General features: G+C 47.2%; 1 protein-coding gene across 1 annotated transcript; it reads right to left on the bottom strand.

Annotated features, from left to right (window-relative positions):
• Window positions 1-21,112: 21,112 nt before the first annotated feature.
• LOC138527160 (aspartic and glutamic acid-rich protein-like) lies at window positions 21,113-56,935 on the bottom strand. Its single transcript, XM_069638267.1, has 2 exons — window positions 56,791-56,935; window positions 21,113-21,585 (listed from the first exon to the last, which is right to left on the bottom strand). Exons 1-2 carry the CDS (start codon window positions 56,933-56,935, stop codon window positions 21,113-21,115), a joined length of 618 nt encoding a protein of 205 aa, XP_069494368.1.
• Window positions 56,936-72,089: the final 15,154 nt, after the last annotated feature.

Here is a 72,089-nt window from a genome sequence, read left to right as displayed (position 1 = left end):
GTCTACTGGCCAGACCACCTCCCTTCTCATCTGATTCAGTCAGAAAAGCCCTTGCATCCCAAGATTCAGACCAGTCCGCCTCACCTACTGCCCTCTTCAGGCGTCTATAAGCAGAGTCAGATAGTCCATCAAAATTCCATCTCTCTCTCAGCTCAGCAGCAGTCAACCGCCGATCTTCATTCCCCAAATCAGAGACCAGTTTAATATCCATCAAAAACCATTCAGGCCAAAAAACTGTCCTTAAATTATCCCTAATCCTAGGATTCAGCCAGATCGAGGCACTCCTGCACTTAAATGTGTCACGACCCATCAATGACAAGACTTCAATCCATGAATTGCGCAAAAATGACGTTGTCAACAGACTGCCACCAATCTTTGCATTAGTGGTCAACAAGGCTTCCGGGCCCAGCGGCCCATAGGCACTCGACTCTGCCACCGCCCATCTATCCAAATCACCTGTCAAAAACAGAACTAAAGAATGAGCAGAAAAAGCCAAATGGTAGGCCCTAAAATTTGGAACACCTAAACCACCTAAATGAACTGGAAGCTGTAACTTCCAAAGACTAAGTGTCGGAGGTTTTCGGTCCCATTAAAAGTCCTGAACAAGACGATCCAGATCTCTCCAGTAATCACTCTTAATTTTCAACAGAAGCATGCTAGATACAAAGTTAATTCTAGGCGTCAAATTCATTTTCAGGGCATTGACTTTACCCCACGGTGAAAGATTAAGCAATGACCATCTTTCCAAATCCATTTTACAATCCTGAATGATTACACTCATGTTTTCATCAACCATAAGGGAGACCGGATACGTCAGCCACACCCCCAAATTGCGCAAGCGCATATCACACCAGGTAAACCCCAGCCCCGTAACCAGAGTCTTATCACACCTGTTTGACAGAGGCAACACTTGTGACTTCAAACGGTTAATCTTGTATCCTGAACAATCGTGATAATCAGACAAAATCCTCATCATACAGGGCAGGGACTCTTCCAAATTCTGCAACACCAACAAGAGATCATCTGCATAAAGCCAAGCCTTTTGCATAACACCCCAACAATAAACACCTTGTAAAACCGGTTCATTTTTGATGCAAAATGCTAGAGGCTCAATCGCCAAAATGAATAACAAAGGAGAAAAAGGGCAACCTTGACGCGTGCCACTGTACAAACAAAAAGGTTCCGACACCACCCCATTAGTCTTAACGGCAGCCGTTGGATTAGCATATAGAAGAGCAACCCAAGAAACAAAATCCTCACCCAGATTCATCCTCCTCAATACCGAAAGCAAGTAATCCCAACTGACCCTGTCGAAAGCCTTCTCCGCATCAAGGGAAAAGACAGCGGCATCACAATCCATTCTATCCGCCATTTCCATGGTAAGTAACAATTTCCTGATGTTACTGGACGTACAACGATTTTTCATGAATCCAGATTGTTCCACATCAATCAAAGCAGGCATGAACTGTACCAGGCGCATCGCAAGAACCTTGGCTAGAATCTTATTATCAGTATTGATACGGCTGATTGGACAATAATTAGCCGGAAGATTACTGTCCTTCCCTTTTTTCAAAAAGACCGAAATAGACACGTGATTAGTACCTTTAGGAAGCGTCCCATCCAGTTTACTAGAAACAAACATATCTCTCAATAGCTCCAAGGCCGAGTTTGGGAGGATCCTATAAAACTCACAAGGGATGCCATCCGGGCCCGGGGATTTACTGGCTTTCAGCCCTGAAATCGCACTCTTAATCTCATCCACTGTAATCATATCACCAAGAAGATCACGTTCAGCATCCTGAATCTTAGGTAGGTTCAAATTGCCAAAAAAGTCCTCACCCCTACCAGTAACATCAGCCTCATTGCTATACAGATTCTCGTAGAAGTCACGAAAAATGGAGTTCATTTTTTTGGGATCAAATGTAATTCTACCCTCCCTGTCCACCATAGAAGCATTTGCTGACTCCGAAATCCTTTTCTTCAACCTGCATGCCAGCCATCTGTCACAACATTCTCCCTTCTCGAAATAAGTACACTTAGAATAGAACAAGCCACGCTCTGCCCTCAGTGACAAAAAGTCTTCCATTTCTCTTTTAAGTTTTTTCAAAGTTGCCAATTTAACAGAGTCAGTTGGATCAAGCATCAGATCCCGAGAGATCTCACCAATACGTAGATCAAGACCTAACCTTTTACTCTCCTCTCTCTTCCACTTACCACTAGACAGCCCTAAACAAACACCACGCATACAGCATTTAAAGGCTTCCCACGTGTTCACCACACTGACTTCTTCCGAGCGGTTCTCCATAACAAAATAGTTTGCTTCCGAAAAAATCCGCTCCAATATATCATCATCCAATAAGATTGAGGTGTTCAGTTTCCATGAGAAAGTCCTCACACACCGAAATTTAAGTCTCACATGCATCACAGCAGGGGCATGATCACTCAATAAAATATTACCAATATCACTTGAAACTATACTTTCCGACACATTCCCACCAGTAAAAAACATGTCTAGCCTAGAAAACACACCATGAGCATTAGAAAAGAAACTATTGACTTTTGTCCCAGTTCCTCAGGCGCCACGTAGCTTTCAAATTATGTTCCTCCAAGAGCGATCTAAGCGCCTGTTGATGATGATCACAACGCAGCACTCGCCCGACCTATAGTATAGGATCAACTACAGTATTAAAGTCCCCCCCAAGTAGAATATTAGGATTATTCAAATCTAAAAGGGTCTGTGCTACCATTCTAAAAAAGGAGCCATCGTCCACTGTTGGAGCATATATATTGCAGAGCGTCAACAACTCCCCCTGAATCTCTACCAACAAGGCAATCATCATACCATCCTTATTCACACACTCTCTTAAAACTTTAATAGGCAGTTTCTTCTGAAACAAAATGGCCACGCCCCTTGACCTTGATGAAAAGAAAGAGCCATAAGCGGAATCAACCCACTCCTTTTCCAACTTAGAAATTTCATCCACCACAATATGAGTCTCCTGTAAGAAACCGATGTCAGCATGCATGTCCTGTAACATGTGAAACACTTTCTTTTTCTTTAGCAAATTATTGACCCCATTCACCTTCCAAGAGACAATACAGAGATCATTGTCTGCCCCACCTGTGCGTGAAGCCATCATTACACCATGGAGGTCGAAAACATCAAAAGCAAAAACAGTACAAAAAAAAAATGAAAAATGACGCACACTTAAATATAAACAAAAAACAAAGAGTAAAAAACAAAAAGAACAGATAAAACTGCGAAGTCTATTCAGCCCAAAAAACAATTTAAACAACATTCCAAACCATCCCCAGGACCTCTCCCAAGGAACCCAGAATCCATCAATAGTACATCAAAAGTAGTTATTTCCACAAAAAAAAAAAAATTCTGAATCAAAAAGCCAAGTAAGAAAAATTGCATACACACCCAAAAGCCCCCAGCCCCCCGCCCCAATAAAACCGTAAGAACATTTTGAAGAATAATCAGGCACCGAACTGAACCCACAAAGCAGCTGAATGATATAAATGTACTGTGAAATAACATGCACAACATCAAATACCCATCAAGGCAAACCTAGTTCCGGTCCGTATCCAAAAATGCAGAGAGAAAAACAAGCAAAAGAATAAGAAAATGCAGTGTTAAACCCCATTCATGTGGCATAAATCCGTAGTCATCATTTCTCATTGCTCAAGAATATGTAAACTTCCAGTTAGGCCAAACTTGGAAACCAAATCCCAAAAACCTGCATCCTCTTCTTTTCTTTGTCCAAAAACCATCGGCAACACCCAATGCAATCCATGGATGCCGTAATTGACAATGCTGCCAATTGCACTTGTCTGTGTGGTGGCCTTAGCACTAGAAGCCCGTCCTAAACGAAGGATGAATGGACCAGGTCTGTCATTAAAGTGCCTCAATGCCATAAAAAATGGCGCTACAAAACTTCCTCTCAACCCATGTACAATAATAATGTTAAAACTTTAGCGGATTTTTTCCCGTTCCCACATGTCTATTATCGGCACCATGCCTGCCTTCCAAAAATCATTCACCAGAGGCTGAGATCTGATGCTTAGGAGGTTTTGATGCAGGGCAGCACAAGCACAGCAGCCCCCGGGCAGGATAATGAACCCGCAAGGTGCACTGCGCATTCAACCCCCTGCCTAAAGCACTCCCAATGCTCAAATATTATCATGCAGCGGTGGGGGCCAAGAAATGCCAGAAACACCAATGGCACTGTCAGATTAACTTCCATGTCCCTCGAGGGACACTGGCCATTTCTCCGGAAACAGTCCACGTACCTCGCAGTGTCCGGGGGCATGCTCCAACGATGATTCCATCCCGCTCGCGGATCCTCCCACGAATCAAGCAGTCCGTGAGCATCCACCATCCGCACTGCCCACCGATATCCGAATGCTCCATGGACGAGCTCCCATTGATGAGCGGCTGGCCGGGGAATGAGACGCCGGCCCGAGCAGCTGACTGACTGGGGCGTCGTACATGCGTGGCTGCGTCACATGACACGAAAGAAAGGTCCTTTACTCCAACAATGACAAAAGGAGCAGGAAGCACGGACCGAGGCCGGGAGAAGGAATCATGAGCAAATCATAAATCCACATGGCGAACGAAAGCAAGATAAAGTTCCAAAGCCTTATTTGAAGTGCCTAAACGTTAACTGCCACCCATACACGGCGCCATTTTAAATGTCCAAAACTCGTAGCAAACATTGTGAAAATGAACATGACAAGAGAATAAAAGTCCAAAATACCATGAGGGGAATGGGGGGGGGTGCATGCCGATCCCAGTTCACTCCATGTTAAGGCTTTTTTCAGGCTGCCATGGAAAGCAAAGAGGGGCCATGTATGGAACAACCGCCTTCCCTTTCTATGGTGGCCATCTTGTAAAAGGATTTTGGTCTGTAATCGGGCCCGCCGCAGGCGGCCCAGATTATAAGCAAAAATCCTATTTTTCCGTAGCACACGTTATTGCTTTGCAAATCTATACTATTACTGGCAAATCTCATTGCATCTATGTCCTTTGCTGAGAAATATAAAGTACATGTGGTGTATGATATATATATATTTTTAATATACTTACACTGTGAAAGGTCGTCCTTAACGGAACATTTACTTTGCTAACAGATGGCTTTCTTTTTTGGTAGGGCAGGTAATACGGCAATTTGCGGACGGAAATAAGGAAAGAGGCACCAAATGGAAATATGGGCGGGTTGGTGGACGGCGCAAAATATTTGTGTGTTTGTTATTTGTAAGGTAGGGGCAGTGTATGCTCCTTCATTACAGCAGTGCTGCTGTTTCTTGGGGAGGAGGGATGGCCTTAGCTCATGTCATTTTCAGATAACTAGAACTTTTCGTAAAAGTCTGTAATGTGTACTACATTGTTAATGGCTGACTAGCAATACGTGTTGGCGCTGTGCAAGGGAAATGTTGCAGGTGGACGTTCCTACATCAATATAAAAGCTGTTTCCACACTGTCCACGAGGTATACATCTTACTGTTAAGTGTTTACGGATTCTCGGACACGTCACCATGCTGTACACCAGCATATTGTCATGTGGTATTCTCCGCAAGGTGTGTAAATAAGTCAGAAGTTACTTTACATTATGGTTACGTGCCATTACTATAAACCGATGCTGTTTAGCAAGAAAACTTTGGGAAAGGGACAGTATGGTTAAGTTGCTCTACTGAAAACCTGTGCAATTCAGTAAAAAAAAACTTTGTTAAAGGGACGTTATGGTTAAGTTGCACTACTAAAAGCCTATGCAATTCACTAAAATAAACTTTACTAACGGAACATTATGGTTCAAAGTAAAACCGAAAAACCCCTGAAATTCGCCAGTTATGTTAAGCTAAGCAACCATAACTGCCCGCACCACTGTGCACTGCTAACACTAACACCCAGGACATCAAAGATGACATCACACATGTCATTGATGACATCACTGATGACATCACATGTGTAGCCCCTTCGTTTTTGTTCACTGCCATATCTAGGCCAGGTGGGTTTATTTACTGACAGGCAGAAACTTAACTTTCAAAAGGTATTATATTTATAGATGTTGCTATTATCACATGTTCTTACAATACTTTCCTTAGAATTTAATCACATGTTATGATGTACATATATAGGGGAAGAAGCAGGCCTGAAACACAGCAATCATTTTTGTACGTGAATACAATCATGTAGATTATACACAGTTGCTAATAATACTGCCTCTTGTTTGCTTACTTTACTCTCCATATATAACCCCTTTATTTGTAAGCATTGTAGTCTATTTATGTTGTGTGTGTATTAGTAGAAATATGTAGTAAGTGATGCATTATTAGCTACTTATTACATGTTTCACAGACCAGAAAAGTGTGATACAGAAGCATTCACCATTTTATCATACAACTTTGGAAAGTACAAATATAGCACCTCTGTGGTGTATGCTGCAGCCAATACCTGCATTTCTGTATGAGTAGGTTCCTGTACTAGAAAGAACACTGCAATGGAATTTTCTTTAGAACACTACATTGCGTGATGAAGTATGTAGTTTATTACACATGTCCCGATAACCCATGATACATTTTTGCCAAAATTACATTCACAACCCCATATCTAGAAAGTAAATGCACATGTGATGTCATCAGTGATGTCATCAATGACATTTGTGATGTCATCTTTGATGTCCTGGGTTTCAGTGTTAGCAGTGCACAGTGGTGCGGGCAGTTATGGTTGCTTAGCTTAGCTTACCATAACTGCCGAATTTCAGGGGTTTTTCAGTTTTACTTTGAACCATAACGTTCTGTTAGCAACGTTTTTTTTTGTGAATTGCCTAGGCTTTTAGTAGTGCATATATATATATATATATATATATAGTAGGAAAGTTAATTTCAGCCAAGTCACACATTCCCCAACACTACCTAGAAGCTATCGCTGGAAGTTCGCCTCCAGTTCTGAGCCACAACAGCAAGGCATTGTGGGTATGCAATGAACTTCCTGCGATGGCTACTAGGTGGTGTTGTGGAATGTGTGGCTTGGCTCAAATGGACTTTCCTATCCAAAACGAAGTTGAATCAATCCGCCACCTCCTCACATCCTGTCAAGGCCTAACAAAGGAAAGGCAGGCCTTTCTGACACCACTGAGCGACCAGTCTGCAAGTCTCGACGAAGAAACTTGTTGGTGTAGAATGATAGCAGGAGACTCGGCCAGATGGTCGAGGGCCACGGCCAAATTTCTTGAAGTGACACTTAAAAAAGTCACTATCGTCCAAAGCGAAACGCCAAGGTCTCCACAAAGTCTCCACAAAGCCACCAAAACACACTAACACCAACACTCTAAATTCTTCTCCTCTATCAGTGGTGTCGCTACGTAGCAGGCAAAGGATCTAAACGGAAACCAGCAACCTTTTGTTAAAACCCTTGAGGTTGTAAGCAAAAAAAACAAAAAAAAAAAAAACAAATGGACTTTCCTACTTTCACATTTCAGGTGAACTGTTTGAAACCCTCCATAACTTTCTTGGTGATATATATATATATATATATATATATATATATATATATATATATATATAGGACTACAGTTTTAAGTTGCAAGCTACTAACCAGTACTAAAATGTCAGACACCACCTCGATTCTGCACACACACACAGCAAACCATTTCTTACTTGCCAAGAGTCAATTATCACTAGTAGTGTAAGCACGTTTTCCACCATATATATAATGTATAGGTTCAGTTTGCTCTTCCATACTGTCTCCTGTCATGGATTGTGTTTCTTTTTTTGTTTTTAAATGTTTTCCATCTTTGCCATGCCAACAAAGGGAACGTGCAGCGCTTCCTTCTGCCTTCCCATTGTGCCAGCTCTCAGAGGCTTGGCAGCGGTCTCTGATGCAGAAATGGGTTTTTGTTTCAAGGCAAATTGACTGCAAGAGTTTTACTCTGGGAGACACTCGCTAAATGCTACAATGTGGTACAATCGCCTTAATACCTTGTGCACGCCCAATAAAGTTTAACTCTAAAGCACAGTAATCATACATATTGTAACAATCCGTTTACAGATATTTATATGTAAACAATATCATCCAGGGCTGGGAAGCCTCTGCTGCGGCGGGTTTATGAGCTGTGCAGAACACAAATTGAGCTCATTATCCCCTCCTAAGTGCGGCATCTCCCGGCCTAAATTACTGAATATGGGGCTCCTCTCAGTAGGTGCCAGTTTGTTGGCAAGGATTTGACAATTACCCAAGTTAATCAGTTGTGAAGTTAATTTCCGAATGAAGGTGGAGGAGCCGGGCATGGAGCGCAGGTTTTGGCGGAGGCTCTGTGTGAGATCTCGTGCCTGGGAACGAGGCGAAATGTGGCAGGAGTCAGGCGCTGCAGCCTGGGAGTGCTCCATGCGGCCTGCTGCGGTGGGAGGCCCAGAGTACTGCACTGTGGGGAGAGAGAGGCTGGGGAGACAGGCAGACACACCCATAGACAGAGAGGATCTGTGGCAGGGAGTCAGTCGCTGCAGCCTGGGAGTGCTCCATGCGGCCTGCTGCGGTGGGAGGCCCAGAGTACTGCACTGTGGGGAGAAAGAGGCTGGAGAGACAGGCAGACACACCCATAGACAGAGAGGAACTGTGTCAGGGAGTCAGGCACTGCAGCCTGGGAGTGCTTCCTGCGGCCTGCTGCGGTGGGAGGCCCAGAGTACTGCACTGTGGGGAGAGAGAGGCTTGGGAGAGAGGCAGACACACCCATAGACAGAGAGGATCTGTGGCAGGGAGTCAGTCGCTGCAGCCTGGGAGTGCTTCCTGCGGCCTGCTGCGGTGGGAGGCCCAGAGTACTGCACTGTGGGGAGAGAGAGGTTGGGGAGACAGGCAGACACACCCATAGACAGAGAGGAACTGTGGCAGGGAGTCAGGCACTGCAGCCTGGGAGTGCTTCCTGCGGCCTGCTGCGGTGGGAGGCCCAGAGTACTGCACTGTGGGGAGAGAGAGGCTGGGGAGACAGGCAGACACACCCATAGACAGAGAGGATCTGTGGCAGGAGTCAGGCGCTGCAGCCTGGGAGTGCTCCATGCGGCCTGCTGCGGTGGGAGGCCCAGAGTACTGCACTGTGGGGAGAGAGAGGCTGGGGAGACAGGCAGACACACCCATAGGCAGAGATGAACTGTGGCAGGGAGTCAGGCGCTGCAGCCTGGGAGTGCTCCATGCGGCCTGCTGCGGTGGGAGGCCCAGAGTACTGCACTGTGGGGACAGAGAGGCTGGAGAGACAGGCAGACACACCCATAGACAGAGAGGAACTGTGGCAGGGAGTCAGGCACTGCAGCCTGGGAGTGCTTCCTGCGGCCTGCTGCGGTGGGAGGCCCAGAGTACTGCACTGTGGGGAGAAAGAGGCTGGAGAGACAGGCAGACACACCCATAGACAGAGAGGAACTGTGGCAGGGAGTCAGGCACTGCAGCCTGGGAGTGCTTCCTGCGGCCTGCTGCGGTGGGAGGCCCAGAGTACTGCACTGTGGGGAGAGAGAGGCTGGGGAGACAGGCAGACACACCCATAGACAGAGAGGATCTGTGGCAGGGAGTCAGTCGCTGCAGCCTGGGAGTGCTTCCTGCGGCCTGCTGCGGTGGGAGGCCCAGCGTACTGCACTGTGGGGAGAGAGAGGCTGGGGAGACAGGCAGACACACCCATAGGCAGAGATGAACTGTGGCAGGGAGTCAGGCGCTGCAGCCTGGGAGTGCTCCATGCGGCCTGCTGCGGTGGGAGGCCCAGAGTACTGCACTGTGGGGACAGAGAGGCTGGAGAGACAGGCAGACACACCCATAGACAGAGAGGAACTGTGGCAGGGAGTCAGGCACTGCAGCCTGGGAGTGCTTCCTGCGGCCTGCTGCGGTGGGAGGCCCAGAGTACTGCACTGTGGGGAGAGAGAGGCTGGAGAGACAGGCAGACACACCCATAGGCAGAGATGAACTGTGGCAGGAGTCAGGCGCTGCAGCCTGGGAGTGCTCCATGCGGCCTGCTGCGGTGGGAGGCCCAGAGTACTGCACTGTGGGGAGAGAGAGGCTGGGGAGACAGGCAGACACACCCATAGGTAGAGATGAACTGTGGCAGGGAGTCAGGCGCTGCAGCCTGGGAGTGCTCCATGCGGCCTGCTGCGGTGGGAGGCCCAGAGTACTGCACTGTGGGGAGAGAGAGGCTGGAGAGACAGGCAGACACACCCATAGACAGAGAGGAACTGTGGCAGGGAGTCAGGCACTGCAGCCTGGGAGTGCTTCCTGCGGCCTGCTGCGGTGGGAGGCCCAGAGTACTGCACTGTGGGGAGAGAGAGGCTGGGGAGACAGGCAGACACACCCATAGGCAGAGATGAACTGTGGCAGGAGTCAGGCGCTGCAGCCTGGGAGTGCTTCCTGCGGCCTGCTGCGGTGGGAGGCCCAGTGTACTGCACTGTGGGGAGAGGGAGGCTGGAGAGACAGGCAGACACGCCCATAGACAGAGATGAACTGTGGCAGGAGTCAGGTGCTGCAGCCTGCGAGTGCTCCCTGCGGCCTGCTGCGGTCGGAGGCCCAGAGTACTGCACTATGTGGAGAGGCTGGAGAGACAGGCAGACACACCCTTAGACAGAGAGGAAGTGTGTCAGGAGTCAGGTGCTGCAGCTTGGGAGTGCTTCCTGCGGCCTGCTGCGGTAGGAGGCCCAGAGTACTGCACTGTTGGGAGAGAGACTGGAGAGACAGGCAGACACACCCATAGGCAGAGATGAACTGTGGCAGGAGTCAGGCGCTGCAGCCTGGGAGTGCTTCCTGCGGCCTGCTGCGGTGGGAGGCCCAGAGTGCTGCACTGTGGAGAGACAGAGGCTGGAGAGACAGGTAGACACACCCAAAGACAGAGATGAACTGTGGCAGGAGTCAGGCGCTGCAGCCTGGGAGTGCTTCCTGCGGCCTGCTGCGGTGGGAGGCCCAGTGTACTGCACTGTGGGGAGAGGGAGGCTGGAGAGACAGGCAGACACGCCCATAGACAGAGATGAACTGTGGCAGGAGTCAGGTGCTGCAGCCTGCGAGTGCTCCCTGCGGCCTGCTGCGGTCGGAGGCCCAGAGTACTGCACTGTGTGGAGAGGCTGGAGAGACAGGCAGACACACCCTTAGACAGAGAGGAAGTGTGTCAGGAGTCAGGTGCTGCATCTTGGGAGTGCTTCCTGCGGCCTGCTGCGGTGGGAGGCCCAGAGTACTGCACTGTTGGGAGAGAGACTGGAGAGACAGGCAGACACACCCATAGGCAGAGATGAACTGTGGCAGGAGCCAGGCGCTGCAGCCTGGGAGTGCTTCCTGCAGCTTGCTGCGGTGGGAGGCCCAGAGTACTGCACTGTGGAGAGACAGAGGCTGGAGAGACAGGTAGACACACCCAAAGACAGAGATGAACTGTGGCAGGGAGACCGGTGCTGCAGCCTGCGAGTGGTCCCTGCGGCCTGCTGCGGTGGGAGGCCCAGAGTACTGCACTGTGGGGAGAGAGAGGCTGGAGAGACAGACAGACACACCCTTAGGCAGAGATGAACTATGGCATGAGTCAGGCGCTGCGGCCTGGGAGTGTTTCCTGTGGCCTGCTGCGGTGGGAGGCCCAGAGTGCTGCACTGTGGGGAGAGAGAGGCTGGAGAGACAGGCAGACACACCCTTAGACAGAGAGGAACTGTGGCAGGAGTCAGGCGCTGCAGCCTGGGAGTGCTCCATGTGGCATTTGCGGTGGGAGGCCCAGAGGATTGCACTGTGGGGAGAGAGAGGCTGGAGAGACAGGCAGACACACCCATAGACAGAGAGCAACTGTCGCAGGGAGTCAGGTGCTGCTGCTTTGTGGTTCTCCCTGCAGCCTGCTGCGGTGGGAGGTCCAGAGTACTGCACTGTGGGGAGAGAGAGGCTGGAGAGACTGGCAGGCACACCCATAGACAGAGATGAACTGTGGCAGGAGTCAGGCGCTGCAGCCTGGGAGTGCTTCCTGCGGCCTGCTGCGGTGGGAGGCCCTGAGTACTGCACGGTGGAAAGAGAGAGAGGCTGGAGAGACAGGAAGACACACCCATAGACAGAGAGGAACTGTGGCAGGGAGACCGGTGCTGCAGCCTGCCAGTGCCCCCTGCGGCCTGCTGCGGTGGGAGGCCCAGAGTACTGCAGTGTGGGGAGAGAGAGACTGGAGAGACAGGCAGACACACCCATAGACAGAGAGGAACTGTGGCAGGAGTCAGGCACTGCAGCCTGGGAGTCCTTCCTGTGGCCTGCTGCGGCGGGAGGCCCAGAGTACTGCACTGTGGGGAGAGAGAGGCTGGAGAGACAGGCAGACACACCCATAGACAGAGATGAACTGTGGCTGGGAGACTGGTGCTGCAGCCTGCGAGTGCCCCCTGCGGCCTGCTGCGGTGGGAGGCCCAGAGCACTGCACTGTGGGGAAGAGAGAGGCTGGGGAGACAGGCAGACACACCCATAGACAGGAATAATGCCCTGATGAGATCATCAAAGACGAGGCATGGTGCACAGCCATACAATCAGCCATGCTTGAAAAAATCAACCTCCTCCAAAAAAAGATATCCCACCACTACAACACTCTACCCAAGCAAAATACACATGTACAGATGAAACACAGTGTTGAAGATAGCAACCGACCTAAATTCACCTTCACGGAAATCGCCGAAACCGAGGTCATTAACATCCTCAGACATCTCAAACCCTCACAGTGTAAGGGGGGATGTATGCCCCCCAAAAATTATCAAAGACTGTGCAGAGCAGCTTGCCCCTCTCCTCACAGCATTCATCAATGCTTCATTCAAGTCAGGCATAGTCCCAGACAGCCTCAGAGAGGCCTGGGTGCGCCCCCTCCTAAAGAAGCCCACACTAGACCCGGCTAACCCCAACAATTACCGACCCATAACCACAGTCCCTTTCCTTCTAAAATTACTTGACAAGGCCGCCCACATACAGATCCAACACTACCTTGAATCAAATGCAATCCTAGGTAAAAGACAATCTGGCTTCCGAAAGGGACTCGGAACTGAAACCGCCCTCCGAGATCTCAAGAACGAAATCACAAACATCCTAGACAAAGGTAAGCCCGCACTCCTCCTTCTCCTCGACCTCTCAGCGGCATTTGATCTAGTAGATCACACCACACTCACTAGCCACCTGACGCATGCAGCACACTTCTCCATGGACGCTGCATCCTGGGTAACCTCTTTCCTACAAGGCAGAGCGATGAAAGTGTTCTCCAACACAGCTCATGCCGCACCTTCCATCATTCACTGTGGGGTGCCTCAAGGCTCCTGTACCGCCCCCACTCTATATAACCTTTTCACCAAGCCACTATTTGACAAGCTAGACACCATGGGGATCACCTACACCAATTACGCTGACGACACGCAGATACTTCTTCCCTTGACAGGAAACTACCACCAAGACGCCGCTGCCCTTCAACTAATCTACTCCACCATTCAAGCATGGATGGCCACCAACGGCCTCTGCTTGAATGGGGATAAAACCAAAATCCTCATCCTAGGCCAGAAACCCACTCTCTCCAACCTCGACCCTCTTTACATCAACTTTAACATAGACAATTGCGTCATCCCAGTCTTATCCTCAGTCAAAACGCTAGGAGTACACATAGATGCCACCCTATCCATGGATAAACAAGTGAGCTCCATAGTCTCAGCCTCGGCGCTAAGCACCAAAATCATCAACACAATAAAACCCTTCCTGACGAAAGATAACTGCCTGTCCATCGCAAGAGCCACCATAGGAGCTAAACTAGATTACTGTAATGCTCTCCTAGCAGGCACCTCCAAGAATAACATATCCAGGCTCCAAACCACTGAAAACAACGCTCTCAGAGCAGCCCTCAGCATACCAAAAAGAGAGCACATCACTCAAGCTAGGAAGGCTGTCCACTGGCTCCCAGTCAAAGACAGGATCACCTTCAAAATTCTCACCACCACACATAAATGCGTTAAACACACAGCACCACCCTACCTATCCGAAACCCTGTATAGATCACAATCTACAAGACCAATCAGATCCCCATACACTAACCTACTTTCCATTCCTCGCATCAATAGAACTAAGGCTGGAGGTATAGGCTTCCCCTACCTTGCACCTAAGCTCTGGAATGCGCTACCCACATACCTAAGAGCCGAAACATCACTACTTTCCTTCCGCAAACAACCTAAAACAGCCCTCTTCAACTAACATGTTCACTGCACCTCTCTCGTGCTCAATGAATGTATGTCATAAAAGCACAATTACTGCCCAATGTAACCACAGGCATATTCTGTATGTAACTAAGTTTAAGAAACACTGTAACAAGCGCCACGATGCCTTCGGTCTGCTGCGCGCTCAACAAATGCGCATAAATAAATAAATAAATAAGAGGAACTGTGGCAGGGAGTCCGGTGCTGCAGCCTGTGAGTGCTCCCTGCGGCCTGCTGCGGTGGGATGCCCAGCGTACTGCACTGTGGGGAGAGGGAGGCTGGCGAGACAGGCAGACACACCCATAGACAGAGATGAACTGTGGCAGGGAGTCTGGGAGTGCTCCCTGCGGCCCGCTGTTGTGGGAGGCCCAGAGTACTGCAGTGTGGGGAGAGAGAGGCTGGAGAGACAGGCAGACACACCCATAGTGAGAGAGGAACTGTGGCAGAAGTCAGGCGCGGCAGCCTGGGAGTGCTCCCTGCGGCCTGCTGCGGTGGGAGGCCCAGAATACTGCACTGTGGGGAGAGGGAGGCTGGAAAGACAGGCAGACACACCCATAGACAGAGATGAACTGTGGCAGGGAGTCTGGGAGTGCTCCCTGCGGCCCGCTGTTGTGGGAGGCCCAGAGTACTGCAGTGTGGGGAGAGAGAGGCTGGAGAGACAGGCAGACACACCCATAGTGAGAGAGGAACTGTGGCAAAAGTCAGGCGCGGCAGCCTGGGAGTGCTTCCTGCGGCCTGCTGCGGTGGGAGGCCCAGAGTACTGCACTGTGGGGAGAGAGAGGCTGGAGAGACCGGCAGACACACCCATAGACAGAGATGAACTGTGGCAGGGAGTCAGGTGCTGCAGCCTGTGAGTGCTTCCTGCGGCCTGCTGTGGTGGGATGCCAAGAGTACTGCACTGTGGGAAAGAGAGAGGCTGGAGGGACAGGCAGACACACCCATAGGCAGAGATGAACTGTGGCAGGAGTCAGGCACTGCAGCCTGGGAGTGCCTCCTGCAGCCTGCTGCGGTGGGAGGCCCAGAGTACTGCACTGTGGGGAAAGAGAGGCAGGTAGACACACCCATAGACAGAGAGGAACTGTGGCAGGAGTCAGGCGCTGCAGCCTGGGAGTGCTTCCTGCGGCCTGCTGCGGTGGGAGGCCCAGAGTACTGCACTGTGGGGAGAGAGAGGCTGGAGAGACAGGGACACACACCCATAGGCAGAGATGAACTGTGGCAGGAGTCAGGAGCTGCAGCCTGGGAGTGTTTCCTGCGGCCTGCTGTGGTGGGAGGCCCCGAGTACTGCACTGTGGGGAGAGAGAGGCTGGAGAGACAGGGAGACACACCCAAAGACAGAGATGAACTGTGGCAGGAGTCAGGCACTGCAGCCTGGGAGTGCTTCCTGCGGCCTGCTGGGGTGGGAGGCCCAGAGTACTGCAGTGTGGGGAGAGAGAGGCTGGAGAGACAGGCAGACACACCCATAGTGAGAGAGGAACGGTGGCAGAAGTCAGGCGCGGCAGCCTGGGAGTGCTTCCTGCGGCCTGCTGCGGTGGGAGGCCCAGAGTACTGCACTGTGGGGAGAGAGAGGCTGGAGAGACCGGCAGACACACCCATAGGCAGAGATGAACTGTGGCAGGGAGTCAGGTGCTGCAGCCTGTGAGTGCTTCCTGCGGCCTGCTGTGGTGGGATGCCAAGAGTACTGCACTGTGGGAAAGAGAGAGGCTGGAGGGACAGGCAGACACACCCATAGGCAGAGATGAACTGTGGCAGTAGTCAGGCACTGCAGCCTGGGAGTGCCTCCTGCAGCCTGCTGCGGTGGGAGGCCCAGAGTACTGCACTGTGGGGAAAGAGAGGCAGGTAGACACACCCATAGACAGAGAGGAACTGTGGCAGGAGTCAGGCGCTGCAGCCTGGGAGTGCTTCCTGCGGCCTGCTGCGGTGGGAGGCCCAGAGTACTGCACTGTGGGGAGAGAGAGGCTGGAGAGACAGGGACACACACCCATAGGCAGAGATGAACTGTGGCAGGAGTCAGGAGCTGCAGCCTGGGAGTGTTTCCTGCGGCCTGCTGCGGTGGGAGGCCCCGAGTACTGCACTGTGGGGAGAGAGAGGCTGGAGAGACAGGCAGACACACCCATAGACAGAGAGGAACTGTGGCAGGAGTCAGGCGCTGCAGCCTGGGAGTGCTCCATGCGGCCTGCTGCGGTGGGAGGCCCAGAGGACTGCACTGTAGGGAGAGAGAGGCTGGAGAGACAGGCAGACACACCCATAGACAGAGAGGAACTGTCGCAGGGAGTCAGGTGCTGCTGCTTTGGAGTGCTCCCTGCAGCCTGCTGCGGTGGGAGGCCCAGAGTACTGCAGTGTGGGGAGAGAGAGGCTGGCGAGACAGGCAGACACACCCATAGACAGATATGAACTGTGGCAGGAGTCAGGCGCTGCAGCCTGGGAGTGCTTCCTGCTGCAGTGGGAGGCCCTGAGTACTGCACGGTGGAGAGAGAGAGGCTGGAGAGACAGGCAGACACACCCATAGACAGAGATGAACTGTGGCAGGGAGACCGGTGCTGCAGCCTGGGAGTGCCCCCTGCGGCCTGCTGCGGTGGGGGGCCCAGAGTACTGAACTGTGGGGAAGAGAGAGGCTGGGGAGAAAGGCAGACACACCCATAGACAGGAATAAGATGAACTGTGGCAGGGAGACTGGTGCTGCAGCCTGCAAGTGCTCCCTGCGCCCTCCTGCGGTGGGAGGCCCAGAGTACTGCACTGTGGGGAGAGAGAGGCTGTGGAGACAGGCAGACACACCCATAGACAGAGATGAACTGTGGCAGGGAGTCTGGGAGTGCTCCCTGCGGCCTGCTGTTGTGGGAGGCCAGAGTACTGCAGTGTGAGGAGAGAGAGGTTGGAGAGACAGGCAGAGACAGGCTGGAGAGACAGGCAGACACACCCATAGTAAGAGAGGAACTGTGGCAGAAGTCAGGCGCGGCAGCCTGGGAGTGCTTCCTGCGGCCTGCTGCGGTGGGAGGCCCAGAGTACTGCACTGTGTGGAGAGAGAGGCTAGAGAGACAGGCAGACACACCCATAGACAGATATGAGATGAACTGTGGCAGGGAGTCAGGTGCTGCAGCCTACAAGTGCTCCCTGCGGCCTGCGGCTGTGGGAGGCCCAGAGTACTGCACTGTGTGGAGAGAGAGGCTAGAGAGACAGGCAGACGCACCCATAGACAGATATGAGATGAACTGTGGCAGGGAGTCAGGTGCTGCAGTCTGCGAGTGCTTCCTGCAGCCTGCGGCGGTGGGAGGCCCAGAGTACTGCACTGTGGGGAAGAGAGAGGCTGGAGGGACAGGCAGACACACCCATAGGCAGAGATGAACTGTGGCAGGGAGTCAGGTGCTGCAGTCTGCGAGTGCTTCCTGCAGCCTGCTGCTGTGGGAGGCCCAGAGTACTGCACTGTGGGGAAGGGAGAGGCTGGGGAGACAGGCAGACACACCCATAGACAGAGATGAACTGTGGCAGGGAGTCAGGTGCTGCAGCCTGCGAGTGCTTCCTGCAGCCTGCTGCTGTGGGAGGACCAGAGTACTGTACTATGTGGAGAGAGAGGCTAGAGAGACAGGCAGACACACCCATAGACAGATATGAGATGAACTGTGGCAGGGAGACCGGTGCTTCAGCCTGCGAGTGCTCCCTGCGGCCTGCTGCGGTGGGAGACCGAGAGTACTGCAGTGTGGGGAGCGAGAGGCTGGGGATACAGACAGACACACCCATAGACAGAGATGAACTGTGGCAGGGAGTCTGGGAGTGCTTCCTGCTGCGGTGGCAGGCCCAGAGTACTGTACTGTGTGGATAGAGAGGCTGGAGAGACAGGCAGACACACCCATAGACAGAGATGAACTGTGGCAGGGAGTCTGGGAGTGCTTCCTGCTGCGGTGGGAAGCCCCGAGTACTGCACTGTGGGGAGAGGGAGGCTGGAGAGACAGGCAGACACACCCATAGATAGAGATGAGATGAAATGTGGCAGGGTTGTAGTTATTGTTGCACAGGAGCACACCCTGTGGCCTGCTAGCAACTGGAGGTGGGAGTTAGACAAGCCTGGCTGAAGATGAGTTGTCACCCATTTCAACATGATGGTTGGGACCCCCTGCTTAGAGCGAAAACAGCCTGAGGCTCCCCTGGGTGCGTTAATGGCGACAAAGATAAGGTTAATAGTTAATAGTCACCGAATAGTCGCTGATTATCATAAGGCAGCCAGCAGGGAGCTTAAATACTAAATGCCTACTGAAGAGCTCTAAACCCTCCTTTGTCAGCAAGTGGCTGATGTGGAGGAACAAGGGTTAGATGACAACGAGGTGATAACACTTCTGTATATCCATTGGGAAGAGGGAACACAGCTTGTAATGCAAGTGCTGCAGAGTGCACATTTTTAATCCCAGAGCAGAAAAAAAAAAGAAATACATATATTGCTGTGTTACTAGACAGTTACTCCGGCAGACCCCTTTCATTTGAAAAGGCTGAAAGGCCCTGACGCTGTCCCTGGAGGTATAGAGTGCTCCAGCATGGAGAGAGAGAGAAGCTAGTTAGCCGAACAGATAGGCAGATGTGGGGTGAACTGTGGCAGGGAGTCAAGCAATGCAGCACAGGAGTACTGCCTACGACTTGCCAGCAACTGAGCGGAACAGAGTGCCACAGTGTGTGTTAAGAGCAGTGGCGTCGCTGGGTGGGATCTGGGGGGCCAGTGCCCCCCTCTGAGATCCCGTGGCCCCCCTCTGCCCCCCTACCTAAGGCGAGCAGTGTCCATGTTCTCTGTTTGTGGTGTTATTTGTGACATTCACTGAGGCAAATGTCTGCATATCACACAGCAATGCTCCTTTTGTCTCAAAGCTAGAAGTGATCAGCTTGCAGCCCCGCCCATCAGAATGTAGCCATGAAACCGCTAATGATGGGCCATTAGTCACTGAATGGTTTCATGCCTGCATTCTGATGGAAGGGGAAGTGCAGTGGGGTGTGCGTAGTTGGTGTGCACAAAAGCCTGTCTGCAGGAGTGCTTGTGACGTCACACATTACTTTTCATAGGCGCCCCCCCTCTTTTTGTCTGTGCCACCCCTACTTTTGTCTTTGACACCCTTTGTGCCCATCCTAAATTTGATTCCTGGCGACCCCACTGGTTGAGAGAGAGGCTAGACAAATAGACAGATATAAGATGAACTGTGGTAGGAATTCTGCAATTGTGTCACGGGAGGCTTCACTGCCAGCACTGAGAGTGGTGAGTGGTAGAGAGTTCTCCAGGGTGGTCGGAGGCAGATGCTAGGTAGACAGACAGATGTGGCACTGGGGCACTCCCTGCAGTCTGCCCACAACCTGGAGCAGGAGGCAGAGATTCCATGAGGCGGGGAGCGATAGAAGTGAGACGGATGCACAGTCTGATGGAGAGAATGCTAGATGAATTAAAAACATGGATGGACACAATGGTAGATGGACAGCTAGATTGGGTGGCAGTGATTCGGCCATTGCAGCATGGGGGGAGGGCGTGACCTGCCAGCAGATGGGGGTGGGCGACACCAATGAATTTAGCGTAGGCAGATGGATGATAATTATTATAATTGTTCTTTTATAACGCGCTTAATACCAGCGAGTGGTTTCTAAGCATCGGATCGGGATTCGAGCCTGTTTTGGAAGAGCTTGTTTCCAAGACAAACGTGTTGCCCATGAGCTATCCTACCTCACAGACAGACAGATGAATAGATACAGCGATGGGCAGAAAGCTGCATGGACTGATTGACGGACATATGGACAGACAGATAGACAGTTACGCAGGTAGATGCAGGATACATTGATAGCCAGGTCCATGTAGCCCACTCTTCTGCTGGGGTTACCAGATCCCGAGTACCTATCCCCTGAACCTGGATATTCTCATTGATCTCTCAAGACACTGCATTCATTGTCTGAGACCCAGTGGAGGGAATTCCATCAAGCATTTCCTCCACTGTGCCCGATTGGCTGGAAGGTCACAGGACCACCGTCACGTGACCAGATCTCAGCTCTTTTCCACTTCACTCTGCTGTCCCCAAACTTTGGAGACTGGGACGTTGTGCAGAGGGCAGGTGTGATAAGGGATCCCCTTTCGGTTTGGCCCACTGCTCGTGCACAAAATGTCTGTGCCAATTCTCCAGCTTCCTGTTGAAAATGACCAGACCTTGCGTCTAGTCCAAGAACTCTGCCCTTGCTCACTCAGAACATCCTGCAGATGAACCAGTTCCCATTCCTTCAATTACAGCTCTCCACACTAACCATCTTCTCTGTGTTTCATAATGCCCCGCTCGGCCTCATATAATACCCGCTCTGCCTCATATAATGCCCGCTCGGCCTCATCTAATGCCCGCTCGGCCTCCTCTAATGCCCGCTCAGCCTCATCTAATGCCTGCTCGGCCTCCTCTAATGCCCGCTCTGCCTCATCTAATGCCCGGCTCGGCCTCATCTAATGCCCCCTCGGCCTCCTCTAATGCCCGCTCTGCCTCATCTAATGCCCCGCTCGGCCTCATCTAATCCCCGCTCTGCCTCACCTAATGTCTGCTCTGTCTCATCTAATGCCCGCTCGGCCTCATCTAATGCCCGCTCGGCCTCATCTAATGCCCGCTCTGCCTCATCTAATGCCTGCTCGGCCTCATCTAATGCCCGCTCTGCCTCATCTAATGCCCGCTCTGCCTCATCTAATGCCCGCTCGGCCTCATCTAATGCCCGCTCTGCTTCATCTAATGCCTGCTCGGCCTCATCTAATGCCCGCTCTGCCTCATCTAATGCCCGCTCTGCCTCATCTAATGCCTGCTCGGCCTCAGATAAAATGCCCGCTCGGCCTCATCTAATGCCCACTCTGCCTCATCTAATGCCTGCTTGGCTTCATCTTATGCCCACTCTGCCTCATCTAATGCCTCCTTGGCTTCATCTAATGCCCACTCTGCCTCATCTAAGCCCGATTGGCTTCATCTAATGCCCACTCTGCCTCATATAATGCCTGCTTGGCTTCATCTAATGCCCGCTCTGCCTCATCTAATGTCTGCTCTGTCTCATCTAATGCCCGCTCTGTCTCATGTAATGCCCGCTCGGCCTCATCTAATGCCCGCTCTGCGTCATCTAATGTCTGCTCTGTCTCATCTAATGCCCGCTCGGCCTCATCTAATGCCCGCTCGGCCTCATCTAATGCCCACTCTGCCTCATCTAATGCCTGCTCGGCCTCATCTAATGCCCACTCTGCCTCATCCAATGCCTGCTCTGCCTCATCCAATGCCCGCTCAGCCTCATCGAATGCCTGCTCTGCCTCATCTAATGCCTGCTCTGCCTCATCTAATGCCCGCTCAGCCTTATCTAATGCCCACTCTGCCTCATCCAATGCCTGCTCTGCCTCATCTAATGCCCGCTTGGCCTCATTCAATGCCTGCTCTGCCTCACCCAATGCCCGCTCAGCCTAATCCAATGCCTGCTCTGCCTCATCTAATGCCTGCTCTGCCTCATCTAACGCCCTCTCAGCCTCATCTAATGCCTTTTTGACCTTATCGAATCCCCGCTCTGCCTCATCTAATGCCCACTGGGCCTCATCCAATGCCTGCTCAGCCTAATCCAATGCCTGCTCTGCCTCATCTAATGCCTGCTTGGCCTCATCTAATGCCTGCTTGGCTTCATCTTATGCCTGCTCTGCCTCATCTAATGCCTGCTTGGCCTCATCTAATGCCTGCTTGGCTTCATCTTATGCCTGCTCTGCCTCATCTAAAGCCCTGTCAGCCTCATCTAATTCCTTTTTGGCCTTATCTAATCCCCGCTCTGCCTCATCCAATGCCCGCTCAGCCTAATCCAATGCCTGCTCTGCCTCATCTAATGCCTGCTTGGCCTCATCTAATGCCTGCTTGGCTTCATCTTATGCCTGCTCTGCCTCATCTAATGCCTGCTTGGCCTCATCTAATGCCTGCTTGGCTTCATCTTATGCCTGCTTTGTCTCATCTAATGCCTGCTTGGCCTCATCTAATGCCTGCTTGGCTTGATCTTATGCCTGCTCTGCCTCATCTAATGCCTGCTTGGCCTCATCTAATGCCTGCTTGGCTTCATTTTATGCCTGCTCTGCCTCATCTAATGCCTGCTTGGCCTCATCTAATGCCTGCTTGGCTTCATTTTATGCCTGCTCTGCCTCATCTAATGCCTGCTTGGCCTCATCTAATGCCTGCTTGGCTTCATTTTATGCCTGCTCTGCCTCATCTAATGCCTGCTTGGCCTCATCTAATGCCTGCTTGGCTTCATCTTATGCCTGCTCTGTCTCATCTAATGCCTGCTTGGCCTCATCTAATGCCTGCTTGGCTTGATCTTATGCCTGCTCTGCCTCATCTAATGCCTGCTTGGCCTCATCTAATGCCTGCTTGGCTTCATTTTATGCCTGCTCTGCCTCATCTAATGCCTGCTTGGCCTCATCTAATGCCTGCTTGGCTTCATTTTATGCCTGCTCTGCCTCATCTAAAGCCCTCTCAGCCTCATCTAATGCCTTTTTGGCATTATCTAATCCCCGCTCTGTCTCATCCAATGCCCGCTCAGCCTAATCCAATGCCTGCTCTGCCTCATCTAATGCCTGCTTGGCCTCATCTAATGTCTGCTTGGCCTCATCTGATGCCAGTGACACCTCTTATCTTGTCTCTATCCATGCTCACATTACCAAAACTTTGCGGGTGCAATGGTCAACCCCCGTGCTCGATGTTATGGTCTCGGGGTACTTTCAAATTCTGCGCATAGATCACCCCTCTAGTGATGGAGGTGGCAAGGCAGGCATTTTCAAATCATCTTTGAACTGCATCGCTATGCCCACATTCTCCACCTCTTTTGAATCCATCCTATAAAGGTTTCACCTCCTGTACCATGCTGCTATTTCCGGTTCCCTCTTTCTTCTTCAAGCCCTCCCCAGCCCTACCCATTGCACGGGTACTACCCTTGATCTGATCATGTCTTCGCCATTCCCTTCTCTCTTCTCACCGTCTGTATTGGTATTTTGGTCTGATCATTTCCTGCTGCCTTTATCGACCTCTAAGACCAAACCCCCCCTCGATGGCCACGTCCAATTTAGGAAAATACTGTCCGTCCCACCCATTTCCCAACCAAGCCTGTATTTGTCTTGCAATGCATTTATTCAGGACACCTGGAATAACCATGCACCTATAGTTTAGAAAAATATCAAAGTTAAATCAAATGCTCCCTCGTTGACCCTCAGCCTTACAAGTCTCAAGTGCCTCGTTTCTTAAATTAAAAAGATGCAAAAGCAGAGCAGCTAATTAAGGGGACTTCACTCTAGGCTAATCCCACAAGCAAATCATTGGAACTGCTAAGTCTCATTACTATCGTAAAAAGGTATGCAAAACAACAAAACAACAAAGGAAATTTTACCGAATGAAAAACCAACGAAAAACAAAAATAACACATTTTGGAAAAACATAAAAATGGGGTTGGGAGTGGGAATAGTGGTTTTGGGGGTGAGGAAAAGTCTAACAACAAAAAAAAGAAGTGGGATGTGGGGGGAACCCCCCAAAACAGCAAAAACGAAATGTGTTATTTTGGTTTTAGTTGTTTTTAATTTGTTAAAATTTCATTAGTTGTTTTTTCATTCGATGAAATCACAGGTAACCTCGTAAACACCATCCCTGAGGCTTCAACCCATTCTTGATTCCTGCCCTCCTCCCCCCTCCCCCCACTTCCTTGCTTTCACAGTTCTTCCATGACAAAGTGTCTACAGTTCAAGATTGCGTCCCTGATCTTGCCCTCCTTGGCCCGGCTTAACGTTCGGTTCCTCTTTGGGACTCTGGTCCCCCCATGGTCCCCGCCACACCGCAGCTTGCGGACACTGTGCATTCTGTTACCTTCTTCCCTCCCAGTTCTGCAAAGAGCTGCTGCTTCTTTCAGGTGGATCATGAATACTGCCCAGATTTAGAGGTTCTTTTTGGCTAATCTTAAATCTGGAAAAATGCACCCAATCCCTGTTGAAAAGAGCTCACCATGAAAGCTTTGACTTTCACAACTTCTGGCCCATCACATAGCTTCCTTTTCTTGGGGACCATATTTGAAGCCACCACTGCCCACCATCCAACGTAAACTCCATCTGACCCCTGTCTCAGGAGGATAGCTCAGGGGCAACCTGCTCGCCTTGGAAGCAAAATGACATGGAACAACGCAGGTTCGATCCCTGGGTCCGCGCTTAGACATCTCTAGGTAATAAGTGCGTTATAAATAACCTATCATAACCACTAATAACCGAATAAGAAACTATCTTTTTGGTGTCTGGGCAATGTGCATCATAGAGACAGCAACCCTGTATCTTTTGGATGATGCTATGAGAATCCTCGATGATGATGGTCGGGCCTGCCTCCTTGGCCTTTTCGAGTTCTCGGCAGCATGCCGCATGGTCGATCTGGAACCTTCCTTACTCTTGCATGCCAAAAGAGGGCTGCGGGGGAAGTCCTGGACTGTTGTATTTTCTGACTTGACAATCTAAGTTCATGGAGATTGGGTCGTGAAGGTCGCCCGCCCATTTAACGCCGATGGGGTCGATCCTGCCAGCAAGGCTTTCCAGCATGTATGTTGGGTCGCTGAAGGACCTTTTGGAGGGTGAGGGTGGTGAGGCTCATCCGTATGCTGAGGACACCCAGTTTCGCCTCAGGTGATGTTACCGCGGCCCTGCTGAAATCTACAGGATGATGGCGTTAATGTCACAGCAGCCATTGAGTCCGCCTTTCAGCTCTTACCTTTTCACTTGAGTGACTTTCACTTAACGGGGGTCTACTTGTACAATTAATTTTACTTTGAATGGTGTACGCCGGTAGGATGCTCAGTTTAGTTTATCTACGTTGTCTCTTTGATTACCTGTTTCTTAGGTGCAAACTTAATTGGAACATTTACAGCCATGAGGAAGGAGTTCAGTGTCCCTTCAGCCAAAGCCAAAACAACAGTACCCACCTCAAGACCGACCTTCTTGATAGTATTAGGTTGGAATTTTCTGTCAACATTTACCAGGGCCAGGATGTCAGGAATCATGGCCAGAGGTTGCCTAAAAAAACGTGGAGTTGCTCGTATAAAACACACAGTACGGCAAAATACAACACTAAACACGTACGCTCTCATGCCTTACAACGGAGAGCGCTGTTTCTAGCACAATACAGGTTGGCATGACGACGGAGTAAACAAACGCCATGCCGTGCGGCCACCTGCATGAAATCATGTGACACCCAAACACGTAACGTCAGCAAATTAAAACTCACCCCAAACCCAGGACTAGTTGCTTCTAATTGAAGATACGGATTTGTTTTGCTTCATGTTTCCGTCACCCTGTATTTTGGATTTCAAGCCCTTGTTCCTGTCTTAGTTTTGCTTCATTTTAGTTTGGTTCCATATTCAGCACTGCATGCCTGGTGCGCTCGGCCCCTTTGTTCTGAGGCACTGTATGCCGAGCCTATGCGGCTTTTCCATCCCGCCGTGCTGCGCCTGGTTCACAGCATTGGACGCTGAGTGCTTGCGGCTTTTCCATCCCGCGGCACTGTGTCTGGTGCATGCAGAACTTGAAGCTTTCATCGCTGCGTGCCTTGTACACGCACTGGTTTCCAACTTTGCAACACTGTGTGCCTTGCGTATGCAAACCCATTTCTCCTATTTCAAGTTGCCAAACCACATCTTGAGATATACGGACTGCCCTCTGCCTGATCCTATTGTACTGTACATGACCGCACGTTGCCGAACCATACCTTCTGTTTGATGCAATACCTTCTGCTTAACCCTACTGTACTTCAAGAGCCCGCAAGCTGACACATCAAACCTTCTGCTTTACGGATTGCCTTTTGCCTGATCCTTTGGTACTTCATTAACTCGCACATTGGCAAATTAAAAGTCTTCGAACAACGGACTTCTTCACACCCTTGTTGTGCACTACACACCATCTACTGCTGTCAGAAAGAACCACTGCCAAGAACATTTTTCTATCTTACTCTTGGATTACTGGAGAGACTAGAGACGCTTGCTGTTTTGTCTGCATAGGTGTCCTCATGCCGTCGGGGTAGGTTGTTTGCGACTTTGGGATTGCCTCACGGATCCTTCTTCTCTGATACCATCGGATCTATACCGACAACATACCAACACGTTCTAGGAGTAGAACACTGTCCAAAGCTGGTAAGACTGTTTTCTAGTTGCTAAATAAGATTCATCATTCTATGGTCGAGCAGTCTTCTTAGTAGGTCTTATTCCTTATTTCTCCTCTTGTTAGGTACTCAATCTCTCCCAAAATTTCTACAGAGTTATCATCTCCAGCCTACACTATTCTTGGGGTTACCTTCTTAACGCAGGTTGGTGCGACTTGTCAAAGTGTTAGTCTTGATCACTGCATACAAATCGTTGATACTGATTACTTCTCTTGTGTTTCTCTAGCTGTCGGTTCCAACGGTGTGTCTCCTCTTCCAACTATTGGATCCCTCTGTCTGGTACCTATTCAGCAGAAAGTTACAATTGTAGGAAGAAGTCTTCTGCGACTCCTGTCTGGTCAGACATCCAGGTGTCCTGTTTATCAAGTTATTGGCTCTGAAAACCTAACAAAATCAGACGCCTTCACTATGGAGACCACCGACGCACTGGAGAATCTAGTTCGCCTTGTATCAGAATTACGGGCGGACATGACAGCTGCACACGATGCTATGAATCGACGCATTGATGCATTACAACAGGCAGCTCAGCCTACCGGGGCTGGGGCACATGCCCATCAGGCGGGTTCTGGCTCTGGGTTTCCGGTACCACAACCAGATCCGGTCCCAGTTCTTATGTCAACACAGTTCCCTCTGGCACCTCCGGAGAGGTTTCATGGTGACCAAAAGCATTACCGCACGTTTATTAATCAATGCAGACTCAATTTTTTGTGTCGCCCGGCTTCATTCCCAGATTCCACCACCAAAGCTGCATTTGTCCTTTCCTATTTAGGCGGGACCGCAGCTGCATGGGCTTATCATCTTTTGGAAGAAAACAGTCACATGTTATACGACTGTGACGCTCTGATCAATGCTATGGCTCGTGTCTTTGATAGACGGTATAAGACCCAGGCCACTGATCTAAAGCTTTTGAATTTACGACAAGGCGATTCGCCCTGACTCACGTATATGGCTCGGTTTAATCAGCTAGTGGCCGAAACCAGTTGGCCTGATGATAAAAAAGCCACTGTATTCTATAATGGTCTGTCCGAATCTCTGAAGGACACTCTGCCTACTGTTCCGGTAGTCCCAGAGGCGTTTCCGGAACTCCTTGATTTAGTACTGCAAATTGATGTTCGCCGTGCAGAACGAAAAGGTGAAAACCGTCCTCTAACTACTACACTACCCCGTGCACAGCCATCAAGTGACACGGGACCAGAACCCATGCAGATAGGGATTGTAAGGGGTCCACTCACTTCAGCTGAAAGAGAAAGCAGAAGATTGAATAACCTCTGTATTTATTGTGGTTCCTCAGAGCATTACATCCGCTCATGTCCTAAGAAACCAGCTAAGAAGGCGGGAAATGCCAGGACTCGGCAGTAGACGAGGTCGCTCTGTCGGGTCATTTAGGTATAGATCTCGCTCCTATCATGGTTACGTCTCCCTTTACGATACTAATGTCTTTCTCTTATGACCGGGTAGTCTCATGGACTGTTTCTGCGGTCATCGACTCAGGTGCCACCGGTAACTATATAGACATACAGTACGCCAAAGAGATAGGGATTCCTGTTGTTACTAAGAAAAGACCTGAGATCGTCAATGCAATTGACAGTACTTCCTGTTATCTGGATTAGTGACAGAAAGTACCATTGATTTACAGATGGTCAGCAAAGAAGGTCATGGGGAAGTAATTTCGTTTGACTTGATCGCCGCACCTCAATACAAAGTGATCTTGGGCCTCCCTTGGCTTTTGTTGCACAATCCATGCATAGACTGGCAGACCCATGAGGTCTGTTTCTCCTCTGATTATTGTGATTCCCATTGTTTTGAAGGACAGAAACACCAATCTCATAGTCCTTGTCATCACCTCAAAGATACTGACCGGGTCGTTGGTTCTGTTAGCAGTCATGCCATACCCGCTGAGTACATGTCCTATGCGGACGTGTTCGACAAGTCTGGTGCAGAACTTCTGCCTCCACATAGACCATATGATTGCCCGATTGATTTGGTCTCTGGAGCTGCTATCCCTAACGAGTGTTTATGTTCTCTTTCTCAAAAGGAGAATGGCATCCTCAAGGAATACATTGACAATGCTTTACGTACTGGTTTCATCCATCCTTCTTGGTCTCCTGCGGCGCCTCCTTTGTTTTTTGTCCCAAAGAAAGAAGGGGACCTGAGACCCTGCATTGATTACCGGGATTTGAACGCCATAACCATCAGGAACCAATACCCCTTGCCCTTTAATTTCTACGCTCTTAGATCAGCTAGGGGCTTCGGTCCTGTTTACGAAACTCAATTTGCAGGGGGGCTTATAATCTGGTTTGAATTTGTGAGGGTGATGAATGGAAGCCGGCTTTTAAAACTCAGTATGGGTTGTTTGAATACTGACTTATGCCCTTTGGGTTGTGCAATGCCCCGGTCACGTTTCATAATTTTATGAATGACATCTTTAGAGACATGATCGACCATTATGTAATAGTTTATCTCGATGACATCTTGATTTATTCAACCTCACTGAAGCAACACATCGAACATGTGACATCTGTACTCCAACGTCTGCGTGAAAATCATCTTTACGCCAAAGCAGAGAAATGTGTTTTCCATGCAACTGAGGTGGAGTTTCTAGGATATGACCTGACTAGTAAAGGTGTACAGGAGAACCAGCAAAGGCCAAGGCAGTTTTGGAATGGCTTGTTCCTACCAATCGGAAGGCTTTGCAATCTTTCCTCGCATTTGCAAACGTCTATAGGTGTTTCGTCAGGTCATTTTCAGGGTTGGTAGCCCCTCTTACAGCTCTTACTAGTAGCAAACGTTCATATGTTTGGTCTTCTGAGCATCAACAGGCCTTCAATGCTTTAAAAGAGGCTTTTACCACAGCCCTGGTGCTACAACACCCTAATCTCTCTCTACCCTTCTATGTAGAAGCAGATGCATCAGGGATTGCCATAAGGGCCATTTTGTCCCAAATATGTGACGACTCCGGTCTTCTTCATCCGGTTGCTTTTTCCTCTCATAAACTCACCCCTTATGAATGCAATTACACCAGAACAGAAAGAGAACTCCTTGCAATTTGTGACGCATTTAAGGAATGGAGACATCATTTGTTGGGTGCTCTCACCCAGTTCAAGTGTATACAGATCATAGGAATCTTCTGACTATGAAATCTGTTCGATGTTCTACCTCTCGCCATGCTAGGTGACATGAATTTGTTTCAATGTTTGACTTCCAAATAACCTACCGGCCTGGTCATCTTCATTCCAAGGAGGATGCACTCTCACGTATGCATGGTTCTGGTCCGGAGAGAGCAACTGACAAACTACTACTTCTGCCCAATCAGGTGGTCTGTAGCTGTACGCCTCAATCATCCTTACGATCATCTCTAACGGAGTGGGTTGCTTCACGACCGGTTGAGATCACTGATTACAATCTGGATGTCATACAGTCTCTACCTGTCGTGGGTTAGCATCCGCACCCCTTTTAGTGGACTTGCTTTAGAAACATGTGTTTTGCTATTTTGGTCTTCCTTCTGTCATAGTTCCGATTGAAGTTCACAGTTTACATCCCATTTCTAGCAATCTCTGACAGCTTCTTTTGGTATTGAAGATTGATTTTCAAGTGCATATCATCCACACACTAATGGCTGGACGGAAAGTGTGAACGCAACATTGGAACAATTTCTGCGTTGTTGAATCCTACAACATCAAGAGTCATGGTTGTCCGTATTAATTGCGGCCGAATTCGCATACAACAATTCATTACACACTTCTATGGGCGCTTCGCCATTCTTTGCTCTTTACAGCCAGCATCCGAGGGCTTTGCCCATAGAACCGTTGCTGTCACCAAACAACCTTGCTGCCTCTGATTGTGTGAGGCAGTTAACAATGGTTCACAGAATTGTTGAGCAATGCCTTCAGGAAGCACAGACTAGTGCCAAGGCCTATGCTGACACACATCGTTCACCTGCACCCGTATATCAACCAGGTATGAAGGTCTGGTTATCCACCAGACATCTGCGAATTCCAGGTTGCAAAACTTTGTTACCCCGTTTTATAGGTCCTCACGATATCCTTCGGGTGATCAATCCTTCAGTCGTTAAGTTGGTATTACCTACATTCTGGCGGGTTCACCCAGTTTTTCATGTATCACTAGTGAAACCATTCCAGTCGGGTACGCATCTCTCTGCCCATCCTTCTCCTGTCACTGTACATGGCTCCGATGAATATGAAGTCAAAGCTATTTTAGATACACGCATTCGAAGGGGCATTCAAACCTATCTGATTGACTGGAAAGGCTATGGCCCCGAGGACCGGACATGGGAACCTTTAAAGAACATTCATGCTCCTCGTCTCCTTGCTTGCTTTCATGCTTCCATGGGGATGGCTGGACCTTCGGGGGAGGATACTGTCAGGAATCATGACCAGAGGTTGCCTAAAAAACTTGGAGTTGCTCGTATAAAACACACAGTATGGCAAAATACAACATCTAAACACGTACGTTCTCATGCCTTACAACGGAGAGCGCTGTTTCTAGCATGATACAGGTTGACATGGCGACAGGGTGAACAAACTCCACACCGTGCTGCCACCTGCAGTAAATCATGTGACACCCAAACACGTAACTTTAGCAAATTAAAGCCCACCCCAACCCAGGACTAGTTGTTTCTGATTGAAGTTATGGATTTGTTTTGCTTCATGTTTCCGTCACCATGTATTTCGGATTCCAAGCCCTTGTTCCTGTCTTAGTTTTGCTTCATTTTAGTTTGGTTCCATATTCAGCACTGCGTGCCTGGTGCGCTCGGCCCCTTTGTTCTGAGGCACTGTATGCCGAGCCTACGCGGTTTTTCCATCCTGCCGTGCTGCAAATGGTTCACAGCATTTTACGCTAAGTGCTCGCGACTTTTCCATCCCACCGCGCTGTACCTGATTCACAGTATTGTATGCCGAATGCCTGCAGCTTTTCCATCCCGCCGCACTGTGTCTGGTGCATGCAGAACTTGAAGTTTTCAGCACTGCATGCCTTGTATACGCACTGGTTTCCAACTTTGCAACACCATGTGCCTTGCGTATGCAAACCCATTTCTCCTATTTCAAGTTGCCAAACCACATCTTCAGATATACAGACTGCCCTCTGCCTGATCCTATTGTACTCTACATGTCTGCACGTTACCGAACCATACCTTCTGTTTGATGGAATACCTTCTGCTTAACCCTACTGTACTTCAATAGCCCGCAAGCTGACAAATCAAACCTTCTGCTTTACGAATTGCCTTTTGTCTGATCCTTTGGTACTTCATTAACTCGCACATTGCCAAATGAAAAGTCTTCAAACAACGGACTTCTTCACACCCTTGTTATGCCATACACACCATCTACTGCTGTCAGAAAGAACCACTGCCAAGAACATTTTTCTATCTTACTCTTGGATTACTGCAGAGACTAGAGACGCTTGCTGTTTTGTCTGCATAGGCATCCTCGTGCCGTCGGGGTAGGTTGTTTGGGACTTTGGGATTGCCTCACGGATCCTTCTTCTCTGATACCATCGGAGATATACCGACAACATACCAACACGTTCCAGGAGTAGAACACTGTCCAAAGCTGGTAAGACTGTTTTCTAGTTGCTGAATAAGATTCAGCATTCTATGGTCTAGCAGTCTTCTTAGTAGGTCTTATTCCTTATTTCTCCTCTTGTTAGGTACTCAATCTCTCCCAAAATTCCTAAAGAGTTATCATCTCCAGCCTACACTATTCTTGGGGTTACCTTCTTACTGCAGGTGGGTGCGACTTGTTAAAGTGTTAGTCTTGTTCACTGCATGCAAATCGTTGATACTGATTACTTCTCTTGTGTTCCTCTAGCTGTCGGTTCCAACGGTGTGTCTCCTCTTTCAACTATTGGATCCCTCTGTCTGGTACCTATTCAGCAGAAAGTTACAATTGTAGGACAAATTCTTCTGCGACTCCTGTCTGGTCAGACGTCCAGGTGTCTTGTTTATCAAGTTATTGGCTCTGAAAACCTAACACAGGAGAAACCTTGACCTTGGATATAGATCTTAGGTTGCTCAACGATGCTGCCGGTGGTGTGGCTTTTGGCGTATTCTTCAGCACATGGTGGAGTATACAATTTTGGCCTGAAGAGTGGACAAGGCCTGACTTGGTTGCAAATTTCGCCTTTTCAAATTCTTCCCTATCCTGATGGCAGTGACTGATTGGATTGAAGGAATTCAGCTCTGGTGTGTGCTTTGTGGATGGCTAGCTTGTTTGTGGACATCAAGGGGCCTCAAGCAACATGTCCCATGGTTTTGTTCCTTCTCAAGATGCTATTGCTTGTATGTTCGAAGGAGGACATATTGAACATGGGGAAACATTTTCAATTAGTTTGAAATAATGCTGCTGTTGCTGCATCGGTTGTATACAAATTGTACGAATGACAATTGTTCGAATAACAATTGACCTTCTGCATAATTAACCGAATTTAAACGGTCAATTAGGATATATATGCAAGGGGGGAAACCCCCCGCAACCGCCCAACCATTCCAAACTCCACCCCAACCTCCCACCCAATCCCCTTATATTATTATTACCTGTAAGAGGATTCAATTCAACACTACAGCTAAGTCAATGCCTAGTCTGGGATACTGAATGGAAACCCTTATTGATATATCTTTATGTCCAGTTCATGCGTTCTGGATGACTACCCTATATAACACCCCTCTCTTGGAATCCCCCTGACCCCACTGAGCCAAGAAGTAGTTCTGTTTTGCAAGTTAAAAGGTTTATTTGATAATTTAAACAATAGATACATATATGTCACACCTTATAATAAATTAATAATTGAATATCACACTTAATCTGATATGATAAAGATTAACAACGGAGAATCTGGCACTAACACGCTTCTCTATACTCAATAAGGAGTTGACATGAAATGGATAAGGTAGCACAGTGGTAAATAGGTACAGAAGTATAATGTGGTAAAGAATGCTTTATAGAGTTCAAATGGATGGAATGTTGAATGAATGAAATGCAGTATAGAAAATACTCAATATGATTTCAACAAAACAATGTAATCACTTTTCTCTAGCAATCCCCTCCCCCCCTTGATGCAATGCAAGGAAATGGAAGGAAGCACACAGTTCTCAGAAATGCAATCAACTGTAATTCAGTTCACCCCAGCAAGCTCAGACTACAGAAAACAGATAGGAGTTTTGAAAACACAGGCAAAATGCTTTATATGTGCTGGCAATGAATTGAAAAATATGCTAAAATGCTTTTAATTCCCTTTCAGAGGTTCAGGGTGAGTGATAGCTACTCTCTATGAATTCAGGATCACCTTAACAATGCTTTAGTAGTAACTAGCAGGTAAACAAAGTTTTTGGCAAGGAAAAGCAAAACTGCTGTCTTTTTACACGTGAAGAAATTTGCAAATCGCGGCAAAATTCGCGGATGCGCCGAGCGCTATTACAGAGGAACCACAAGGACTATCTCTATCGTTTTGGGGTCCTAGGAAAGCCTAGGATCTCAGCTTCCAAATGAAAGTTACTGCAAGTCTCTAAGACAAACGGTCGCGGAGATATGAGCGATTTTGTGAAGGTCGTTTTTCAGATTTGAAATTTTAAAAGCTCAAAATGACAAGTGACAGATTTTGCAGCTAGAATGACAGGTGACAGATTTGGAGCTATCAGGCAGTTCTACTTAGGTTAAATAGATTGAATTAGATGAATTTAAACTAAGAGATTGGTTCTACACAGTTCTGCTGGGTACTCACACTATATTCTTGAATTAAATGGGCCTCATCACGGATCTGGTCAGGGTTTTAGACTGGGCTCTGGTCTCTCTCTGGGCACAGCGTCTGGTCTCTGGAACTGCTCGCTCTCTGGTCTGGTCTCTTAGTTCTGGATAGATTGAAGTCTCTAGTTTGGCTTTCTGGAGGTTGATGAATTTGAAGTCTGGATCTCTGGATGTTGTATGGTCCGGCAGAGCGCGTTGCAGCAAATGGAATTGAAGGTCCCTATCTGTCCTGTCTGTCTGCTTTTATGTGTTTTGAGAGTGGGTGGGTATGTTGGTCATAACTAAACTTGCCCCTCTCACTTGTCATTGGTCAAATTTCCATTCCTCACTTGATTGGCGAAGCTAAGTTGTGTCAGAGTGATGTCATTTTATGGCTTGCAGATAGGACACTCCTCTGTCAGATTGCACACATTCTATATTTGATAACAAAAGACATATTTCACAGTTACACAGTTGCTTGAAATTACATATACATGGTGTGGCTGAATTTAGCCATGTCTCTGTCCAAATCTGTTGTTTCTAAGAGCTTGCATTCAGAAATGGCACATAATTGACTTTTTAACTGATTTTTCAATTTCTGACATTGACCCAACTTTACATACATGTGCGCAGGGAGTATGGACATTAACTGATGAAGTTTCAGATTTTTAACATGCATACATTTAGAGTAATATCCACTTTTCCGCTGACACCCCCCTGAACATACCACCGGTTCTAAAAACCTCTTAAACTGTGGGCAGAAAAATCACAAGAATTATGGTATCATTTATAAAATTTTCACATGTCCGCTCTATGAATGATCCATCTTTTTAAAGTTATGTTCTGGCTCCAAAGGGGTGTGGTTTCCTCTCAGCACAAGGTAGAAATACTGGTTTATCCAGTTCTGCCAAGCCAGCTTCTGTCTCCAGTTTCTCCCCCTCCAAGTTTCTGCCAAGAGTAAGCCACTTTTACGACCCCTGCAATATAAGATTTGCTTGGGTCCTGAAAGGCTCATTGTTCAAGAGGAAGCCATTTATGATCCTCTCAATAAACCCTCTGCCTGGGTGAAGGGAGTTGCATTGTTCACTCTCCTGCAGAGCACAGGTAATTCAATTATCAGATAGATGGTACATTCTTAGTGTGGCCAGCAAAAAGGCAGATAGTCCTGGGAACACAGCTGTGACTCAAGTTTCACTCCTGATGGGGGTAGTTGTCAAGCAAAATCAAGTTCCTTAAGCCAGACTTTCAGCTAACTGTCATGTTTTTTTTGTTGCTTTTTAAATTAACTTGCAATTTTACACATGCAGCTAGAATGCTGATTCTAAGTGCAAAACTATGACATTTCAACAGTTACAAAGGCATGTGACACCAAACATAGGTCACTCATTTAATCTAAACATTTTCGATTTTAGTGTCTTTAAATCCAGTGCAACTTAAACTGCTGACTCCATAGCTCAGCCAGTTTTGTTATAAGCATTGTTCTGGGCTCTTCATTTCCCAGATTTTGTAGGCACACAAAACTCCATTCTGCCAAATGTCTGCTGGTGTTCAGTGAATATTTTGCACATATTGTAATGTTTGAAAATAGGCATTTTGAGCCTGCCTTCAGAGAAACACAGGGTGGTTTTAAAACGCCGGCTTTTGGATAGTGGTGAGTACTGGTACTGCACCCATTTTTGGGATTTAACAAATGAATTCCCCACAATTCTAAGTTGCATTTGCCAATCAGCATTGCCATTCCCAATGGTTTCAGACTACTGTGCAGGTAGTCCAATGGTGGTTTTAAAGCGCTTTGAAGCTAACCGGCGCTACTGTTTTTCCTTTGGCAACCCATTTCCCTCATGGCAACCCGGCCTTTCATTCTCGCACTGGTGGGTGGCAAGTGAGGCAACCATTTTGGTGGGCGCACAAACTGCGCAGCTTTCCTGGATTTCGGCGCACATGTGGGTTTTCCGCCATCTTGACTTTTCTAAGCCCACAGCACCAAATGTTGTAGCATGATTACTTGCACGTGGGTCAAGACACCCAACAAGCCCCCCCACGCGACTGCACTTTGAATTTGAGTCGATGGGGAGTCGCGTGCCCAAGGGTTTTGACCCACGCACCGGTCTGTCCGCATAATCTTCTTCCTACTCTGTAGATGGCACAGTTCATCATCTTCTTCTCCATCCGGTACTGATCGATCGGTTCTCCTCGCCGGTCCTGATGGGAATATTGGGCGGTCCACTGGGCCCATTGGATCTTCGTTCCTGGTCTCCGGATCGCCCTCCTTGGCCCGTCTCCAGGTTTTCTTTCTCCTAGGACGACAAAGGAAGAGCGGCAATACCTACTCATAGACGTTTTTCCACCACTGTTGAGATAGTGGGGCAGCATATGCATTTCATCATAACGAAACATTACATTCTTATTTTGAAAAAAAAACAGTATAACTAAGAGACAGTTTCATGCAAATCACAATATTTTAGAGACTAGATGTGGTATGTTTTATGATTGGAACTGAATTAGTCTGAGACAGTACCCGCTAGGATTCCAGAGGATTCCTCCAGTTGTTGCAGAGTGTGCCTGGGATGGCAACATTTCAACTGGTTTATGTGGACCCACTTGTCTTCTCCCTCTGCCAAAGGACCTTTGGGGATGTGGATTTTGTAGGCCACAGGGGAGATTTTGTCTATGATCTCGAATGGTCCCTTCCATGTAGGCAAAAATTTGCGCTGCTTGGCCTGGTTCCTTTGGAAGTTGTATAGATTGACCCGGTCCCCCACCTGATATTCCTTCCTGGAAGTTTTCAGGTCATAGTGGGTCTTCATGCTATCAGCTGATCTTTCTAGATTCCGCTGAGCATAAGCAAAAGCATGTTGGAGGTGTTTCCTTAAATTCTCTACATACTCATGAGTAGTGGAGGCATTTATTAGTGTCTGCTCTTGGGTCCTGTAGAGCAAATGCTGAGGAAGCACCATCTTGCGCCCAGTCATCAACTCAAATGGTGACATTTTGGTTGCAGATGAAGGGGTAGATCTGATGGCCATTAGGACCAGAGGTAATCGGATATCCCAACTTGGCCCAGAATCTGCCACAAACTTCTTTAATATGCTCACAATTGTCCGGTTATATCTCTCTACTGCCCCAGAAGAAGCTGGTCTATAAGCAATATGCAGCTTTCTCTTGACCCCCAGTATCTCCCACATCTTTGTCATTACTTCACTGGTGAAGTGGCTACCTCTGTCTGACTCAATCCTTTGAGGTAGACCAAAACGGGAAAAGATGTGGTTAATCATCAAGGCAGCTGCCGTTTCTGCCTTGCAGTTTGGGGCTGGGAGACATTCCACCCACTTGGTAAACAAGCATGTCACCGTCAACATGTACTTATTCCCCCTAGCCGAGCGAATCACAGGGCCTACAAAGTCGATTTGTAAATCTGACCATGGCAGTGTCATTCCCCTCTTTTGTAAAGGCGCCCGGTGCGTAAGGGATGATGGCTGAAATTGTGCACACACAAGACACCCCTTCAAGTATTGGTCGAGGTCCTGCCCCATGTGTGGCCAGTATGCAACCTCTCTTAAGATTTCCAATGTTGTGTGAAACCCCCTATGACCGGCGGTGGCCGCATCATGGGCGTGACTTAACATCAGGCTTCGGAATGAGGTAGGAACCACCCACTGATCGTGGCCAGCTTTGGATTTCCTTACCAACAAACCGTCTTGGATTCGGAACATTTTTGGACATTTCATCAACCCTCTTAGGTCCTCTTTCCCAATGTAATCGGTATCCGTCAGGGGAAAGTTCTCAGGGTCCTCAAGGTGCTGGTAAAATTTACCAATAATTGGATCCCCCTTCTGAGCAGTAATCAAATCAGCATCAGGGGTCTCCTTACTCCATTGTGCAATTGAAAGGTCGTTGTGAGCATTTGTCTGGGACCTAGTGATGGCAGTGACCTGGATTTCCCCCAACAGGGACTCAATCTCAATTAGATCCCCTTGGATGGCCCCGGTTTTGGCCAGCTGATCAGCTAAGTAATTTCCAGTTTTGTCTGGTCCCTCTACTTTGGAATGACCCTTGATCTTTTTCCAATAGATGGTCATCTCATTCGATGTGACCAGATCATCAATGTTTTGGATCAACTTCCCATGTTTCAAGGGTTTGTTGTTAGCACATAACATGCCTCTGGTTTTCCAATTAACCAGGTGCTCCACGAACCCGTTCCGTACATAATCCGAATCTGTGATTATGACCAGTTCGTGGAGTTGATGCTGGACAGCAGTGAGGATGGCCTGATGCACAGCCATCAATTCTGCCACCTGACTACTTCGGGGACCAATTTTGTATCCAGCGGAGGGTTCTGGGGACTCATTCAACCATGCATTCCCTACGCCGGCCACCAGTTCTTTCTCCCCGTCGTTGTCAACATGGTAAGAGCATCCATCCACATAGACAGTGGGCATTCCCTCACACTTGTCCTCTTCAAAGACTTTGTGGGGGGAATTAAGGTATGCCTCCATGTTGTCCTTTATTTTTAGACTTTCGTCCTCGAGACAGTTTTCTCTGGCACAATCATGCAAGTCAGCCAGACCTTGCGCGAGGGGACTCTTCTTGTTTTGGCCATATCTGACCTCCACAGGAAAGCCTTGCATTGACAGAATCCAGGAAGTAATTCGGGAATTACTCACATTTCCGGCCCGGATTCTGTCACTTTGGAGATATTGCAGAGGCTGGTGTGGAGTCTCCACTATGATGTGTTCCCCCTGGATAAACGGGCGGTAATTCTTCAATGCCCACACCGTTGCCAGGAGTGCCTTCTCACAATCGTTGAATTTTTCCTCCACAGAGGATAAAGTTTTGCTCGCATAGGAGATTACTTTATTGACCTTGTCATGCTTTTGGTATAATACGGCCGTCAAGCACGTATTAGAGAACCCTGTCTCCAGGAAGAACTCCTTGTTTCTGACAGGGTAAGCTAGGCAAGGCGCTTGTGAGAGGCTTCTCTTGAGTTGTCTTACTGCCTCGGATTGTTCTGGACCCCATTCCCACTTGACCCCCCCCCTTTAGGAGATGAATCAGGGGTCTGGTGATCTCTGCGTAGCCCTCAATGAACTTTCTGCTGTAATTAGTCAGTCCAAGGAGGCTCCTTAGTTCCCGCAGAGTTGTGGGGTCTTTCAGTTTCTGAAGTGCTTCCACTTTCTTTTCCTGGGGACAGAGGCCCTGAGGAGTAATCTCATGCCCCAAGAAATTAACACGGGTTCTACACCACTGTGCTTTCTGAAAGGAAAGTTTTGCTCCGGCGGCCCTCAACTGTGTCAGAACATAACGGATCTCCGCTATGTGTTCCTCCACAGTTGAGCTTTTGATGAGGACATCATCTACATAAGCCAGGTTACCCCTTGCACCCAAGTCGGGCATGGCCTTGTGTAGAAAAATGTTGAATTCATTGCCGGAGTTGAGGTATCCGAAGGGAGTCCGGGTCCATGTATACTGCTGGCCCCCAAAGGTAAAAGCCAGTTTGTATTGGTCCTCCCTACTGACAGGCACGGTCCAGTATCCATTGGTCAGGTCTATTGCAGTGAATACCTGTGACCCCTGGATCTGGGCCAGCCCTTGGTCAATGTAGGGCAGAGGCCATCGGGAAGTATGGACCCGTTTGTTGAGCTCCCTGAGGTCGGCGCAGAGTCTCCACTGGCCGTTTGGCTTCAATATTCCCAGCACCGGATTATTGAAGGTGCTGTGGACTGGACGGATTATTCCCCGGGACTCAAGGTTCTTAATTATTTCAGTAAGGGAATCCATTGATGCGAGAGGCAAGCGATATTGCTTCACAAACACAGGAGTCATGCCAGGGTCCGTGGGGATTGTGGTTGTGTGGATGTCGGTGCGACCACAGTCATATGAGTCTACTACAAAGAAATCTTGGAAATCCAAGAAAACTTGTTTCAACTTTTGCTTTTGTTCCAGAGTCACACAGGCATCAGCTAGGTTGACTCTCTCTTCCACCATCTGCCTGAAGCCTGGAAAGACTTCTGGTTTGGCTAATTCAGCGGCCTCCTCCAGCTGGGTGGAGAAGTCCCTGGTCAGAGTGCTGATTTGGACCGGAGGCTTCAGGTGGGAAAGGCAGCCCTCATGGACTTGGAAAATCACCTCATCCCTCCTGAAGTCACAAGTCACATCTTCCTTACCATAAGGGCAAGAAGTGTACACCAGGAAGTTCCCCCCATGCCGGGTAAAAATCCTGTCTGGTGTTGTATTGTCATCACTGTCACTGTCAAAGCAGTCCTTGGGGATTGGCCCTAACAGTTCATTACCTAAGTCTATGGAAAAATGTCGGTTATCAACCGCCATTCCAATAATGGTGCCTGCGGCTAGAGTAATACTCTTTAAGTCGCTGTCATCCACCTCTATTGGAATGGTGTCATGTTCTATGTTGACTAATGGAGTTGGGTTTACCCCCAACCCTTGCTGTTGGAGAGAAGCATTTAGATGTATATAAGCATCAGGGTTTCGCAAATATTGTCCTCTTTTAACTTTCACGTCCAGGGAGAATTGTCGGGTCCTTTCTGGGATGGTGACTTCCTCTTTAACCTGAATTTCAACTGCATAAGGTAGCAATTGAGCTGACCTAAATGCTTTTTCTGGATCATCAAAGCCCATGGGATTATCCGCTAATCGTGACCAAGCTTTGAAGTTTATTAGGTCCAAACTAATGGCAAAGCGATTGAGAATGTCACTGCCTAAGTAAAAGGCGTCAGGGACGTCTCGCACGACCCAACAATTGTGGACTATGCTCTTGTTGCCAATGGAGATTTTGAGCATACACCTGCTTGGCAGGAGATGTTTGGAATTAGGTGCTTCCAGGTCCATTTCCCATTTGTCTATCAGTTTGAAGGTGGGAATGGCTGGATCTTTTGGGAGTTGGCGGAACATGGCTTCGCTGATGAAGCTCTTACCGTTGTTCACACACACTCGAGCGAGAACAGAGTCCTTCCCATCATTTAACTGGACAGGGATGAACAACTGCTCTCCAATTTGCTGAATATCAGCCAGGCTCTGAGCTGATTTCACATCTTTCTGGACTATAGGAGTGGGAGTTTCTGATTGTGGATTAGTAAAGAATCTCAGAGTGTTTCCTTCCAGCGTGGAATACCACCTTAAACTGGAAGGAAGGTTGATTTTCAGAAACAGAGAGGACCCCCCATCACCAGTCTGTTGTCCTACTGCTATTACTGTCACGTCTGGAATTTGGCTATTCTGGAAGTGAAATTCTACTTGGTCAGGTTTTTGTTCAACCATGTGGCAGGTGCCGTTTAAACTAACATGGTTGACACTCTGTTTTAATTTTATTGGTCGGCTAGTCTGGGTCCAGAGGACCTTGTTTACACAATCTATTAGGGGTGACAACCTTCTCAGGAGGTCATTCCCCAGTAAACAAGGGGTGCCCTCTGGAGTCACAACTATGACCGGGTGTTTCAACTTGTGTCGCCCAATTTTAATGTCCAAGTCTGCCGTCCCCTCGATGGGAATTTCCTTCCCGTCAAAGTTCTGCAGTTGTCCAGGAAGGGAGGTGAGAGGAATTTGGTAATTCTCTCCCCTTCCTGCATTCAGTTCATCAAAGGCCCTTCTGGACCGAAGGGTAGCTTGAGATCCAGTGTCCACCAGTGCCAAAATTGTACCCTGCCCCTGTACTTGTACCGGGGCATAATATCTTCCCTCCTTCTCCTCAAGGGGGCACAGATAATGCACATTTTTGGACAACTGGTGGGCTAACTTTCTGGTTTTGGACATCGCTAGCGAAGAGATTTGGGCAGAATTCTGTGGAGAGCCTTGGGAATCTGAAAGAAAAATTTGGCAACTGGAGATCAGAGCCATTGTGGGTTCCCCTGGCTCCGGTTCCGGGCCGCCCCCCCCTTTTTGGAGGCAGTCACCAGGATGGGTTTGAACCAGGGGATTTTCTTGCTGTTGGTTCTGGGATGAGATAGTGGGCGGCGGTAGCTCAGTCTCCACATCTCCCCAGTCTGGATTTGCATCCCTAGGGACCCATTTTTCTTTGGGAGGGGTTCCCCCCTCTCTGAAGGAGAAGATCCTTTTCCCAGGATCCTCTGAGGATCCCTCTCCCTCAAATTGGAATACCTGTACCTCCTCCTCAAACTGAGTCTGTTTGGGTCCTTTGTTTCTCCTACCCCCCCTCTGCTCCTTAGGAGGCAGACTTTCAGGGGCAAGAGATTTTGTTTCCGGTTCCTGGATTTCCAGGGGCTGTTTACAAGTGAGGAAGGAAGCTTCCTCCAAGGCTTTACACCCCCCTTCCCTTTGTGCCTCCTCCCTGGGAACCGGTGAGTTATCGGGGTGCTGCCCCCGTCATTGTTCTGGGGCACCAGGTCCAGAGTTGGGTGCGTGCTGCGCCGGCATGCCGATCTGAGGGTTCTGCTGAGCCCTCAGTATGTGACCCAGATCCCGCGCCATGTTTTGAACCTGGCGCTCTAACTGGGAAACCCGCTCAGGCTGATACGGGGCCCTGTTTTCTCCCCTGGGCTGATCCCGGGAAGGGTAGCTGTCCCTCCTCTGGTAATACCCCGGGTTGGGAAGATTTGGGTACCCCTCCACCCTTGGCCTCCCCTCTCCCGGATTCAGTGGTCTGGGCTCAGGGAATTGGGGAAAGAAGGATGGATGGTTTTGGGGCTGAAAGTCGGGTGGATATCTGGGGAAAAAGTTCTGCCCAGGGTTTGGTAAATTTCTGCCCTCCTGTGGGAAGTTTGGAGGGAAGTTCCCTGGGTTTGGTGCTTGGCTGGATCCCCCCCCTTGGGCTGGAGGAGTCCACACATAACCCAGGATGGGTCGATTTCCCTTGTAACGGGGACTTACATAATCAGGAGAGCGAGGGACCCCATTTGTGGGGCTGCCTCCTTGGCTCCCTGTCTGTGACTGACCCGAGGACCTCCTGGGCCTAGCATTATTAGGTGCAGGTAGGTTTTTAGGCCCCCCCATCTCCAAATCCAAAACGGGGGTGACCTTTACCTCTGCCACCTTGGCAGCAGCAGGGGTGCTGTTGGCTTTGGGGTTTTTCTGGGCATTACTTTTGCTATCTATCGGTTTCTGCACCTCATAGATCCGGGTAGCCTGTTCAATGACCCAGTCTAAAGATCTTTTCTCGTGAAAATCCCTCACGAGCTGGGTCATGATATATTTGGGCAAGGCATGGAAAAACGTATTTATAAATTCTCTGCTATCTGTGCGCACCCTTCTGGTGGTCTGCGCAAAAGCACGCTTTAACTCCTGCACAAATTCTTGTGGGGCCTGATCCTCCCCACATTGCAAATTGTAGGCTGCCTTGCGAGCCTCTTGAGGATTTCTGTGAACAGAAAAATGTTTCAAGATGGCCGCCTTATAGGTGGACCATCTTAAATGATTTTGGTCCTCCAGCCCCGCAAAGAAACTGGAGTATTCCGGGGAGAAGGTCCACTTTACATATTGAATACAGCTTTGGCTGTCCTTCAAATGGAAAGTCTCCATCATTTGTTCAAACAACTCTAAGTGCTCCCAAACAGAATACTTAGCGTTCTTATGGTAAGGCGTGATGACGCTCCTGATCGCCTTAATCTGCTTTAAGGGGTCCTTAAGCAAGGCCCTTTTTGCCTTATTGGCCTTTTTGGTTCGGGTAACCCTTGTCCATTCGTCCTCGGACTCAGAGGCACTGCTCCCAGAGGTTCCCGTCTGTTCTTCCAGGTTTTCCCGGATTCTGCGAGCCTGGGAATGGCTGGCAGACTGTGGGGACCTGGTCTCCTGTGTCCTGCGCAGTTCAGAGGAGTCTTCAGATTCCTCCTTGCTGCCAGGATTTGATGGGTACCCCCTCCACTGACCTAACTGGGCAGAGGTTTTCAGGATGCCCTTAATGGGCCTACTCTCCTGGGGTTCCCCACTGAACTGTACTGTACTTGGGTGCCCATACCCGGATGCCCACCCCTCCATTCCTGAGTGGTACTGGCCTATGAGCCCCATACTCTTAGCTGGATAGTAATCTGCCATCCCTGTGGCCCTGTGCTCATGTGCGCCAGGGGACATGGGGGTGGTAGAGTCCAGGGACTGGGGGAGATGAAGGCCCCTGGTGTTAGGGCTCCTGCGGTTATGGTCAGGAGTCTCTCTTTCCCAGCGGACCTCATCTCTATCCGCCCCTGCTCCCTGTTGCAATGCAAGAGCCTGCATTTGTGCTTTCAGTTCCTCTGTTAAGGCCTTACTCGACTCTATCAGTTTCTCCTGCATCGCTACCTGTTGCTGGAGCCTCTCATTGTGCTGGCAGAGAGCCTCATTTTCCCTCTGTACTTCCTGGTTGGTCCTGGAGAACTGGGCCAGTCTTTGCTGCAGGAGGGTTACCTCCTGAGCTGTGTCCCTATTGGCCTGCTCCTTTCTTGCTAGAGCATCCTCCACCCTCCTGGTGTGCTCTAGCAAGTTCTGGTGTTCTTTTTGGAGGTCACCCAGTCCCTGGTGGGCCAGGTGATTTTCTTCCATTTTTCTTTTTAAATGGCAGACTTCCTGGCCTAAGGTATCCCTTTCCTGACTAAGAGCCTGCATCTGTGCCGCCAGGTCGTCCCTTTGCCTTTGGAAGGCACCAGCATTCTGGCGCTCCTGATCAAACTCTGCCTGGGTATCCAGGTCTTTCAGAATTAGTTTGTTGCTCTCTGCCTTCACTCTATCTAGGTGGCCTTGCAGGGTGACTACCTGCTCAGCACATACCCTGTTGAAGTCCAGTTGTTGCTCCAGCTTTTTCTGGTTTTGCAGTAGGGAGTCCAAACCTTCTTGGTATTCCTTCTGCAAGGCCAGAAATCTGGTATCCTGTTCTACCTTTTCCTGTTGCAGCACATCCATATCCTTCTTTATTTTAATGATGTGCTGCCTACTATCATCTTCTGACTCCTGGCTCCTCTGCAGCCTCTGCTCAGAAGAGACCAGGTCAGATTGGACCTTCTCTAACGCCATCTGTTGCCTATTTGCCAGATTTTGGCTTTCAGCACATCTATCCTGCATGTCTCCCATATATAGGTACAGGTATGCCGCTATCCTAACAATCTTGTCGTGTTCATCTTTGGCCTTAGGAGCCATATATAGTTCACTCAGGGCCACATGTAATGGACCCTGATCTCTCCATAAGTCTGACCCTGTTTCAGTGACCTGTCGCGTGATGGCCTGCAACCAGGCATCCTGGCCCTGTTCGGTCCATTCACCTCTCACAAATAGCTTATGCAAGAGGTGCTCTCTGGCTATTTTCATATCTACCAAGGTCGTCATTCTAGAGATTGGTCTCTGTCCTGACTTACAGAAGTTAGTATTTTATTTTTGCAGAACAGAACTTTTCTTGGAGTGTCTCTTTTGAGGAATGCTTTACAGCGTAACACAGCGTGGTGATCAGACCGGATATGCGTATCTGGTCAGCTGGCACACTGTATTAATCTGCACAAGTGGTATTCTAACCCAGAATCCCGGATACGAGCCCCCACTTTGTAAGAGGATTCAATTCAACACTACAGCTAAGTCAATGCCTAGTCTGGGATACTGAATGGAAACCCTTATTGATATATCTTTATGTCCAGTTCATGCGTTCTGGATGACTACCCCTATATAACACACCTCTCTTGGAATCCCCCTGACCCCACTGAGCCAAGAAGTAGTTCTGTTTTGCAAGTTAAAAGGTTTATTTGATAATTTAAACAATAGATATATATATGTCACACCTTATAATAAATTAATAATTGAATATCACACTTAATCTGATATGATAAAGATTAACAACGGAGAATCTGGCACTAACACGCTTCTCTATACTCAATAAGGAGTTGACATGAAATGGATAAGGTAGCACAGTGGTAAATAGGTACAGAAGTATAATGTGGTAGAGAATGCTTTATAGAGTTCAAATGGATGGAATGTTGAATGAATGAAATGCAGTATAGAAAATACTCAATATGATTTCAACAAAACAATGTAATCACTTTTCTCTAGCAATCCCCTCCCCCCCTTGATGCAATGCAAGGAAATGGAAGGAAGCACACAGTTCTCAGAAATGCAATCAACTGTAATTCAGTTCACCCCAGCAAGCTCACACTACAGAAAACAGATAGGAGTTTTGAAAACACAGGCAAAATGCTTTATATGTGCTGGCAATGAATTGAAAAATATGCTAAAATGCTTTTAATTCCCTTTCAGAGGTTCAGGGTGAGTGATAGCTACTCTCTATGAATTCAGGATCACCTTAACAATGCTTTAGTAGTAACTAGCAGGTAAACGAAGTTTTTGGCAAGGAAAAGCAAAACTGCTGTCTTTTTACACGTGAAGAAATTTGCAAATCGCGGCAAAATTCGCGGATGCGCCGAGCGCTATTACAGAGGAACCACAAGGACTATCTCTATCGTTTTGGGGTCCTAGGAAAGCCTAGGATCTCAGCTTCCAAATGAAAGTTACTGCAAGTCTCTAAGACAAACGGTCGCGGAGATATGAGTGATTTTGTGAAGGTCGTTTTTCAGATTTGAAATTTTAAAAGCTCAAAATGACAAGTGACAGATTTTGCAGCTAGAATGACAGGTGACAGATTTGGAGCTATCAGGCAGTTCTACTTAGGTTAAATAGATTGAATTAGATGAATTTAAACTAAGAGATTGGTTCTATACAGTTCTGCTGGGTACTCACTATTCTTGAATTAAATGGGCCTCATCACGGATCTGGTCAGGGTTTTAGACTGGGCTCTGGTCTCTCTCTGGGCACAGCGTCTGGTCTCTGGAACTGCTCGCTCTCTGGTCTGGTCTCTTAGTTCTGGATAGATTGAAGTCTCTAGTTTGGCTTTCTGGAGGTTGATGAATTTGAAGTCTGGATCTCTGGATGTTGTATGGTCCGGCAGAGCGCGTTGCAGCAAATGGAATTGAAGGTCCCTATCTGTCCTGTCTGTCTGCTTTTATGTGTTTTGAGAGTGGGTGGGTATGTTGGTCATAACTAAACTTGCCCCTCTCACTTGTCATTGGTCAAATTTCCATTCCTCACTTGATTGGTGAAGCTAAGTTGTGTCAGAGTGATGTCATTTTATGGCTTGCAGATAGGACACTCCTCTGTCAGATTGCACACATTCTATATTTGATAACAAAAGACATATTTCACAGTTACACAGTTGCTTGAAATTACATATACATGGTGTGGCTGAATTTAGCCATGTCTCTGTCCAAATCTGTTGTTTCTAAGAGCTTGCATTCAGAAATGGCACATAATTGACTTTTTAACTGATTTTTCAATTTCTGACATTGACCCAACTTTACATACATGTGCGCAGGGAGTATGGACATTAACTGATGAAGTTTCAGATTTTTAACATGCATACATTTAGAGTAATATCCACTTTTCCGCTGACACCCCCCTGAACATACCACCGGTTCTAAAAACCTCTTAAACTGTGGGCAGAAAAATCACAAGAATTATGGTATCATTTATAAAATTTTCACATGTCCGCTCTATGAATGATCCATCTTTTTAAAGTTATGTTCTGGCTCCAAAGGGGTGTGGTTTCCTCTCAGCACAAGGTAGAAATACTGGTTTATCCAGTTCTGCCAAGCCAGCTTCTGTCTCCAGTTTCTCCCCCTCCCAGTTTCTGCCAAGAGTAAGCCACTTTTACGACCCCTGCAATATAAGATTTGCTTGGGTCCTGAAAGGCTCATTGTTCAAGAGGAAGCCATTTATGATCCTCTCAATAAACCCTCTGCCTGGGTGAAGGGAGTTGCATTGTTCACTCTCCTGCAGAGCACAGGTAATTCAATTATCAGATAGATGGTACATTCTTAGTGTGGCCAGCAAAAAGGCAGATAGTCCTGGGAACACAGCTGTGACTCAAGTTTCACTCCTGATGGGGGTAGTTGTCAAGCAAAATCAAGTTCCTTAAGCCAGACTTTCAGCTAACTGTCATGTTTTTTTTGTTGCTTTTTAAATTAACTTGCAATTTTACACATGCAGCTAGAATGCTGATTCTAAGTGCAAAACTATGACATTTCAACAGTTACAAAGGCATGTGACACCAAACATAGGTCACTCATTTAATCTAAACATTTTCGATTTTAGTGTCTTTAAATCCAGTGCAACTTAAACTGCTGACTCCATAGCTCAGCCAGTTTTGTTATAAGCATTGTTCTGGGCTCTTCATTTCCCAGATTTTGTAGGCACACAAAACTCCATTCTGCCAAATGTCTGCTGGTGTTCAGTGAATATTTTGCACATATTGTAATGTTTGAAAATAGGCATTTTGAGCCTGCCTTCAGAGAAACACAGGGTGGTTTTAAAACGCCGGCTTTTGGATAGTGGTGAGTACTGGTACTGCACCCATTTTTGGGATTTAACAAATGAATTCCCCACAATTCTAAGTTGCATTTGGCAATCAGCATTGCCATTCCCAATGGTTTCAGACTACTGTGCGGGTAGTCCAATGGTGGTTTTAAAGCGCTTTGAAGCTAACCGGCGCTACTGTTTTTCCTTTGGCAACCCATTTCCCTCATGGCAACCCGGCCTTTCATTCTCGCACTGGTGGGTGGCAAGTGAGGCAACCATTTTGGTGGGCGCACAAACTGCGCAGCTTTCCTGGATTTCGGCGCACATGTGGGTTTTCCGCCATCTTGACTTTTCTAAGCCCACAGCACCAAATGTTGTAGCATGATTACTTGCACGTGGGTCAAGACACCCAACATACCACAACCCAGCCCATTATATATATTAAAATGACCATACGGTCAATTGTGCAGAAGGTCAATTCAGACCCCTGTTATTCGAACAATTGTATCATTCGAACAATTGTAAACAAACAATTTGGGTAATACAGCTGCATCTCGTTCTAAGATGAAGGAGTTCCGGTGCCTTCATCAGATGGCAAATTAGAAGATGATTTTCGGGGCACTTATACAAGCTTGGAGACACCTGTTTCTCTGCTACGCCTCCTCCAAAAAAGAGGACTGAATACTGGGGTTGCTTGTCGATATTTCTTGAGGATTCTGGCTATGTCCCAAAAGCATGTTCTCTGATCACCTTAATGATGTACCTCAACACTTACACGGATAGCTAGATCAGCGTCATTTGCTAGGAAGCACTTTTCAGCTGCTGTCTTGTTAGGCTGTATGCACTCAAGTCCTTCCTGGTTCAACAATGTTATTGCTAGGAGGGCTTTCCAGGGGTGGGAGAGAATTTTGGGAAATCACCCTTATTCACTGCACTTTGGTAAGTTAATAGTGATTTCTGTCTCACCAGTTCAGTTCAAAAAGATTCTTATTCGATACATCGTCATCCAGCCACAATTACATACACAAAACACAAATTTGCCATTTTTAAATAACACAAGTGTACAACATTGTTTGAGTTCATTTATCAATACTGGGAATTCCAGTTTCTAAAAGATCAATTTTAACCTTGTTAAAAGTACTACCTGTGACTATAAAATCATATTAAAGGCCTCTCTAGGGGTTCACATTGGGCCATTATGAGCCATTAGGCACTCCCCGTTACACACTTTTAACACTTTCCCCTCGCTCTCCAGGCTTGAGTCAAATAGGTGGCAACACAGTAGTCCACTTTTATCACATCACATTTTCGTAAGAAGAGGAGCGCAGAGTCTATATTGCGTACACCATTTTCGATCAGTAGGGGAATCAAAAGCCTCCTTCTGGGGTCTTGGTAACCAACACAAAAAAAGAGAAAGTGAGGCAGGGTCTCCTCCACTGCCGAACACATGGAGCATAGTCCACTCCCATTGGGGGCCCACTTCTTAGTAATGCTAGCCAGGTTTAAATGAGAGATTCTAAAATTCATATAGAGGTTACGTGAGTATTGGGGTTTTATCATATCTAAATAATTCTCGAAACCCAGTCTTATCTTACCTACTAGATATGTGGTAGCCCCTGAGAGTAGCCAGCATTCAATTGCTAATTCAGCCTCCGAGACAGATCTGGCAAGGTTCGTAGCTTCCAAGCAGTGTGCTCTGTTAATGGCCTGGGGTTCTAGCCATAGATCTGAAAGTCCCAATTGTCCCAAAGTATTTTAACATGGGTGAGCCATGGCAGTGATTTACCACCTTCGGTCTCCAGAATGTGGAAGACATCATCTTGGTAACTTCTTAGCTCATTACACTACCAAAGCCTCAACCACAAAAGTGCTTGCCTAAAATTGTCCTCTCTCTGGATCAGTCTCAATCCCAATTCCATGTAAAGAGTAGGTGTTGGTGAGGATTTGTGGAGTCACAGAAGTTTCTTTAATATGATTCTCTCCTCAGTGAAATCTGCACATTTTCGTCAGGCCTCAGTGAAAGCTGCATTTGATGTGAACTCGTAACGTGGTTTGTATTCTGCAACTGGCAAACCTGTTTTCTTGCTTCTGCATTGCTTCAAGGACTGTTTTGAAGAAGGTGCCAACTGGTATTTGATAACATTGCGAGGGAATCTTGCAAAGCTGAAGAAAAGTTATATAGCTGTTTTCACGCTCTCATGAGAAAGGGAAAGCTTTGCCGCTTGCAGGTTGCCATGAGTCACTCCGGCTTGGGGCACAAGTAAACTTTCAACAGGTAGAGACTTACAAAAAGCCAGAAAGTTCTAGAAAATGCCATCATGCTTTTGCAATGGTTTTAAAAAAGAGGGGCACCTGAGCAGTCAGACAGAGAAAGCTTCACTGGAGGATGGAAACATCCCTCCAGGGCCGGTTGATACAAACACTCTCCCTGCCTGCCTGTGTGGGAGCTTTCCAGTGCAGTTTTCTGGTGAGATGAGGATGTACTGTAAAGCTGTGTCAATGGTGAAGTATTTTATCTAACCCATTTTCATTACTTATTATTCTTGTTGTTTTTATTCATTTCTGTATGCTTTTGATGAATAAATAGGCCGTATAAGAGACATTTTATAATCTAGCTGAGTGTGTGTCTGTGTAATTAATTGCGGTCCTGCGTCTGAGGTTTCTTCATGTAGTGTGCTGGGGTTGTGAATATATATCCATGCACTTATAGAAACAAACAGTCGCTTAACACTGTGGCCTTGTCCTGCAAGGGCTTTTCCGCAGAGGGTCTGATCCTCAGTTTTTAAGGGATCAGAAGCATGGAATGTAGCGCATTGTGCTACGCATCTCCTGCGCACCTGTATTGTATTGTTGAACTCTGTGGCCTTGTCCTGCAAGGGCTTTGCCACAGAGGGTGTGCTCCTCAGTTCCTGAGGGATCACAAGCGTGGAACCGTACTGAGGGGCAGTGTGTCCTGCGCACCTGCGTCGCTCAACACTGCAGCCTTGTCCTGCGAGTGCTTTGCCCAGAGGGTTAGAACCTCGGTTCTTAAGGGATCAGAAGCGTGGGACATAGTGCAACGTGCTATGTATCGATGGGCAGTGTCTCCTGCACACCTGCGTCCCTCAAAACTGCAGCCTTGTCCTGCAAGGGTTTTGCAGCAGAGGGTCTGAGCCTCGGTTCTTAAGGGATCAGAAGCGTGGAACGTAGTGCAGCATGCTACATATCGACAGGCAGCGTCTCCTACGCACCTGCCTCGCTCAGCACCGCAGCCTTGTACTGCGAGTGCTTTGCCGCAGGGGGTCCGATCCTCAGTTCTTAAGGGATCAGAAGTGTGGAACATACCGCAACGTGCTATTTATCAATGAGCAGCGTCTCCTGTGCACCTGCATTTCTCAACACTATGGCCTTGTCCTGCGAGGGCAAGAAACAAACTGTCACCAATCTCATCCTGGACCAAGGAGGCACAGTCAGATCCCAAGCCTCAAAAATTCCCAGCAATCAGAGAAAGTCTTGCTTCTCTTCATTCTGCAGATGAGAGATCTTGAAGCACCTGATAACTGGACCACCAGTAGCTTAAAGAACCTGCGGCCTGTTTGTATGAAGGTAACAGGCAAAAGAAAATCCTGTAATAACTGTTGGGGCATCAAAAAGCCCTTGTCCTACATGAACTGCAGCCGCTGGACTCTGACAGCATTTTCTGGTAATCAGAGCTGCAACTTTTACTCCAGACAGCTGCACTGGTCACCTGCAGAAGCAGTTCACTGTTTCTCCAACCCAGACCATGTCCTGTGATTCCTCTGCAAGCTTGTTGCTGATTTTCCTCCATGTCTTCAGAGGCGTAACGTGTCACCCAAGAGTGAGAACGTCCACTGTTGATCTGCACCCTTGTGGGGATTTGAAGTGTTGATTTCTATTGACCGAAAACATCCACATTTTTCCAACCATGAGGTTCCCCTGTATTTCGCTTACCCTGGAGTAGCACATGTAACATTGGGGGTACCACAACATCAGGACCAGTGTTCCACTCAGCAATCAGAGGCCTCTGTGAGCGATCACATGTCCTCAAGTGCCCATGGTGTACTATCAGGCAAACCTAACAGGGGTCATGAGCCTGATCTTTGAAAACAAGATCAGTCCTTATGCCCCTCATGTTACTTACCACCACAGAAGGGAGTTTATTATTTTCTTAACATATATGTTTGGTGTGAGAAACCAGAAGGTGTCTCAGCCACTAGTCCCTGGGGATCTGTCATCCAGGTGGCCAGAACACAGCCATCGCTTTTGGATCCAGTTCCTGGGGGTGGACCAGTGTGGGAGGATCACCTGGTTGAGGGTTCTTCAGAGAGTGGGACGCCGGATGGCAAGACGCAGTATCCCCTTCGCTGTATACCTTTACCCCTTCCTTCCAATAGGATACGTAGGAACTCTACCCACCCCCCCTTTTCCTACACAAACACTTTCACACAGACAGCCTGCTCTGGGAGAAAACAGACTAACACCCAACCAGTATACCCGGCGTGTCCCAATGCAATGGTCAGACGAGGTCAGGCAATAATTGACCATCACTCACACCTGACTTCCATTAAGCTTGCCCACATGGATAAATGGCAGAGCATGAGAGCACACTTGGAGTGAGGCAAAACACACAGGAAAATAGCAGTTTCAAGACGGCAGCTGAATGAGAGAGGAAAGACAGCAAAACAAGAAGGGATCGCAAGGAGGGAAATTCCCTTGAACTTTCCGACAAGAAATTGTTACTTTCAAGAGCCCTCGAGATTAGAAAGTGTAACACCAGGAAACCAGACTGAAGAATCCTGTATTGTGTGTAGGAGATACCTGGGGCCCTCCTGCGTCACTAATGAAGGTGGGGAGAAGCAGCAGCCACTGTGGGACCGTCCTTGGCTCCAAGAACAAAAGCAGCGTCAGTGAAATCAACACAGCTGGTGAGTTGGGGATACTGATACAAGACCGGTCTGTGTTGAGGCCAAGGTTGCAAACAGCAACATTGTATAGCGAGCACTGGAACGAACATTGTTAAAACATGTGTAATAAAAGACGCAAGTAAAGTTGAACTAGTGATGAGTGTTTAAACTTTGAAAAGCAAGATATGATACCTTTGACAGAGTGGTCCGGCACTGCGTGGGTGCTCAATCAAAGGTCTCTGTGAGGTATCCAGCTGAGAAGTGGCAGAAGTAAGAATTAAAGGGGTATGTTAAGAAGAGAACAAAGAACTGTGAATAAAAGTAGTCCTGCGATGGGTCAAACAAAATCCTGCGCACAGTCGAAAGTCTTTGATTTTGATATGGTAAAGAAAGTTTGGAAAACAAAATAAATTTGGTCAGAGCCTGGCAGAGGGAGACCAATTGAAGGTTTTGTGCTAAAGTGGGTCTGAGCCCGGCGGAGGAGGACCCTGGGTGAACAGTGAATCACCAGATGTTGTGCATATGAGAATCCTCAGGAGAAAGGAACTTTGAAGGTTTGTTTAATGTATCAGGCCCTCTGAAATACGAAGACTTTGAATGGCAACAGGACCTTGGCACAGAAGGTCCTGATATTGAGATTTTGAACTGCATCCTCATGCTAGAAAAGCCAGAGTGTGTGCTAAGCTCGAGCGTGCCGCCTTGTCCTGTGCTGAAAACGTGGGGAAGGGAAGCTAACGGCTCAACTATACAGACATATCAATTCTTGAACACTATTCTTTTGTATAACATTGTTTCCCACACCATTTCTATTTATAAGTAAGAATTGGCAATAGGTTTATTAGCTTAGACCTTTTTATTTTGACAATACACCACTAGGACTGCGTTATTATTATTTGATGGTCGTAGCTTGCTCCCATCCTTAGATTTAGGATTAGATAGGCAATTTTTCAAACCTTATGTTTGTTTTTTTTGTTTTATTGGTTAAACATATTTAAATCTTAAACATCAGTTAATTACTCCATTATTTCATTATTTAGTTCATTTTCATTCAGTAGAACCATAGCCATAGTTTGTTCCCTCAACTGCACCTTGTCCCATCAATTGGTCAGAGGTAGTTAATGAAGGAGTTATTTAAATAGTTATTTAAGTAGATCTAGTTTGCCTCATTAGAATTAGAATTATCTCTAGGTCCAATATCCTCTTCCTCCTGATCCAGGTTTAATAGTTCAACAAATTTTAATGCGTCAAGGGTTCTGCCGACCTTATCAACGGTCAGGAGCCGTTCCCAGTATTCTTCTTCCGTCTCCTCAGTGATGTTGCTCGTGTAATTACCCAAGTAGTTCTCCCTTTTCGATTTCAAGGCCGGGCAGGATAACATTACATGTCTGATAGTTTCAAGTTGGTCTTTAGTTTTGCAGAATCTACAGTATGCAGTTGATTTTTCAATTTGCCTTCTTTTCCATTTGACCTCTCTGCGTGCCAGATGTTAAGTCTGCAGCGCATCAACAGATCTCAGTAATGGTGAGAGGGGAATTTCAGCAGGTAGGGTGGTAGCATATTCAAACCTTTTTTTTCCCAGACAATATTATGACATTGATTTCTTTTCAATCTTTGCTCCTGTGTTTCCTCCCAGTCCTTTTCCCGGATGGATCTTTTGGCCTTATCTGGGTTTTCCTTTAGGGTGTCTTCCGAAAGGTTTGCCTGTTTCAAGCTAGCTTTGCATCTTCTTTTCCAATTTCGAAGCATAGTATCCTCATTTGGTACTTCCCTCTGCATTAAGATTTCAAACGGCTTGGATGGGTTGTCGAGGATACACTTTCTATACAAGGATAGGGTTTTCCAAAGAGCAATTGAAGCCACAGACTGAAGCCTGAGCTCTGTTCTTATGAGCTCCATCGGTAGCGATGTCAGAAGGCGCAGGATCTTTCGCCAAAAGTAGGCCTCACATATGTTCCAGACTTCCCATCTCAAGGCTAAGAGTGCTTCAGCACCATACGTGATGACCGCCACCACTTTTTGCTTGAAAAAGGTTACTATTGGAGCTAGGGAAAATTTGCCATACCTGCTATGTAAGCAGATTCCTTGATTTGTCAGGGGCGTTAGTTTTTCCCGAATCAATGTATAATGTGCTTGTTCGTTACAATTTCTATTTATCATTATCCCAAAATACATTGTGGTTTCCACTTCCTTCAGTTTTTCATTTTCCAGAGACCACGTCTGAGATTTTTCTGCAGATTTTCTTCACTTGCCAGATCTCATGGTTAGGATCATAGATTTCTTGATGTTGATCTTCATGCTGTTATCTTTTAGATATTTATTGAATGACTCAATCCGTCTTTGCAGGCCTATTGGCGTCTGGTCTACGAATACCGCGTCATCCGCATATAGCATCCACGGTATCTCTCTTCCGTTTACCTTCGGCGGGAATGCACGAATCTGCTCTTGGGTAGTCTTCATGTCGGCCATATACAATACAAAGAGGAAGGGAGCTAACGCACATCCCTGTTTAATTCCCCTGGAGGTTTTAATCTTCCTAGATAGCCCTCCATTTCCTGTAATTTGGACCTTGATTGAGGTATCAGTATATAGGGCTTGGATGGCTTTCAACAGGTCCTTTGGACATCCCCACATCTTCAATTTTGACCACAGACGTTCTCTATTTATTCCATCGAAAGCTTGTTCGAGGTCGATGAAAGCTAAATAGAGTTTTGTTTTCCCTGCTAAAGTCTTGGCCTTCAGCAGGTTAATCAAAAACAAATTCAGAGCGCTGCCTACTCCACTAACGAAGGCTGTTTGCCTTTCATCCAAGACTTTAGCCTGGGTGGCCCATTTTTTTAGATCCCTTAATAGAAGTGATGCAAATAACTTGCCAATTGAATCTAGGAGCGCTATTGGCCTGTAATTCCTGGGGTTTCCCGGATCTCCCTTCTTGTAGATCGGTATGATGTAAGCCTCCATCCACGTGGTTGGTATTTGTCTAGCTTTTTTAATTTGTTGGAATAGAGTATATATTAGATCAGCCCAGTCCTCTCAATATTTTTTTTTGGCAGCTTGTTGGAGATACCATCTGGGCCTGCTGCTCTGGAAGTACTGAGTTTCTTAATTAGAATTACGATGTCATCTCTATCAAATTCCAGTGCCCATGGTGTTTGTCGGGCCTCTCATTTATGATTTGTCCCTGGGTTTCTCCTTCATATAGTGCAGTATAGTGTTGGAACAAATTTTCCTCTGAGACTTAGTTAATTCCTATAGCCGATTGGTTACGTTCCCTGTTGTTAAGTAAGTCCCATGTACTTCTAGCATTATTCGTTGATATTGCGGCTAACATTTTCTCGGCATCCCTTTGCATTCTTAGATGACGAGTTACACGCAGCCAATTTTTATAGCTTAGGCGACACTTCTTCAGTAGTTCAGGTTTCTCTATACGATTACCCTTTTTTACACATCTGAGCTCTGCTCTATATTGTTTTTGCCTAGCCACTAGATGTTCATCATACGCATGTTTTTTTTTTATTTGCTTACTTTTGGTAGGGTCATACTTGACCTCGTAGGCTTCCAGTAGCCATTTATACTCGACCACCTCCTCATCTTTGCTTATTGCATCTTTATAACCCTGCACCAATTTTGGGATTATCTTTTTTTTAGTCTCAATCGGTTTCTTCCCCATGACACCTCAGTTTCCATTGATCTTTCACTCGCTATAGTAGACCTTATTTCCCAGGCGAGTTCAATGGCTAGCAGACAGTGGTCACTACTTGTTTGTTTAATTATTGTGAAGGACTTTATCCACTCCAACGTGTTTCCTCCAACAAAACAGTAGTCAAGACATGCTCCTGATTTTCCACTGTGCCATGTATTTGCTCCCAACAAGTCTCCTTTTGTCTGGCCGTTTAACATCTTCATCTCACGAATTCTCATTTCCTTTATCCATGTTTTTTCCTTTCCTAGTAGATGTTCTATTTCTTTAATTGTACCCTCTTTGTCCAGCAATTTCATGTTTAGGTCACCATTTAATAATATCAGCTGATCTTTCTCATCCAACATGGATTTATCAATTACATTCATAATTGATTTTAAGTAGCTCACTGGTCCTGTCATATTTTCACTCCAATAGGTATTTATAAGGATCATTTGTATCGCAGTTTTCATGTCATCTGCTTCAAGTCTTATTTTGAGTATTTGCACGTGTGGGTTCGGTATGTGATGTTCTAACACTTTTAGTGGACTATCCAGTTTCTTTAGTATCATGAGGCCTCCAAATGGTCTTCCCTTTGGTCCCTTTCTGGCCGGGTTTATGTACACTTCATAGCCCTCACACGTTGGAGGTTCTCGTAGCCATGATTCTTGAATTGAAATGAGATCATATTTGGCCAAAAAGGAACTGTCTTTAGAGAGCAGTTGTTTAAATCCTCTAGTGTTCCATGAGGCACAGAGGGCCGGCTTCTGCTGGCTTTCCTTACTCTATTGTTTCTTCTTAGAGATCAAGGGATTTGCCATCCATGACCAATATTTTTTGTTGTTGTCTACTTTATTTGGCTTACTTTTTATCCTCTTTGGGTTTTCCCAATTGTCGTCTGTGAACCTCAAGGTTTTCATTGCCTCATAGCTTTTTATGGTTGTTGCAGGGTTTCCTTTATGATTTTTCCCCCCTTCTTTTACTTTTTCGACCTTTTCCATTGGTGTCTCAGCAACTGATTTAATTTTTGTATGCTTTTTTTCTGTCGCTTTGTCTTTGTTATATACTGGAATCACATCTTTCACTTCTTTTCTTTGTTCTGTTGCTGATTTTTCTTCCTTTTGCCTAAAATCATCGTCCAGATCCTCCAACCGAAATCCCCTTTTTTTTAGGGTGTCACTCGCCGCCAGGAATTTCTGTTTGGTCTTATTGGAAGACAGATGTAGAATGACTTGGTCCATCCTCTGTTCCTTTGGGAATTCAACTATTTTTATATCTTCAGTTGATATCGTATGAAGTTGCGAAACTTGATTGCAGAGCTCCTATTTAGTACCACCCTTTAGGGTCCATTTGCTGCGGTTTCTAGTTTCAGATAGCACCCTTTAAATAGAATGGATTTCTTTGGAGGTGGCAGAGGCAACACTTCACTTTTCTTAGCTTCGATATGCTTATTATCTTTTGTGTCGTTTTTTGGTTTTGGGCTGGGGATATCCTGTCTCTTTCGTTCTTTCATCCCTTTGTTGTCCTGTTTTTTTCTTTTTTGTTCCAGGGTTCTGAATTTGACAGGTTCCTTTTCTGTGTCAAGTTCTCTCATCAATGGCTCCGATCTTCTTCCTGGATTCCCGATGTTTTTCGGGACAGTCTCTCGTTGAGGCTTCAATTTCTTATGATCCTTAGAATTTGAGATTGTATCTGTGGTATCCCAGTTGTCTATGGTTTGCCAATTTTGATAGACTGATACTTTCCCAATCTTCTTCGTCGCTGTTATTATCCATCAGCTCAATTAAATCACTCAGATTTGCTGGCTGTTCCTGATCATCCCATTTCTCTTCTGTTATCGCATTTTCAGGATCTTTTATCTCGCTCACCTCAATATAGTCTAGCTCACTCATCATCAGTTCTCTTCTAGGCTTCTTTGCGCACTGAATATTTTCTCTTCTTGGTGGCGTTCTTAAATTCCTCAGAAATGCCCTTGATCCATTGACTTTGCGTTTGAGGGCTTCATTTTTAGATTTTTTCCCTTTTCGTTCGGTTTTCTTATTACCTCTTTTTCCTTTGGCTGTACTTGATCTTTAGGTATGGCCCCTGGAAAGGAAGATAGTTCCAGTTGGTTAAGGTCGACTGGTTATTTGCGCTCCCCACTCCCTTTTTCCCAGGGGGGGATCAGAATCACGTCGTCCAATTGTGATTCCTTTTGTTTGGAGAGGGCATTTGCACCCTGTTTTAATTTCATTGGACCTTTCCCTTCTTTGAGTTTTGTTTCTGACAGCTCTCCATCGTTCTTCTGTTTATGGACACTTCTCATCCATTTGCAGTCCTCTAAGACTGCTTCCATCAGCAGGGATTTGTCGGTTGCATCTCTTCTTGCTAGAAGTGACTTTGGCAGAGTCGCTTCTTGAGGCGACTCTGCCAAAGTTGGGTTAGTTCTGCTTCCTTGTTTATTCGTATACTTATACTCTGCAGAGAGGACTCCATTAGGACGTGTGTCTCTTTTATTTGGATATTGCTATTAGTCACCTCTTGTACAGAGTCTTTAATTGCCTCATATAATTTTAAGAAGGGGGCCAATGTAATATTTAACAAAGCCATGATCACTTTTTCGATATGCTCCATATCCTTTTCTCTTCCAAATTTACAGGCTTCAGTTATTGTCCGTAGGATTTGATCACTTCCTGATTCTCTTGAGTGCATATAGGCGTCTTCTGAGGTTAAAGAGCTGGTCATAGGCCTTGCTGTCTGTTCCTCACCAGCTGCTCCTTTTGGAGTTAAATCTTTCACGGTATCGCCTGGTAAGAGTATGTTTCTCTCCTCAGAGATTAGTGTTTGGTTCTCTTTCGTTGCTGTTTTATTTTCTTGCCACTTAATCGATGATGTAATCGAATCCTCGGGCAGAAAGGATCTCCCTGCTGCTTGTTCTTTGTCCAAAGCTGACATTTTCTCATTTATCAGGCAAAAACTCTTTCTTTTCTCTCTCTCTATTTTTCCCATCAGTATAGTTAAGCCTTGCATGATTTTATTTGCAAGACTTGAATTACTCAGATTTGCAGGCATTGGGTCTGAGATTTCCTTGGTAATACTTTTTCCTAAAGAAGTCGTCCTCTCCAATTGGGTCTTGGCATAGGCTCTGTCATACCCAAGGGTATGACCTGTTTTATGTATTTCATTAGGAGGCTTTGCAGTTGTTATAGCTTCCTCAATTCGAGTACAATCTTGATTTATTTTTCCCAAGAGACCGTAGCTTGCATAATCTTCCCTATAAGGTTGAAAGATATCAAGTGGTCCTCGGGCTGTCTCTCTGAGGGCAGTATGTTGTGTCTTTTTTCTCAGGATGGTGGACTCCTGTAGGGCTTCTTCCATTTGCCCCAAATCTATCACGTCCCATTGACCTCCAGGTTCCCATGATGCATCTAATGGTTGATGTTCGGTTGTGGGACTTTCCGTAACGCAGCTGAGTTCTTGTATAGCTAGCTTTAGCATTTCTTTTGATCTCAAATCTGTTGTCACCTCAGGTGGGTGTTCGTGTAGGGCGGCCCATTCCCCATCTTGGGAGGGTATGGTCGATTTTGAATTTCCATTTAAGTCACCATCATTCTTATTAGGGGGGTGCTGCTCTTCGCTAGGGCTAGCCATGATTGAATCTGGGCTATGCAGATTCTCCCTCGCCCCAGATTCTGATCTTGTCTCCATGGCCTCACCTTCAGTGACTGTTCTCTGATTATTTAGAGTTTTTCCCAGTATGTTTGCTGACAATAAGCTAGGCTTCATTGGTCGACCTTCAGACTCTTTCACTGGGATAGGATCGTCTCTTATTACAATTACATTTTATTCACTGACTATTTGTTCAGCCGCTTCCTCCTGGCAAGTGTCTTCTACGGCCGACTCCGGTATTATAGGTACTAAGGGTGATTGTTTTGAGATTTCTATTACCGTAGGGATGGTACAAGTCATGGGTAGCTCAGGCGAGTTAGGGGCCAACCGGAAATTGCCGACCTTTCCCACCAACGGCAGTTGATTTGTCGTTTCTGTGTCCATCTGGCTAGCTCCCACTGATAAACTCTTTCGCTTTTTTGTACAAAAGGGTAAACAGCTCTGTTTTAACGTTGCTGTTTTCAGTATAGGCTCCGGGCTCCCATTTACCTCTGGGAGGTATATGAATCTTTGCCTTACCATGATGACAGGAACTGACTTCATTTTATCAGGGGCCTCCACGTTGTACTTTGTATCAACCGTTATTGGCAGCCAACTGGGTAAGGTTCCCCGCTAGCTCACAGCAAGCAGCCAAACAGCTTAACAGCTGATTCACTCCACCAAAACGATGCCCTTTGCACGCTGGGCTTAGCAGCCGCAAGGGTGCCTGACTGCAGAATTTGTATCACTTCCTGTAGGCGTCACTGGGGGCGGGCAGGGGGCGGAGCCAACTAGCGCTATGGCGTTCTCTCCTGTTCTGCATCCTCTAAGCTGCCAGCCCCGTGTCCCACAGCACCTCCAAAGTCCTCCAGATGCTAGCAGAGGGCAGGTGCGGGGGGTCGCAGCCACAGCTTAACAGCTGATTCACTCCACCAAAACGATGCCCTTTTCGCGCCGGGCTTAGCGCCGCAAGGGTGCCTGACTGCAGAATTTGTATCACTTCATGTAGGCGTCACTGGGGGCGGGCAGGGGGCGGAGCCAACTAGCGCTATGGCGCTCTCTCCTGTTCCGCGTCCTCCAAGCTGCCAGCCGCGTGTCCCACAGCACCTCCAAAGTCCTCCAGATGCTAGCAGAGGGCAGGTGCGGGGATCGCAGCCACAGTTTAACAGCTGATTCACTCCACCAAAACGATGCCCTTTACGCGCTGGGCTTAGCCCTATTGAAGTTCAATAAACACCCTTGAACTGTGATCACGTGATAACATGCCTTCCTTAAAGTGGACATTCACTTATTGAATGCTATTACACTGTATCTTGAACCACCTGGAACTCCTCCCATGAGTTGTCTTTCAATGCTCAGCTTCCGCTACCAGTGGGTGAGCCGGGGAAATCTTCTATGAACGGTGCTACCTAGCTGTGGATAAGTGTGTGTAACTCACTGAACACTGGACTGAAAGATCTGGATATAGTGGCAGCTGCAAAACTTTAGAACAGATCTCAGGCAACACCTGTAGCCCCAAATAAGGCCTAGCAATAATCAGGGCAGGATTGACAAAAAGCTAAAACGTTGGGGCGTTGACAGGCCACAACAAAGAACCCTTTAACCAGCATGATTGCAGAAGAGCCGAGGCAGTACTGTAATGCCAGAACAGTCTAGAATCTATGGTGGCTATTGAGAATTTATTAGAGGGTTCATGTGTAAGGAATAGGACCAAGCCAATGAAACTGAGGATTCTGACTATTACCAAGGCCTCGACCTCCTTTCCTGTGCCAGCCATCTCAGTGACCAGCTCACCAGAAAAGAATCTCTTTGCATGGAAGAAATTGAATAAAAAGCTCAAGCAACCCAGCATGCTGTACAGAAGACAACCCAAGAGCTGCAAAGGAAATGTGTGGAACTGGAAAGGCGCATGTGGGAATCTGATCTTGCTTGGAGAGAACACGATAGACCTCACTGGGAAGAGCTGAAGGACGTAATGCTGCCAGTAGCTAGGGTTGACATCCAAGCACATATCCCAGGGCATGTAATGGAGCAGACTATCCCATCTTCCCCAATGCATTGACTGATTGGGTGGGAAGGGGTGTGGTTGAGTCAGGTAACCTAAATTATGCACAAAAGGAGTGAAGTCTGCTGACTCCGCCACTTGGCTCAGAGTGGGAGTGATGCCATCAAAAGCTAAACGAGTGACCAGAAAAAGTATAAGATATGAGAAAGGCTCCTCTATGGATGTTTTGGAGAACCCTGACTTCGAATCTGAAAAGTTTCAGTGACTCCCAGAAAAAAAGAGAGTGTGAGTTGGAAGAGGTAGGTGACTGGTGCAATGGGGATGGGAATTGGTGGATTTGGAAGAAAAACTGGACACTTAAAATGGGCTTTTGATCTGATCATAATATAGTGCATTTGTGTACTTGTTCCTCAGATTTGCATCTCGCTGACACCGTGGCGATGGACCCAAACCAGCTACTCAGGGCAGCAGGCCAGCTGGGGGTGGGGGATCTCGCAATTTTCCTGCAAGTGTGTGCTATGTGATGAGGTGATCAACTGGACAATCAGACCTAGCAGAGGCTGTCATTACCCCATCACAATGCTGGAAGAGGGAGCTTGCATAACTGTGCCCTGCTGCAGCAGATGCGGTGCCTAGAGACCTTGACAGAAGGCAGGGTGCCTACCACCCATCAGGTTTCCCTTTTAAATTGAACCAGGATCCTCCTGTGCAGGCTGTCCTGAGTTGAAGGCAGGCATTCTCTCTAACTTCAACAAACAACTTCCCTGTCATGGCCTCCTTCAGCCAACAACTCTTGGAGTTCAGGTGGTATGTTCGAGGAAGGCAGCCCGGAAACTTTGGATCCCTCATCATCCACTCTTGGAAAAGTAGCACAGCCTATCAGACAGTCCTGCTAGCCTGTTCTAATCTTGCAAGGATGCATTCTTAATTGATCTGGCCACCAACAAACTTCCAAAGGAATGTGTTTCGGCAGAGGAGTGTCAGAAGTTGTTCTTAGCTAAAGGATGCCCTGAGCTGTGCAAAGCCCCAGTGCTGAAAGCACAGGACCATAACCAATGATTTGTTGCCCAGACCGGCCTATCCATTGTAGGGATATGTGCAGTCTTGTCAAATCTGAGTGCAAAGTGCAGAGAACACTGAACAGTATTCATCAGTCGTCCACTGAATGATATAGAGAACATTGATGGGCCATTGTTGAAAGGGAATGCTGCTTGATTGCTTGGGTGGTACAGCACTTGAGACCTTACTTGACAAGAGTTCAATTTCCCAACCAGACTGGCTCATAACCTTGAATGGAGAAAATCTCATGTTGCTCAGGTGGTCCATTCGTCTGCAAAGACTAGACATCACCATTGAGTATAGCGATGGGGCTGGCCATGAGAATGCAAATGGAGTTTGTAAGAATCCTGCTTTGGATTAGCCCTCCTGTTCAAATGTCTTAAAGTGTACCTCTGGCAAGAGGCACTTGTATTTGTGTTGCTTTTTCCCCTGACTGATGGCCATACTTTTTCTCAGATGACTCTTAATCTGCGGCCTCATCCGGAACATAACTCGGTGCTATGCCCTGAGATGCCAAGACTCTTAAAGTGAGGATTCCGCAGTTCAATTAGTCATGTAGGTTCTGTTCGGTGGTGGTAGTCTACGGTGTACAATGCATAAGGTAAGTGGTATCCCATCCCAAATTACGATGAAATAACAGATTTGCTAATTACTCTGAAACTTGTTTAGCAGGTGCTGGCAATGTAAGTACCCCCTTTAAATAAAATGCAACTGACTTGCATCCTCTCCCTGTCCCATCTGCTAGTCCAGGGATGCACAACTTCTGGTTTTCCAGATGTTTTGGACTGCAACTCCAATCAGCCTCAGCAGTATAGTCAATGGTGAGGGATCACGGGAGCTGTAGTCCAAAACATCTGAAGAGGCGCTGGTTGCACATCGTCAGTCTGAAAGAAGAGGAAGTAAGAGGATCCAGATTGGGAGCCCTCCCGTCCCCTGCACACTGTATAATATTGTCAACAAAGACATTCAATAAATTACGTACAATTTTGCATATGCAGTATGATCAATAATAATCAAAAGAAATCTCAATATGAAGAAGGTAGAGAAATTTAATTTTGACAAGAACAATGTACAATAGTCATTATTGACTGTCGGTCAATAGGCATCAAAAATGCAAAACATAGCAAAGGAAAGTATCCATAGATTAGACTGTGCTTGGCTGACACGTTTCGAGGTGAAATCCTCTTCTTCTTGAGCCTATTAGCACTCTGACACAAATGAACTGTTCAACAGAAAGTGGAGAAAAGAAAAGGGTTTTTTTTTTAAAAAAGGAGAAATGGATATTTTCCATAATTCTGTATAACGAGCATCACATAACACATGTTAGAAGAGAAATAAAACCAGTGCCGCTAATTAAAAAGCAATGCTTTAAAGAATTGGTCAAGTGATAATTCTCTACCGAACTATACATTCAATGCATAGTTCCTAAATCACATATTTCTACTAGCCACTGTTATGGAGTAGGAGGACCCGGTGAGCACCAACTCAATAGAACATTAATTAGGTGGAAAATCCTGTTGAACTAAGAGTGATGAGGAATAGACTTTCTAGAACTCGTTTGACCAAAGTAGTGAAAATAGAGACTTACTCATGCAAATGTCCCAACGGGCATTCAAATGCAGGGAAGTATGAGTGACCGCAGATCTATGGGACGTCAATATGTGGAGCTTCTATATTTTCATTTCAGTGAAAAGCGGCATGCGCTCCCTAGTGAAAATGTGATATAAATGTGCATTACATTTTCGTAGAAACTAAATGTTTAGATAAAGCACAAAACATGAGTGTTTACATTCATTACCTGGTGTGGACTGAAGGAGACTAGTCAAGGGTAATAGCATAAAACATGCTTGTCGCTTCCACATTGGTCGCAGGAAGCGTTAGTTGCTAAATATAGAATGGAGCGTTGTTCCATACAGTGGGCCGTGTGGGTTATCTGTGGACAAGTGGACACATAACGTCATTGGCGAATTCGCTCAAAAAGTGATTCTGGATGCTCCGTGAGAATGGAAAAATTACCTGTCTCCAAGCGGCGTCCGTCGTTTCCAAAACAGGTTACGCTCAGGGAAGCGTAGTGGTTACCATAGAAATTGAAGTCAGCGAAACACGTGATGATGATCATGATACGCTAATGAGCACGTAAGACTAAGGGAGTGAAGAAGATAAAAAGCGGACTAAACAAAACTGTATGTTCAAGTCCGAGGTCCATCTTGTGACGGGCAATCTTCAGTAAACAGTAGTGTGAAACTTAAATAAGTGTTCTAAGTAGGTGTGAAGCGGTTGCTCCTTCTCGAAGACCAATTATCACATAATCGTTAATTACAAAGAATAATTAATTGTGAAGCGCACCAAGTGTCACCTAACGACGAACTCTCCGTTGTTATACCGATTAATCATGTGTGCCGGTACCATTCATGTAAAGAGATGAACAAGTCACTGCATTGATAATTATGTTCTTCATCAAAGCTACATCAATTATATACAGATGGAGGTGACCGCAGTCAACTGGCCACTCATGAATTATGATTTAAGGAAAAAGTATCAGTAGTTCCAATTAACATTGAATGTAGCGCACAAAACAATGGTGTGAGCAATTGCTCAAGGTAACACACTGGCTAATCACCTAAACATGTGGAGATGCTTTGATCTTTAGGATCAATATTTGTGATACAGGGAAAGGGAATGAAAAAGAATTGTTTTGTAAATGTGAACAATTGGAAATGTATAGAGATAATGAGATAATGTTCATAAGGGATTCCATCTCAGCACACTACATGTAGGCCACATGTGGGATACCATATGGTGATCATCTGACTCAGATGTAACATTTTAGTGAAAATTCTTCATTAAGCCCTTTAGGGTCCAATGTTTCCAGGAAATGTATCCAATATTTCTCGCGTCTTGATAGGATTGACTGATAATCTACTCCCCTGTGGGGACGTTTCACCACTTCAAGAATTTGAAATTTGAGTTGAGCTATAGAGTGGTTGTTATCAAGAAAATGTCTTACCAATGGAGATTTGGTATTTTTACATCGGATTGTAGATTTGTGCTCCGTCCACCTTTCTTTGACGGGTCTGGTTGTTTGGCCGATGTACAACAGGCCACGCGGGCATTTGATGGAATATATGACACCTGGTGTGAGACATGTTGTATAGTCCTTTAGTTTAATTTTCTTACCCGTCTGGGGATGATTGATAAAGTCACCTTTGATTACATTGTTACAATGAGATCAAGATAGACACGGAAAGGTGCCTTTCTTTTTTGTGGTTAAAAATTGTTGTTTCTCTTTGGGCGGTCTCTCTGCTTTCACCAATTTATCACGCAAGTTGCGGCCTCTCTTGAACGCCATCATTGGTGCTTTGGGAAACAATTTATGTAGTGTTGGGTCATTTTGAAGGATTCCCCAATGTTTCCTGATTGCCTTGCTTATTTGGAAGCTCTGACGTGAGAATTTGGAAACATACAAAAGTGGTGGTTCCTTCTCTTTATTTTTGAAAGACAATAATTGTTCCTTGGTTTTAAGGTCAGACCTTTCCTTTGCCTCATTCAAAACTGACGATGGGTAACCTCTTGATTCAAACTTCTCAATCAATTTAGAGCACTCCATGTCAAATCCTGCTGGTTCTGATGTAATCCTCTTCAGCCTTAACATTTGGCTGTATGGAAGACTTTTAAGCATTGCTCTCGGGTGAAAGCTCGTGAAGTGAAGGAGATTATTGGCGTCTGTTGGTTTATGGTATATCGATGTGGATAGGGTATTATTCTTGATTTCTATGTTGACATCAAGGAAATGTAGTAGTGGTTTGCCAACTTCCATGGTGAATTTAATATTGGTATGCACTGAATTGAGGTATTCCAAAAATGATAGCAAATCTTCCTCTGGACCACACCATATGCCAAACACGTCATCAATATAACGCTTCCACATCAAGATGTATGCAGACCACCGAGGGTGATCTAACACAAATTGCTTCTCGAAACAATACATAAATGTATTTGCATACACTGGGGCCATTGATGACCCCATGGACGTGCTTGTTGTTTGTAGAAAAAAAGTGTTCTGAAATCTGAAGTAACTGTTATGTAGTATTAGGTTGAGTAGTTCACACCGCCAGTCTGGCCACGGCAAGTTCAAAGGGGCTGCTGGAAAGGGAAGCAGCATCCATCTCCTCCACTCTTAGCTCAAAGTGGCAAAAACCTGTGCAAGAGCGCTATGTTCACCAGACCCGGTTCCGTTTATTTTTTAAATAATCGCAAACCGGCTGCCATCAGGATGCCAACTTCACTAAGTTAGCCATATTCTTTTTTGCAAGGAAGGACTAGTAGTTGTGCTAGCAATTCGTTTAAGGTCACACATACAATCCCATTCCTAAAATTGGAAGTTGTAACATTATGCATAGTTACAGTTTCTTTACTCTAGGACATAGCGTTGTCCTCATGTGCTTCAATAAAGTCTAGGACATTCTACACTACATTCATTGTCGATGGGAAGTGGCATCACTTATCACTTGCAAAAACATCCATGCTATCGCACAGCCTAATCGTTTGGATAGAATCCATGGTTCTGTGACCTACTGCTCACATAGGTCTCTGCAGCGGGGGCTCAACCCCCTCAGCTGATATCAAAAGGGATATTCCTGCTCTTTAATCAACCCGTGGCTTAGAACCATCTACCAGAAAAAGTGGCCAATAACCTCAAACTACCAACACCATTCACTCTAACTAGTTTTTAGCTTTGTCTTTACGCTTGCGCCATTGATATATTATACACACATTGGTAACTAGATGCTCACAGAAGGCAAGGATGAACAGTCAGAACTGGACTGCCCATCTACAGACCAACTGCTACACTTAGGGGGTCATTACGAGTTTGGAGGTAGCCATGGTGCTATTAGCGCCATGGCTGCCTCCAAAGTCGTGTCCGGGCTCTTTGAATGGGGACTTACCGTGTCATTCCAACCTTGGAGGACCCGGTAAATCCCCATTCAAAATACCCTTCCCTAATCCCATTCGAGCCCCCATAGGGCTCAATGGGAATGGGGTGGGAGCTAATTGTCATGCCTGCACCATGGGCGCATCCATTTGCGCTCAATATGGACTATTTGTTTATCATTTATTTACAACAGACTCTTGGATCAATCTATATTTACTTTGGGGACTTTATTTCCCATTTGCGAGACTGTGGTGCTTTATTATTTTTTCCAACAAACTACGCATACCACAATGCACTTGGCTATAAGCATCGATTCCTGGCTGTTCCTATTGGTCATCAAAGGAACTACACCCCCCAGAAGCCCTAGGGATTGGCTCTGCTTCCACCAACTCAGGAACAGAGAGGGAGGTGGCCGATTGTCTACAGGTGTGCTTAGCCAGGTGCAACCAATTAGCCTGCCTCTGTGCTGGGCTAGTCAGTATATAAGGCTGCTGCCTGCAGTGGCTCAGCCTCTTGCACTGAGAGTTCTTCCTCCACCTTTTGCTTCTTTCTACGGATCTTGTATGCTGCTTACCTTCACTCCTGCTTGGACCCTGCCTTGTTGCTTGCTCCACCCTGCTGCCTCCAGCCATAGCCTTCCAGGCTCCCTGCCTCACAGCCCTGCTCCTCTGGGCTCTCCACACTGCAGCTGATCACGCTCTGCTGCCTTCCAGTCTCCGCCCTTGCCCTGCCGGGCTCTCCACATTGCAGCGGATCACGCTCTGCTGTCTTCCAGCCTTCGCCCTTGCCCTGCCGGGCTCTCCACACTGCAGCGGATCACGCTCTGCTGCCTTCCAGCCTTCGCCCTTGCCCTGCCGGGCTCTCCACATTACAGCGGATCACGCTCTGCTGTCTTCCAGTCTCCGCCCTTGCCCTGCCGGGCTCTCCACATTACAGCGGATCACGCTCTGCTGCCTTCCAACCTTCGCCCTTGCCCTGCCGGGCTCTCCACATTGCAGCCGATCACGCTCTGCTGCCTTCCAGTCTCCGCCCTTGCCCTGCCGGGCTCTCCACATTGCAGCGGATCACGCTCTGCTGCCTTCCAGCCTTCGCCTTTGCCCTGCCGGGCTCTCCACATTGCAGTGGATCACGCTCTGCTGCCTTCCAGCCTTCGCCCTTGCCCTGCCGGGCTCTCCACATTGCAGCCGATCACGCTCTGCTGCCTTCCAGCCTCCGCCCTTGCCCTGCCGGGCTCTCCACATTGCAGCCGATCACGCTCTGCTGCCTTCCAGCCTCCGCCCTTGCCCTGCGTACCCTCTACATTGCAGCTGATCACGCTCTGCTGCTTTCCTGCCTCAGCCCTTGTACTCTGGGCTCCCTGCCCTGCAGCCTGCCTCACTCCGGCTGCCTTCAGCCCTTGTCCTCTGGGGCTCCCTGCTCTGCAGCCTACCTCTCTCTGGCTACCTACAGCCCTTGTCCTCTGGGCCTTCCTACTTTGCAGCTTATCCCGCTTCGCTGCCTACTACCTACCTTTTCCGCTGGGTTCTCGGCCTAGCAGCTCTCTACAGTCCTCTGCTACCTTCTACGTTCATCGGCCCTGTCCCTCAGGGTTCACTCCTTACTGCCCGGCCCTTACGGGATCCTTGCCGTGCAGTCTGCTTTACTCTGCTGCCCTAAGCCCTTTTCCTCTGGGCGTTCTACCTTACAGTCCTACCCCTGTGGGCTTACTCATTGCTTTCCTGCTCCTCTGAGCTCTCAACCTTGTTCCTTACTGTCCTCTGCTATCCTATCCTGTTACACGACTTTCCTTTCATTTCCTTCTGCTAGTTTGCTATCACCTCATTTACTGGATTTGTCTGTAGTATCTTCTCTTGTACTGTTTGTAGACCCTTTTGTACAGAGCTTGTCTGTTGGTTCCCATCAGTCAACCTCTGCCCCTTCCCTTGTCCTGTTTCTACATTACAGACACCCAGAGCTGCTGTTCCAAGTCATGAGCAATCAGCGTGGGCCTCTGTTATAGCAAACTGTGCAGAAGGCTAGAGTATTTCCAAGGTTCGTGGAATACTCTTTTCCTATATCTGCATACACCCCAAGAGGGTATTCATTCTGTATCTTTTCCCTTGCTACTCTTGCCTACTCTTCGTTCTCTTTCCTTTCCGCTGTGTGTGTTCTTATCTGTCCACTTTATTTGGCACAACCACCCAAACCCTTTCTGGGTGTCCTGTGCCACTCTTAATAGAGTGCCACTCTTGACAGAATGCAAGAGCCAAAGATTTCTTGTTCCATAGGCCGGAAAGGCACACACAGAACAAAGATGCTTTCCTTTTGGGTAAAGAAACCTTTGCATAAACCTATGGTTTCCCTAAAGACAGCAAACGAGAACCTTAGTCTAAAGGACAGTCTCGCCTCAGTAAACAAAGATTTACAAACACGGTACTATACTCACTGGCTAGCTGACCCTTCTTCCATGTACAATTATTATGACATCTGCGACTATGACCCGCAGTCCTTATCTGTTGCAGAGCTACAGCAAGATAATGAATTCTTACAGATCTTGTTAAACCAAACAGTGAAAAACACTCCTGCGTCTTCTGACAAGCCTTCTAACACCGCAACAGCCAAGGATATAGCACTCATTGTGGGAGACTCTAAACCAGAATACGCTGTTTGCCAGAGTGATATGCGCAAGATCAGCTTGGCAAGCTCCCCAGAATGCTGGAAACCCTTATTTGACAGGACAAGGCAGTCATTATCCTGAGGTTTGCGCATCTGGTCCTGGGTACAAGAGACCTATACTAACCATCGGTTGTCTTAATGCTTCCACAGTATCTACTAACCACAATAACCCTAAGGTCAGTCTTCCCATTGCTACAACCGAATTTTCTGCCACACCAGCTTCTGAAGCTTTAGATCAAACTAATGATACTTACCAGCTACACAAACAACTCCTACGCCTTAAAAGAAAGACCGAAGACCTCTATGATGACTTTGTTTATTTGCATTATAAGAATCTTATGAAGGGACACAAGTCACCAGACCATCTGACACTATGTCCAACACCTGACATCTTATCTTTAGAGATCGACATGATAAGGCCTGGAATTGCCATACAGAAAAGTATACAGACTTATACCAAGCAGATGGAAGACCTAAATATAGCATATGTATCCCTTCTAAAGACTGACACAGCTCTTTCACCTTCCAGCCACAGAAACTCAGGTTGTAGTACTGACAGAAAAGAATTAACTCCTCCGGTGGGTCAAATCACTCACACAGCCATTACACCACAAAACAAGGGTGGTCTTCTGATTGGAAATCCCTCTGAGTCAAAGGATAGTTCCGCCCTCACCCTTGCCTATTGTCCAGTACTCACACTTACAACCTCTTCTGGAATGACAACGTCAGCTGAGGAGACTGGCGCAGTTCACACCGAGCATGCTGAGTTGGCAAGCGGGGCTTGCCAAAGTGTGGCTGTGCTATCAGACAACACTCCTGAGCAATCAACATCTCCAGTTTCTTCGATACCCCCTGAATTGCCAGTG

Source organism: Ambystoma mexicanum, chromosome 14, assembly GCF_040938575.1.
Source record: "Ambystoma mexicanum isolate Mex_15411 chromosome 14, UKY_AmexF1_1, whole genome shotgun sequence".
Taxonomy (NCBI): domain Eukaryota; kingdom Metazoa; phylum Chordata; class Amphibia; order Caudata; family Ambystomatidae; genus Ambystoma; species Ambystoma mexicanum.
The sequence above is the reverse complement of the archived record's forward strand: the minus strand, read 5'-3'. Positions and strand labels throughout refer to the sequence as shown.

Coding starts and splice junctions, on each gene's coding strand:
- LOC138527160 (XM_069638267.1), bottom strand. CDS start 56,935: ATGGGGAAGAAACCGATTGAGACTAAAAAAAAGATAATCCCAAAATTG. Junction 21,586..56,790: donor CAAGTATGACCCTACCAAAA/GTAAGCAAATAA, acceptor TGGGTGAGGCAG/AGCAGGCATTGAATGAGGCC.